At 31.9% G+C, this 72,089-nt stretch overlaps 5 protein-coding genes and 1 long non-coding RNA gene across 16 annotated transcripts in view; 4 read left to right on the forward strand and 2 right to left on the reverse strand.

Annotated features, from left to right (window-relative positions):
- The first annotated feature begins 15,783 nt into the window (after window positions 1-15,783).
- On the forward strand, window positions 15,784-28,634 carry LOC11424717 (protein RRNAD1). Of its 5 annotated transcripts, none has more exons than XM_003595923.4 (13): window positions 15,787-16,012; window positions 16,098-16,193; window positions 17,673-17,756; window positions 18,661-18,735; window positions 18,907-18,987; window positions 20,335-20,474; window positions 20,793-21,032; window positions 21,522-21,696; window positions 22,612-22,695; window positions 24,511-24,694; window positions 26,561-26,766; window positions 27,611-27,823; window positions 28,109-28,634. In XM_003595923.4, the coding sequence occupies exons 1-12, from the start codon at window positions 15,884-15,886 to the stop codon at window positions 27,812-27,814; spliced, it is 1,698 nt and encodes a 565-aa protein (XP_003595971.2). In that variant the 5' UTR covers window positions 15,787-15,883; the 3' UTR covers window positions 27,815-27,823; window positions 28,109-28,634. The 5 variants fall into 5 exon arrangements, with proteins under 5 accessions (XP_039686578.1, XP_024631438.1, XP_024631436.1 ...); XM_024775669.2 differs by having other exon boundaries at window positions 15,973-16,012; window positions 17,615-17,756; XM_039830644.1 differs by lacking the exon at window positions 28,109-28,634 and having other exon boundaries at window positions 15,784-16,012; window positions 22,619-22,695; window positions 27,611-27,750.
- Window positions 28,635-30,680: 2,046 nt separating this feature from the next.
- Window positions 30,681-32,292, forward strand: LOC11418643 (ribosomal L1 domain-containing protein 1). Its single transcript, XM_003595924.4, has one exon. It carries the CDS (start codon window positions 30,754-30,756, stop codon window positions 32,050-32,052), a length of 1,299 nt encoding a protein of 432 aa, XP_003595972.1. The 5' UTR covers window positions 30,681-30,753; the 3' UTR covers window positions 32,053-32,292.
- Window positions 32,293-45,064: 12,772 nt separating this feature from the next.
- Window positions 45,065-50,541, forward strand: LOC11423905 (NAC domain-containing protein 21/22). The gene is made up of 3 exons (XM_003595925.4): window positions 45,065-45,322; window positions 48,638-48,912; window positions 49,641-50,541. Exons 1-3 carry the CDS (start codon window positions 45,157-45,159, stop codon window positions 50,118-50,120), a joined length of 921 nt encoding a protein of 306 aa, XP_003595973.1. The 5' UTR covers window positions 45,065-45,156; the 3' UTR covers window positions 50,121-50,541.
- Window positions 50,542-52,775: 2,234 nt separating this feature from the next.
- On the reverse strand, window positions 52,776-60,419 carry LOC11443771 (DExH-box ATP-dependent RNA helicase DExH12). The gene is made up of 4 exons (XM_024775952.2): window positions 60,051-60,419; window positions 58,384-59,325; window positions 56,369-56,758; window positions 52,776-56,163 (listed from the first exon to the last, which is right to left on the reverse strand). Exons 2-4 carry the CDS (start codon window positions 58,795-58,797, stop codon window positions 52,987-52,989), a joined length of 3,981 nt encoding a protein of 1,326 aa, XP_024631720.1. The 5' UTR covers window positions 58,798-59,325; window positions 60,051-60,419; the 3' UTR covers window positions 52,776-52,986.
- Window positions 60,420-64,030: 3,611 nt separating this feature from the next.
- LOC120578226 (F-box/FBD/LRR-repeat protein At1g13570) lies at window positions 64,031-66,794 on the reverse strand. 6 transcript variants are annotated; one of them, XM_039830646.1, is made up of 6 exons: window positions 66,745-66,794; window positions 66,404-66,501; window positions 65,523-66,304; window positions 64,945-65,029; window positions 64,719-64,865; window positions 64,031-64,419 (listed from the first exon to the last, which is right to left on the reverse strand). In XM_039830646.1, the coding sequence occupies exons 3-6, from the start codon at window positions 66,296-66,298 to the stop codon at window positions 64,093-64,095; spliced, it is 1,335 nt and encodes a 444-aa protein (XP_039686580.1). In that variant the 5' UTR covers window positions 66,299-66,304; window positions 66,404-66,501; window positions 66,745-66,794; the 3' UTR covers window positions 64,031-64,092. The 6 variants fall into 6 exon arrangements, 5 of the variants coding, with proteins under 5 accessions (XP_039686580.1, XP_039686581.1, XP_039686582.1 ...); XM_039830647.1 differs by lacking the exon at window positions 66,745-66,794 and adding an exon at window positions 66,645-66,664; XM_039830648.1 differs by lacking the exon at window positions 66,745-66,794 and having other exon boundaries at window positions 65,523-65,637; window positions 66,079-66,304; window positions 66,404-66,611.
- Window positions 66,795-71,362: 4,568 nt separating this feature from the next.
- The window catches only part of LOC120578228 (uncharacterized), a 2,569-nt gene continuing 1,842 nt past the window's right edge, over window positions 71,363-72,089 (forward strand). The window contains exon 1 of one of the 2 annotated variants that reach the window (XR_005644163.1): window positions 71,363-71,481. This is a non-coding gene — a long non-coding RNA (uncharacterized lncRNA). The remainder of the gene's footprint in view (window positions 71,482-72,089) is intronic. The other variant, XR_005644162.1, reaches the window with a different exon arrangement.

A 72,089-nucleotide genomic window follows, 5' to 3' on the forward strand; every position in this document is an offset into this window, starting at 1 on the left:
GTTGATGAAAGACTTAGAGATTGATCAATTTCAGTTTGCAAAAGCTTCAAACAAAATCAGAGTTGTTTTCTTGTATGCTTTTCAATGGTGCAAGTTTTGCTAAGGCCAAGCCCTCTATTTATAGAGTCCTTGGGCTCATATAGCCGTTGTAGGGTGTCCAATGGTGTTATGCCATGTGTCCTGGGTCCCACAAGCTTTAACTTGAAATTCTGGGCAAACATTCTGATCTCTGATGAACATCAGAATGTTGTTGTGTTCATGATGATCTTCATCTGGGTTCATCACGTTCTTCATCTGGGTTCATCATGTATGAATGAACACATGAAGTTCTGGGCTATGCATATGCTTTTCATATGAATTTCTGGACAATAACCAATGTATGGACTTTTCTTCATACATCAGAATGTTCCTTTCCCAGATTTTGTCTTGGAACCGGTGCAGGAGGATTTAGTGGGATTCTGCATCTTCATGCCCATGCTTTGAGAGATTGTGTTGTCCTTGTTCAGTACCAACTCTCAGACGTGTCTATCTCTTGTTGAAGATGACAGATTTGCTTTGCTTTTGCTTTTTGCTTTTCACCTACTATACTGTTCATAAAGTAAGCATGAGCTGAGCTTGAACATTCTGATCATCAGAATGTTCCATCTGTTTCACTTAGGATGATTTGTAAGACTATCATTTGATGTAATCAAATCCTAATAGTGAAACAATAATGAAGAGCAGTGATGATAACATCTAGGATGATATTCCTTTGTGAAATATTCCTAGTACATCAATGTTCATAGTCTTAAATGAACATTGAATGCCTTCTTTGACATAACTCTTGTATATGCCTTTATTGCTTGATTGATCCATGCAAATGTACTTTCCTGGACATATATTCATGTCACATGTGCCTTGCATGACCTTGATCACAGTTCTTGAGATTCTTGGCTTGTATAAGAACAACCTTCTGAACTAGGTTGCTTCTGAACAACCTTCTGAACTAGGTTGCTTCTGAACTGGTTGCTTCTGAACAACCTTCTGAATTAGGTTGCTTCTGAACTTGGTTGCTTCTGAACTGGTTGCTTCTGAACAACCTTCTGAATTAGGTTGCTTCTGAACTGGTTGCTTCTGAACAACCTTCTGAATTAGGTTGCTTCTGAACTTGGTTGCTTCTGAACTGGTTGCTTCTGAACAACCTGATCTTCGAGCAACATTCTGATCTAACTTTCTGACCTCAGTGTTAGATCATGAATTCAAATGTCCTTTGATTTCTTGATTCTTGGTATGATTCAAACCTTGTTCCTGTCTTAGTAAAACACTCAAGAGCACAAGTTAAATACCAAGGAATTAATCAAAGTCCATTAATTCTTTAATCATATTTGTTTATTATCTTTAAAATTAATTAGGGATTTTGCCTCAACATAAATCACTTAAAATAATTCTAGCGAAAATTGGGCTGTTACAAGACATAGTTATATACATGTATTATTGAGAATCAGCTATATAAGTTATGATATCGAATTCACGCCGAGCTTAATTAGATTTTTTATCCGAATTCACGCTGTCGCAATTTTTATTCGAATTCACGCTAAATTATTTTATTTACTTTATTCTATTTTTTTGGGTACATTATTTTATTTACTTTATTCTAATTTATTTATGAACTTAAAATAAATATTGATTTGATATTAATCATTAATTAAATACAAATATAAATAAAAGGAAATGAACTAAATTAATATTTATTCATTAAATACAAAATTAGAAAATAAAAGCAAATATAAAATAAAAAGGAATGAAGAAAATTGAGGCATATAACATTATCTCATTTTATTAATAGAATTCATACAATACAATAATTGATACAATAATTTATTCCAATTCACTAATTTATTCTACTTATTTTCTCCCTCTTGGGGTAAAATAGTGAGCAGCCTTCTTGGGGAAAATACATCACCAACCCTTGGGCTAAATTTAAATCTAGTTTTTTTTATACCCCAAGAAGAATCTTTTTATCCACGGTAAAAAGTTTATGGAGTAAAAAAAAAGCAGATTAAAACTTATCCTAAGGGTTGATCACTTCTCCCAAGTCGGCTACTCACTTTGATCAATTTTATTCCCAAAGAGAATATTGAAAAAAGAAAGAAAGAAGATAAATAGAGGGTGAGAGTGAGGAGGGGGAGAAAGTGATATGTTGTGAGGAATTAGGGAAGTATGGAGGGGTATTTATAGGTGGGAATGATAATATAGGTTGTAAATACCATTAATGTGGTCAAAAAAACGTGTAAAATTTGGTAAAAAATGTGTGGAATGAATGTTGAAAAACTGACCAAAGACCAAAAAACGTTTGTTCTTCAGCTCTGACCACCGGCCAACGTGCGTGAGTTAACTCGCGCATAGGCCGGTGGTGCGTGACTTAAGTCACGTAGAACTTATAAGGTGCGTTAGTTAAGTCACGTTGCGTGACTTAACTAACGCAGGGGCATATTAGGAATGGCTGCAGGACGCGAGCGAAATGTGCTGGGTGAAGAGCAAAATTCTAAAGAGTGATGACTTTGAATGAGCGAGGGGATCGTTCGTGGGAGCTCTTTTAAAGATGATAACCCATTTATTTGTGTTTGTTGAACATGCGAGGGACATGCTCATCTAAAGGGTAAATGCATGTGATGGAGTTGAGCTTGCCACCAATAGGCAGCCCCGTTTTATTTTTTAGGGACAAAAATAAAAAATTCAATAAATTTTTAGGGGTAAAAAATTTATTTATCCCATTATTTTATATCGTTAATCACAAGGTACCACGTCAATTAAATATATACTTCATTTGATCATATTTATAAACAATTATTTTTCTTTGTTAGATTTATTGAATAACCAATGTATCTGAATGGTCTAAATATATGAGTTATTCAATGAATATGAAGAAAAAAAATATTTCCTTATTAATGTGGTTGAATGAAGTATTTATGAGATGGTGGGTGGTAAATTAACTCATAAATTTTGATTCAACTTATCATAAATATCATAGGTTTAGTAGCGTCTATAAATTTGAATTAGGCTAAAAATTCTTACCCCAATACGTAGGACACATATTTGCCCATAAGAAATTTCTACCATCTACTTATTTTAATCTTTCGGTTACAGGTGGAAGGAGATAGTTAATTTGATTGAAATTTTTTTTTGTGGTGGTCGGGGTTCGAACCCTAGATCTTGCATATTTTATGCATTGTTCATACCAACTGAGCTAAACTTACGAGGACACCATTTGATTGAACTTATTAACTACTTTATTTGACTTATTTAATTGCTTATGATTAAATGACTTATGCAAATAAATAAATTTTTGTGTCAATTTATAAGTTTTCATTAACGAAAATTGTATCTTTATAAACTGTTTTTCCACAAACCACAGTGACAAACTTATGAATAATACATAAAAGATTATTTATTTGCATAAACTATTTTATATAAGCTCAAAATAAACATAATCCTATCATACCCTGATTTTATCATATATTTGGGACAAAATTGACTTTTAATTTTTTTAGTGTATATATAGGCCAAAGGTCGTAGTTTCCATTAGGGAGGTTCTAGGAATTCTTTAGATGTTACAAGTAATAACTTTCTTCTTATAAAACATCACTCTTTTTATTTTTTATTTTTGTCGTAGTTTGAACTCTGAACCTTGCATATATTAGACATTGCTTCTATCAATTGAGCTAAACTTGTGAGGACATGAGTGAGACTTTAGCAAATAAAATTTAGGGTTAAATATGTTTTTGGTCCTTATAAATATATATGTTAATTTTTCCTTTTGGTCCCTCTAAAAAATTTCTTCAAATTTTAGTCCCTCAAAAGTTTTTCGTATTAACTTTTGGTCCCTCATTTGAAGTAAACTCATGTAGAATTCATATTTTTGAATAAATTTTTGCAAAAACATTTATAATATATAAGAATCTCTAAAAAAAAAAATAGAATTTTTTAACAAAACATGAATTAAATGAGTTTTTATATTTTTTGAGGTTAAAAATTCATATTTAATTTATGTTTTGTTAAAAAAATCTAATTTTTTTAGGAGATCTTTTAACAATTTTCTACACATTTCTGCATAATTTAATTATAAAATAGAAAATTTGACTTAAAAACAGGGATCAAAAGTAGTGATTGAAAATTTTATAGGGATTAAAATTTGAAGGAAAATTTTAGAGAGATCAAAACAAAAAAGTTTATATATTTATAGGGACCAAAAACATATTTAACCATAAAATTTATTTTAAAATAAATGTTATTCTCGTTTTTCAATGTAAAATCAATTTTATTTTTTTCCGAATGTGCCATCTAATTATACTTTTATACTTTTCTTTTACATTTGTGATGATGGAAAATCCATTAAAGTTAGTTTAGTAAAAGTTTCATGCCTTTTAAAAACTTATTTATAGTTTTTAATTTGTGTATAACAATCTTAAACTATACTCATTTTAAAACGAATAGAAAACTCACAAATAGTAACGTTATACAAACATTTACCTTTTTTTTTTTTTTTTTTGAGGTAAAGAACACTTATTTTTTATGCACTCATACAATATCTGTTTAATCAAGTTAAAAAATGTAATCAATTTATTTGAATAGATTATTAATTCAATTCATGACTCAAGCTGTGGCTAATTCAACCACATTAATTAACCATAATTTTCAATGTGAATACCATATACTCAACTAAATTAATCTTATTTTTGCACATGAGTAATATGAAAAAATGGGTGTGTGGCAAACATTTGTGTCTCACTCACTCACTCACTCTTATCAATTTCAAAACCAACTTTTCTATCATTTCATTTTTCCCTTTGTTAGTTTCTATCATGCTTCTCAACATGATACCAAGTCACGACATTCCCCTTAAAAAGACATTAGTGATGGAGTATTATGGTTTTTGGTGTAGTTGGAGTTCTTCAGATCCACAACCTCGCAACAATATGGTAATTCGATCTTATTGCAATGAAATAGTTTAATTGTTCACCCAAATTTTGTAGTAGCGGTGTTACGAGGCAACCTTATCAAGTGGTCGAAGAGGCTCTTAATGTGTTTGACTATAATGTGGGTTATGCCAACTAGCTTATTCTTTAGTTCTCAATTCCATGAATGGTGTAATAGGTTGAGGTCTTAAAGGGGCTAAATATTCAAACTGACCAAGTGTGCAAGAGATAATAGGAAATCAACCATTGAACACGTTGTAAGATACTCATGATAGGTAGGGTAAAAATAAAAAACATAGAAATTAACACGAGTACATGTACTTATCCGCAAAAATGAACAAGTATAGGTACCTTAGTTACCACCATGTCGCAAATGTGTGTGTGGGAGCGAAAGGATCCTTAGTCTCAAAGATGTCAAACTTAACACAATTGCACTTCTAATAAATTTGTGTAAAATACACATTTCGCAAATACAACCAATAAATCATGTTTAATCATCTTGAAGTTTTTTAATTTATTTAACGTGTCTAGCCAAATTATCATTTTTTTTATTCTTCTTGTTTCTATCCGTATCGTTGAATTAAAACTATATTTATTCATTGTTTTCTTTTTAAGATTAAGATTATGATCATGATGATCAAGCAAAAAACATTATATTTGTGTTGTTATGATTTTATTCTAAAAAAAGTTGATGAATTTATCATCTGGATACTTCCTAATTTAATGTTTTAGATGCTAGGTTAATTAAATAATTATGACTCAATTTTAAAATATTTGGAATGATTTTTTATTCAGTTACAATGATATTTTAATATTTATATTATAATTTAAAGTTATGGTAAAAGTACAAGTACTTGGTTTGTAAAAAAAAAGTACAAGTACTTGGATATATCCAGTAAGTGTTGAAATTATTATCAGCGCAGGTACCGGTTTGTGTACACTAATCACGTATGTTGCTGTTTAGAGTGCATGACCAGCATAAGTCTCATCTCTATGTACAATATCACGTTTTATTTTTGTGACAAATGTACACTAAACACTTAAAATTTCATTTTTTATATAAGCAACAATTGGAGTACACGAGATGCTTGAACCCATATACATGTAAAGAAGAAACTAAACAATAAATAACATTACTCCACGCGTTTCAGTGCCAATTTAAGTGAGTTAATTTATCTTCTTTAAAATAAAACACTACTCTACAGATTGACTAAAATGACATATTTTGGACGAGTGAGTTTTACCAATTCTAGCGGATTTATTTGGAAAAAATATTCATTGTTTGTCTCTATTTATCAGTTACAATATTCATTGTTTGCTTATAAAAAAAAGTTACAATATTTTTTTTGGACAAAAGTTACGAGAATTTTTAATTCTTATGAAACAACAAACCGACCATAATTCAGTACTGATTATTGGAATGTACAAACCAGCATAATTTACATATATAATAATTAATTGACAGTGTAGTAGTGTACTACTGTCTCAGTTTATAGTAATGGCAAAACACCAAGCTAAAGGATTTTGCATCTTCAATAAAAATGTTACCGAGTTTAGGAGAACTGAGAGCAACAACTAACTAAAGATAAGTACAATTCGTTTTCTAACATAAAGAAAAGCATGAAAATTTTGTTGGTGATCTTTAATCTCAAGACCAAGATAACATAAAGAAAAGCATGGTACATTTGCCTTCTTTATTGATGTTCTAAACTTAGTTTCCTAAGTTTAACTTGCAGAGATATTTGATATGTTGGACGTTATTGCCGAATTAAAATAGAGAAAAAAATAAAATAAAGTTTACTTAAGTTGAATATGAGACTCACCAAAAATATTTAAAGATTATTTATGAATAATTCTCCAACGAAAAATTTACATGTTGAAAGTTGAACTCATGTGATCATCTCATTTAAGTGTTCCGATTTTATTCCAATTAAGTTATTTTGCAATTACTTTTGACTAGTACCCTTTATTTTTACAAACATTTTGCGTAGTACCTACCTACTTGTCACCATTCCCCCCCAAAAAATGTTAATGGCGTGCGACAATTCAATATGAGATTTCGTAGACAGTATAATTTGATGAATAAAACAAGACAAATCAACATTCAGAAAAACATATTCATGAGAAAGAATGAAAATGAATACATCCAACATAGTGTTGCAACTAGTGTTCCAGCATAACATATGATGATGTATGCTTTAGATATTTAGATATATACGTGAAAGAAAATTAAAAAGTATGATACAAAAGTGAAACCGACAAAGGAAACAGTGATAATGCAAAATATTGATGTTTATTTAATGAACTTTTACGTGACATTATTCCGACAAGGACAATATTTATGCCAAATGGAAAGCTGAAAGTCTCTTTGGCGTTTTATCTAATAATATAATCCATTTGAGATAAAGAATTCTCTCATTTGTGATATATCCGGTGAGTACGGTTGAGTAGCAACGGCGACAGAGAATGTTTTGGTGTGATGGTAACGGCTTCCGGCACGGCGACGATGAGTCATCGAGGTGGAACGAAAGATGTCTGCAGGTACGTTAGCACACCGACGCTCAAGTCATTAATGCAACTGAGAAAGAGTGTGTAAGAAATGTTGTGGAAAGTGAGAATGTACCCCGAGAGTGAAGCAAGTCCACCTCTATATGGGCACGCGTTGGTCATAACCATCTCCGAGTTATGCTGCGTGTGATTAGGGACGGAGTAGTACACGTGTAGGGTAATCCTCGCGCGGGGCTTGCTCCTGTGTGGCACGGTGCGCGTAAGTTGACGTGCTCCTTCAGAACAATATGCGCGTAAGTAGCCTTAAGGGGGTGCAAGTCCGGCCACGTGTCAACGTGCGGTTGATCTTCTGACTGATCCAGAACAATATGCATGTCTAAATTTCTCCATTTGAGCTATACATAAAAGAGTTTTCACTGTTGAAAAATTAAGAAAAACGTAGAGAGAAATTTAGATGAGATGAATTTGAATGATAAAATGTCATACATTTTGTTTAGTGGATAAAAGATCACACTTTATTTGTTCATGTGATATAAATGAGATGATTCATTTCTCCATTTAATTGAGCTGTATATACATACTGCATATCTAATTGATATTTTTTAAGACTTCTGAGGGACAACAGAAAAGAAAGGATTTTTATTTTTTGAAATCAAGCGTAGTTAAGACATTCAACATGCATCCACCATAGTAGCCTTTGGCATCTTATCTAGTTATTTCTTTTCTTATAATTTATATGAGACATTCAACATGCATCCACCATAAACAAAGCATAACCGACATACAATAAAAATAATTGTAATGTTAATAAAGATATGTTGGTTTGTGATTAGGGAATGATACGAACCCATAATAGAGCTTACATAGGTTTGGCCTAGACAGCATGAATAGAAGCATAATAATTGTGCTTAATTCTCATGGGAGGACCTAGCTTGAAGAGGGTGAGACCATGCTGCCACAACACAACCTTCTCTATCACGTCTAGTCGAGTGTATTTAGAAAACTTAACTCTCAAGATGTGGCCTTTGTTGACCAGTCAAGGCTATTTCATTCAAGTAGAAAATGATGGTTTGTACACATCATCACCATTTAGAAGTAGCTAGGGTTCGTGGTATTTACTTATCGGTCACACACTTATAAAGATTAGATCAAGTGTAATATACGGATAGTCACAGTCCATGAGGTTAGAACCTCAGTAGCATCAAAGTTCAAAGAGCTTATAAAGATATTTGAAATGTTAATAAGTGTTTTGGGACATTTATTATAAGGAATTATAAAAGAAAATATTTTTTAAAAAATTTGTGTATTTTACTTTTTAAAAGTAGAAAAAGTTTTTTTTTTTTTTAATGTAAAATTTGACTTTCCTTTCTACTTTTAATTTGTTAACTAGTGTTTCAGAAGCATCGATTAACAAGACCCTAAAGATATTTAAGGATTGCCCACCAATAAAGTTCTAACGATAACAATTGAAGTTGAACTCATATTTTATGGAATATGAGTCAAATCATTATCTACTAAACCAACCTACGGAGCAAATCTTATGTGGTCATAACCAAAAATATATTTGGTTTATACACACATACAAAAGAAATAAGTAAAAAGAGAAAAGAAATTAATTTTTTGTTATTATTATTGAAAATATTAGTTAATGTGTATTGTTGTGTGTGCCTAAATGATTTGGATTTGTGTTTGTGATTTTTTTTTTAACAACAATTTTTATTAAACAACCAGATCTCTGCTAGACAAACAAAGACCGGTGAAACTGAGGATACAAATAAAAGGCGTCGTATATTAGTGGAACACTCGAAAATAAATACCTTAAAAACACCTCTGAAAACAACATCCACCAAAATACACGTCACCGTCACCTAAAAGAGACTCTTTCACAAAAACAACCACTAAAAAACGATATTCAACATCACCAGTTGTCACTACTCACCTCTAAAGCTAAAAAAAAAACCTAAAAAAAATTCCAATTTCCCCAACCTACGATCAATATATCTTGTAAAGGCTAAAGACCAACACAATATTAAATTAATTCATTGAGATAAAGGGTCCACTACACTATTTTGCCCAGAAACTAAATCTCAGAAGTTAAGTAGAATTAGTAGAGCGAAACAAAGACACTTTTAAGAGCCTTAGTGTGTTAGGTTTTGCGATGATAAAATTGTCATTGAATTAATTTTGCAAAATTATTTCAGATTAAAAGTGATGTGAAGGTAGAGAATAAAAGTGAATTGAATAATAAATTTAAGCCTATACAAACAAGAAGAATGCCAATGAGTGACCTTGAGATATTGGTTAAAGTACTAAAATAAGTAATTTTGAAACAAAAAAATTGTGTAATTATTGCTAAGGAAAAAATAAAAACTTGTATTTTCAGGACAAAATTTCTATTTATGGATATTCCTTAACCATTGTCTCCAGGACACTAGTTAGCAAAACCCTAAAAACAACTATAGAATAAAAATTTCAAATTTTCGTTTCAAGTTAAAATCAATTATGGATGCAAAATGAACTTTATTCGACAACAACAATCAAATATGTTCAAATCAATCTTATATTATTAGAATCAACTTTTGCTCTAGCAAAAGTAGAATTAAACATACAACATCTAGGAGCATAGGAGATGTTTAATGGAATCACTGTCCATGTTTAACACCAAACTAAAACCTTCATTTAGATGTCATAAACTTTTTTATCGTAATTTTGTTTGTTTGCATAATAGCTAGATTCACAAAACTAAAAATTGAGGAATCTGGAGTTTGAACCCCAACCTCATCAACAGAATGAAATGCCTCTACTCTCTTCCTCATGCAAATTCCACATGGAGTATTGAAATTTACCAGTGATAGTCATGGTACTAATTTTTTTAGGGTCTTAGTTGAAGTACCCCGGCCCCTACTAGTGATATGCACACCAATAATTATCTGATCAGTCTCTGATCACTCTTTGTTTGTTTCTATTTCTTGCTTCTTTACTTATTGGTCTCACTCATCATTTTTTTTATCTCTTTTTTCAACGTTTTTAATGTACACTTTTAAACTGCAGGGTGAGACCCCAATGTTCTTATAAATTTTAGAAGAAACGTGTTTGACTAACAGAAAATTTAAGACAGGCGTGACTACTATTTACTGTAATAAAGAATTTGTACATGCACAACTGTGAACCGAGACAGACAGTAAATAAACCATAATCGAATTAAACACATGAGCTGGATGTGACAGGCACGTAAACAATACATTATACATTCATACGTGTTTAATTTTGAATGGCCTGTACATTATAATGTTAAATTTCGCCAAATAGTCAAATAGTTTTAACCCCCTTGCAAGTATTATAGTCTTGTTGGTAGTAAAATTAATTTTATCTCAATAAGATAATATAAGATGGAGCTCAAGATTATTTATTTAATTAAATGTTTTGGATTTGATTTAAGTGTAAAATTGATTTATAGTAATAATTTGAATTCCTTAAAAAAAAGAAAGTAATAACTTGAATTGGATTTTGCACTTTCCTTAGACCTAATATATATTGAAAGTGTAAATAAATTTTAAAACATTTAAACGAGTCTATATTATATTTTTCTATATCATATTATTGAGGGTTTGTTTAACATGTGCATCATTGCGCATGTTACAACAGTGACGGAGTTAGGAAAAAAAAAGTTCAGATGAATCAATAAAATAAATTATAATATATAAACACAAATTAAAGTCGTAATAAACATTAAGCACGAAGTTGAAATGATGGAGTTTGACTAAAAAGATAGGGTGGATATTTAAATAATTACATATTTGACAACTACTATATAAATTACGATTTTTTTTACAGTACAACTATTAACTGAGAGAATTTTATTTAATTGACAGAACAATATGCAAGAGATTTGAAACCCATGCAAATTTGTAGGTCTATAAACCTCCGCTAACATGTCAAGTATATGCATCACATAAATCACGTATGTCACTTTTGAAACCGCCGAAAATTAAAATTGTTGAAAAATTGTTTAAAGTCTCGCAAAATAGACCTATAATTGAATTATTTAAATTTTTTGGGTGGGCCATTACATCATTTTATGAGAATTTGGATCAACCGAAATCTAAAATCGACACAACATTGTATAAAATATCGCAAAATTGACTTATGGTCGTTAATATTTTAATTTTTTCGGATGGGCCTTGAAGGGCTCTGCCTCTGTGTTACAACAACTGATAGTAGTAACTATTGTTCAAAAAACTAATAGTAGTAACTTTTTCTTGAAAAACAACAATTACTTATTCAAAAATTTTATATTTAATATTAAATGTACAAGTTAAAATACAAAATTTCTATATTAAACTTCTAAACATGTGTAAATTTGCACATGATAGAAAAACCCTGTTATTAATTACCTCTATTTTAGATTGTTAGTGTCAATCTCACCTGAGAACATGAGAGTTAACACAAAAAATATTATTAATCTTAAATATAATTATACATTTCCTTCAGATATATCTATAATATAAGGAATGATGGTTACACATGAACAACGATAAACATAAACCAAAAACAAATAAAAAGAGTTTACCAATAAAAATGGTCGGCATGGATATGTGTAAGACACATGATTCAAGTTCTTTCGGACTGTGCACTTCGTAAAAGGAAAAAGTTTTCAGATGTCTTTTTTTACTGACAATAGAACTACTACATATTATATTATCGTGCAATAAGAAAGTTCATGCTCGACATAATCATCCATTTACCTAGAGGTGCAGACCCAACTCCATCAGGAGTCGGAGTGTTATTGGCCTGGTTGAATCATTTATATGTCCCAATCAGCTCGAGATAACGATCATGGTCACTGGTTAGCTCTCGTGAGATATCAAGATAGATAATGCGACGATCATCAACATACATATAACTAGGTGTAAGGTATTATTCTAAGGTGTAAAGATGGTGGTGTTTAAGGCATTATCATGTGTTGCACGTCGTTTCAAGATGAGAGGTCTCTTGAGGTGATGATATGATCATGGGTAGCATCATGCAATAAGATTAGGTGTTCACTTCGGTGGGCTTGGATGTGGTTGATGGATGTTAAGATTAGTGCCAAATATACCAATCGTTAATCAAGTAATAAAACGATAAGTAGAGTACCGTATCCACATGGATTGTCCGTTCGTTCGAACAATTCGCGTTACTTATTTTTGTAAGTTTGACGGTATAAAAGTTTAGTTGCAATTTTTATCTGTTTGCAACAGAGCAAGTTTACCTATTTTGGTTGTAGAAAAGTAAACAGCGGTTAAGATTCTTCGAATCCCCTCTGTATATACGCTGTTGGATAATAAGTAATATAAATGTCGAGTTTATTTATTATAGGTAGACTATACAAGTGATGAGGCCGTTGAGACGTTACTAACCTACTTTGGTTTATACCTTCGATGGCTAACCGCACCTACTGATCGCACGGTAATCCTTACGTGTGGAGTCTTGCTAATTCAAAGGTAATTGAAACATAAACTTAAATTGGCTTTCCAATATTTTCTAGGGCAATGAAAGCCAAGGTTCCCTTAGGTCTGTCCATCTATGAATCTTAGGACACTCATAACACACTCTCTACACTTTCTTAGTAGTTCTACAAACGAGCAACTCTAATCTATGTCTACCTTACTAAAGGTTTCAAGAGAATGGTTTTATTAGGTTATAGCTTAAATCAGACAGCTAGGTGTTTGTTTCCCTGATTACTAACTAGTTAATTCCTAGGTTCAGTAAGGCACCACCAGACTCAATGGGCATCATCCACTAAATACTTACGTCTAGGGTCCATAATTATTCCAGTATCTTTGACTAGTTAATAATCACTTACTTCTTAGACATATAGGTATCAGTAAAGGGATATAAATATCAAGATATAAACATCTAGTTAGTGATAGAAATACTAGGCCCTATCACAACTTAAGTACCTAATCCAGGGTTGCACCTCTCACAGAAATAAACTACTTCCTAATAAAACTTAATAGCGAATAAAAGAATAAACAAAATAAAATAAATAACATGTTAAATTAAATAAATATCCAACAAAAATATACAGAGGTTCATCTTAGAACTCTAAGCTAAAAAGATTTAGTTACACATGGTAACTAAAAACAAATTACTAAAGAAAAAAATATACCCTAGAAAATCAAGGAGAAAATAGATTCTCTCCCAAAGCTCCAAAGTAGCCTTCCTCTTGAACTGCCACAGTTCTGAACGAAAAATTCTGAATGAGGAAGGTTAGTATTTATAATGAAGATTTTCAATTGGGTTTGGGCTAAAAACGCGGGCTTTACCCGCAAAAATGAATAAAATTACGCTTGCGCCCCCACATTTTAAGATGCTTGGGGTGCATAGCATATGCTTAAGGCACATATTGCCTTTAAGCAATGCTTAAGGCGCATATTGCATGCCCTAGGCGCATGGTAATGTAATTTCATGCCCTAGGCGCATGCTTATGTGATTCTGGGCCCAATTTCTCTTAACTTCGTCGTTTTTAGGTCTTCGTCTTCAAATAACTTGCCTCAGAACTTGGAAATAAAATTCCTTCCTATTTAAAGTCTCCTGATGCCTCTTGAATCTTCATTCTTTGTCTTCCCAAAGTCTTGACAATTCTTCAGTTGTTCTTGATTTGTCAATTTGCATGATTTCTCCGTGAATTACTTCAAAAACCCCCTAAAATTGTTATGTTTCGGTAAAACTAGAATTACAGACTCAAATATTGAAAACATTACAAAAGTCCCAAAATCATAGGAAATCATTCTAATATTCCTCCTTTTTGCTTGCTAAAACCTATTGGTAATGACTAAAAAACATGCTAAGAATAACGTAAGATGACCTGTCATCAATGGTTCGTTACTTGACCTTAATGTCATATTCTTAATATGATTTCTTTTTCCACCCTACTGGTTTCTCACGCGTGCCACTTGTTTCAAATTATATAATATGAAAAGTTCAAAAACACGTTAAAGACACCCTATAAAAACCTAATTTTATGGATTTCATAATACGAAATAAGTTTGAAGGATGCAAAAAGAAATTTTCTATTCTTATGAGCTTTGTTATTGAATGACACAAAGAATGATTTGGTCAAGCCTTTTAGGCCCGTACCACTTCAAATCGACTATAACTTTTTCCACCTTATCTGTTTCTCATGCACCCTATTTTTTTCTCCAAAATACCATTTGTTTGGATTATATAATCCCAACTGTGTTCGGATTATATAATTCAAAACTTTATATTTCTCAAATTTACATGACATCATTGACGTATAATATTAAGAAGTCATAATTTAAAATGACAAAAAATGAATCAAATTCTCATTTTTTTTAATAGATCATATCTTTCATATTACATTTACATTAACATTGAAGCTTATTACTCAACATTATTAAACACCTAATGTTGAACTTGGGGTGCAAAAAGATGGAGGGGGAAGGAGGTTGAGGTAAGACTTATTTCCTTTCTTGTAACACCTTCCCTTTCATCATAACTTATACAATATTGGTTTACGTTGTGGAATTATATTGTCTAATTTTTCTTGTGTCGTTTAATTTTTTTATGTGTTACGCACCATGCAAAACCCTCAAAACTTCAAGCTTCAATATAGTTTGGGACAGTTCAGATTATAAAACCTGAATTGTTTTTGACAATTTCAGATTTAATTCGAAAACACGTCATAATAGGGCACATTTATTTGTTTTTTTTTCCTTTTCTGGATTATAAAATCTGAACACTCCATATACACCATTCTTGTGCCAAGTATTCAGGAAAAACTAGTTCAAATTATATAATTCGAATTGTAACAACGCCAAGACTAAGCCTATTTGTAACATGGGTAGTCGGTTTAAAAACCATACTAACTATCATAACCCTATCCTTGTGTTTTAGGTCATTTTTAGTTGTTCTTGCCGTCTCTCAGTCGAAAACATGGTTTTTAGACTATTTGATCAGATTGCTCCGACAATTTTCCATAAAATTAGAAAAAAAGAAGGTGTTTTCAATTTGGTCATTTTCAACTATGTCTTCTAAATATCATGTCTTCATTTTTAATCATTTTCAATTTATAATCCGAACAAATGATATTTTGAAGAAAAAAATAAATAAGGTGCGCGAGAAACCGTTAGAATAGAAAAAGTAACTGTCTTTCTGTCCACGTCAGCTTAACTCAGTTGGTAAGCACAATTAATAATATAATACATGCAAGATTCGGAGTTCGAACCCCGAATACCGAAAAAAAAAAAATATTAAACTCATTTTAATCTTCAAGTGAGTGAAATGAGATCTATTGTAAAAATGGTCGGGCTTAGTTTTAGTTTGAAGTGAGTAAAGTGAGTGAATTAACGGTGATCAAAAAAGAAAAAGAAAAAAATAGAGTGAACTCTACTGAACTTCCCGTTGGAGCGGCAATGGGCGATGAGCGCAGGTATTCATGCGAAACAGCAGCCGATACAGTGGCATGGATCAACGACATCATCCAATTCCTCACTCCTCACTTCTCCTCCTTCATTAACCCTCACGTCGTTCATTTCTTCAAGGTTCCTCCTCCATCTTCTCCCAGCTAAAAAAATATTCTCTGTTTTTACAATTACTACAATTTAAACCAATTTGTTATCATTTCAGGATAGGCTTTGGGAGAATGTTAATGCTGAATGGATCAATTTCCTCAGAAGAGAACCCGTTCAGAATCTTCTCTTAATACCTTCTGGAGTAGTGCAGGTTCCTTTCTTTTATTTTCAATTTTTTTTTTCCGTTTTATTTATTTATTCATGTGGAATCTGCATTTAGTGTGTTTAGTTATTCAGTAAACCGTTATTTTGATCCTGAATGTATCAATTGGTGTCAATATAGTTGTAAGCACGGACATGTCGACACTGATAAATTTTTGAGTAGGATTTGTGGCCATTTGTTTTTGTCTAGCTTTTGCTAGCTTCTGAAGAGCTAGCCAGCTAGGGTTAGTTATTTTGCGTTGGCTTAGTCTGCCCTTGTACAGTTGTACCACAAGAGCTGAAAAATTTACGCACTGTGTTCTAATAATTAGGATTTGGTAGTGACAACCGAGGGCCTGTTGTTTCTGTTTATATTTTATGTTTTTGCTTTTAATTTCGAAACTGTCACCTTGTTGTCTATTTTCATAGATTTGTACAGGCTACACTAAAAATAGAAATGCAAAAATCTTTGAAATCATGGCAGTGGTTTGTAATTAAAATTGAAAACTGAAAACTAGAAATGAAATTGGAAATGTTTTTTCAAAGTAAACAAGCAAGTTTGTGTTGTGTTTGGGTGAGCATATGTCAAACTTGAATTTGTGAATGATTTTGATTTTGTAAAATTTTCTACCTTAGTTTGATAGATTTTGTTCAGATTACTTCTGATTTACATCAAAAAGCTGGGCTTGGGATCCTTCCCCGTGTTGATCCTTGCAACTCCCTTTTCTGTTTTTGTTATTTGCCTTGTGAATTAGGGTAACTTCTTTCTTTTGGATCCTATTTTGATAATTCAGGCCTTTTGCCCTGTGTCTTGCTCTATTGTTGTGAATGTGATGCTTCTGCAATCCAATCCTTTGCTTAAAAATAATAATTCAGGCTTTTTTGTTTTTTAAATTTTGTCATTAATTTGGACCGATATACTTAATTGGATAATTTTTTTTCTTTTTACAGATACTTAATAGGATCGTTAGTACATGTTATTTTTGCATTGTGTTTTGTTGCTCAGAAAGTGACTGTCATTTATTGTTAAACTGCTAAGTAGCTTGGTCTGTTTGATATAGTCTTCTTGGCTTGTTTGGTGAGTCTAGGTGGTCTCCCGCGAAATTGAAGTAATAGGTTTTAGAAGTACCAAGGTGGAAAATGCTCTATTTTGTCGTGTTTTGGTTGCCCCATTTTGTGCATTTTACCGAGGTATTAGGCTGGATTTTAAGCTGAGGTTTTTTACTTTTATGCTTATTACAAGCAGAATAGTTTATTTGGTTTTGATGCTATCGGTCAATTGCTATGTTTAGACGAGTTCTTAGAGTTATATGCCAGCTTATTGGAGGTAGTTTTTTGTAATTAAGTTATCTGAATTTAAAATTTGTCGTTTGTCTACTGTTCTTCGTCGGTTTGGACTTTGAAGGATACCTTATTTTCTATCTTTTATAGGTATGTTCTGCTTTATTGATAGTATATGAATTCTCTTCACCGAAAATCTTGGTGGCAGGATCACTGGCCTACTTCTCTGAAGGAGTTCATCCTAAAATTGAGGTCTATGGTGTTTTGTAGAGAACAAGCAGATATAAACACGGTATGTAACATTTACCAAGTCGACCTTCATCCTTGTGAAATCTGAGAAAATCTCGCTGATTGAAATTAATTATATAAAGGAATTTGAAAGCACTTGATTGATAATAATGATGAACAAATGCTATAGCATTCTATTTGGTCTTCGGACAATAGGATCCATATGACAGTTCACCGTTGGCAGTAATGCTTATTCTTCATTTGTTCTGGGCTACTTATACCGTGTAGTAATATCAAAATCTTAATTAGCATAGTTTTATTTTGCGACAAGACAACAACGTAATCTTTCAGTTGGTTGGCTATATCAATCCTTAATGAGCAATTCTTCATGTTTATTACCTTTTCATATTTCTTTGGCCATTTTATTTAAGGTGAGTTTATTTTGGCTTAAAAAAATGATGATTTTGTTTTAAAGTAATCTAGAGATTTTTGATAAAAGTTGAAGCTAATTTCCGTTTGTTTACTATTATAAAAATCATTTTTTTTAAGATTTGAAGCTCTTACACTTGAGTTCTTTGTTTTTAGAAAAAATAGATTTTGGAAAAGCTACTAGGAATAGCTTTTCATTTTGAGGCTAAAATTGAGTTTTTTAACAAAATGGATTTTTTAAAAATCTGATACAAACCCTAAAAAAATCATAAAAGTGATTTTTTGGTTATAAAAATAGATTTTTTTCAAAAAAATCCAAAACAAACGGGTCCTTAGTATGACCTCGTTTGGCCTTTATTTTTGCTCGATGGCAATTTATGTGGGTTCCTAATATTTGTGATTAGTTTTTTTTTAACTTAATGATAAGAAAGACGATTTGAAGACTCTATACATTTCGTTTGCAAGATACATTTATCTGAAACTTCTGTTTTGAAGGTTTTGCATTGAGCAGTCTTAGTATATTTGTTTTGTACTTGCAGGCATTACCTGGTCTGCAGATGACTTCAATTAACAGAGTTATTGCCCAGGGCATGAATGGGAAGAAAAAGCATGAAGTGAGTCCTTGATTATCATATATTTATAGTTTTGCCTTCTATATGTTACAAGATGTTGCTTTGGACCCAAGGTTTTAGACAAGCAAGTTAGGAGTCATAGATTCATTTTCTTTTGCATCTAGAAATTTATTGGCCTTCAATATCTCAGATAGAAACATTTCTTGTGTGCAGGTAGAAGCTCTTTCTGCCGTTGTAAGTATAGTTGCAGATAGTGTGAGAGCTGATGCCATTGTTGATGTTGGTGCTGGTCAGGTAGAGCTTCATTTTCTTTTGATTACTGCTCTGTTAGTCAAGTTACTGAAGCAGGGTCTTCTTGGCACGTTGAGTGGACATTTTTTTCATTTGAATCTTAGGGCGGGTCATAGTTTCTTTATAGGACACATAAGAATAGACAGTATTAGTCAAGATAATGGATGTCTGTTTATTTAGTGACACTTAGAGTATATGAAGAGGATTTCTAGTTAATAGTTTTAGTCACGTAAAACAGTTTAAATAGCAGAAGCAATAGAAGAAAGGCACTCAGGAACTTAGGTGTGATTACTGAGTGAAGGCTTTTTTTTCTCAAAGAAGATTTTCCAACTTCATTCTTGGTATAAATGGTTCATTTCTTTTGATTATTTCTGTAAGTTTCCCATCTTTTTCACAATCGAGTCCCTTCCGACACACATACACACGAGATCCAACACATTTGTCCAAATTAATAGGAATCCATGACAGAGAAAATATTGAGGGAGAGTGCTCAGAGAATTTCCCCTTCAAATAAATGACTTCCCTTGTCATGCAAGAATCTAAGCTAATTAAATGACTCCCTCCATTCTGATTACCCTTTTTTATCGAACTATTCCCGTCTAAGTAACTGACTAATTGTTCCAGTTGTCCTTAACTACCTTCCACTTACCTTTTCTCCTAACACTGCATCAATGTCAAAAATGGAAGTCCGTATATTGGTTGAAAGTGAGCATAAGTTATGCCTTCGCTTAGAATTAGATCCCTTTGTCAGAAAAGAAAGCCTGAATATTGTTTGAGCAACTAGCTTAATTTATAATATCTTTTTGTGATATGCTTGTCTTTGAATTTACTGCTCTGTTTTTGAATTACCTCCCTCAATATCAGAGATGAAATTTTTATATTGGTTGAGAATCCAGCATATATTTTTTGCCTTCACTAGTAACCAGAGTCGAAGCTATCATGCAAATGGGGTAGCCATTTTTTTATTTGAATAATTTAGTATATTTTGCAATTAGCTACCCCAGTAATATCTGCTTAGCTTCCACAAATGAGTTTAATTGTCAAAAACTAGTAGAAATAGGAAAGCTTAAAGATATCCACTTGTTTGATAGATGTATTTCGTCTTATTTTGACACTTTCGATCTCTTAAACAACTACAAAGAGAGCTTTGCTAACAGTAAAATTTTTCATTATTAACACATAAAATATATTTTATATATTCATTTATTTAGATTTGGCCCCCTTGCGAAAAACTGGCTAGCTAGTAACAATCTCATTGTCTGAGTCTACTTTTTGTTTGCTTTTTGAAACAAGTAATGTTTTCGTCTAATTTTAGTATGTGCCGAGTATCATTTTGTGCTATATTTTTAGGGTTATCTGGCACAAGTACTTGCCTTTCAATATCAGCATCCTGTCATTGCCATTGATGCATGTTCTCACCATGGGATGGTCACCGATGCACGGGCAGAGAGGATTAAGAAGCACTACACATCAAAGATGGTAAAATCTGGGTATGTCCTTCAATCTTCATCTTAATTACTGTAATGTGACCTTAATGACTGACAAATATATGAGCAGGCAAGAAGTGAATCTTTTGGATGTTAGGAATTCCAAGCATAAGTTCTAAATTATCACACCATGACTTTATTGTTTGAAATGAAAACTATGAGCGTGAGGGTTCTTAATTACTGTATATGTTTGGGTGAGTAATTGCAATTTGAATATGCTTTGGTAATTGTTCAAAGTTGACCTTATTGTTTTTTCGATCTCCTCAGTTTTATTTTTTCATCATTAGGATTCATTTATCTGTTCATTTGTTTTTGCTCTAGATCAGGTATGCAGAATTTGAATGTGCCGAAGACAATCACATGCCGTGTGTTGTCCATTGAATCTTTGAAAACCTTGGTTGAAACATCTGTGCCTAGTGATGATCATGAGCAATCCACATTAAGGGGGGAAAATCAAGAAGATAAAGGGAAACTAGATTGTCCCAATGACGCAAACAACAGGCCTTCAACTGTTCTTGCTGGCCTTCATGCCTGCGGTGATCTTTCAGTGATTATGCTGAAGTGAGTTTCAAAATATGGCGAAGCTTCTTTTTCTCTACCCTGCTTTTCAACTCATATAGTTGTTACTAATTTTTCTACCATGCTTAAATAATATCAGAAAAATGGTTGACAAACTCTAAACTACTGCTAAACAGTAGACACTCTTAACAACTCTAAACCACTCCAATCTAACAATACCTTCGGAAACTGATAAATAGTCAACCAAGTTGAGGTAACTTAAGCCACTTAATGACTTGAAATCTTGTACTTCTGCACAATTATCAGTAGGATATCATAGTCGAATTACATCTGAGTTATTACATTGTTCCTTATGTCGAAGTCACGTTTTTTCCTTGCATTTAATGCACTATTAACTTTATTATCATTTTTGTTCGTATATAACTTGTTAACTTCCTGTTTTATATCATTGGCATTTTTCTGTGTATGTTTCCTTATTACTTACTATCTGCATTCGGCAATCTTGTAATTGTTCTAATACTTTGCCTATAGGACTTTCTTAGGCTGCAGAGATGTTGAAGCTGTTGTTAGTATTGGTTGTTGTTACAATCTACTATCTGAAGAAAGCATTGGCGATGGTGAATCTCAATGTGGATTTCCAATGAGTCATGCTGTGAGATCCACTGGCTTGTCACTTGGAAAAAGTGCACGTGATCTTGCTTGCCAGGTACATGATCTTGCTGGTCCTCTCTCCACCCTCTATTTACAAGCATGGCATAGAGAGGAAAAAATAGTTGGAAGAAAACTGCTAAATTGTCACTTATTTTTAACATAATCCCATTGGGAGTCTTGGGGCTTTACGTAACACGGTAGAATGAGCTCCTTTTATAAAAAATATAAATCAAGTATCTAGATTTATATGTTCATCATCATCTCAAAAGCACTTGTTAAGTATTACATTTTCCCTATGATAATGAGTTTCACAAAAAATAACTTATCGACATCATTATACAATTTGAACGCTATGTTTCTTTACAAAGAGATTCTAAAACAAAACGATGAACTATTGAACTATGTCTTTCACCTTCAATCCATCCATGTACTGCCCATAAGATTGAATTAAAAAGAAGAATCCAAATGCTGAAAAGGATCTAATCAATTTAAAGCCATTGCCTTTCATCTATCTACTACCAAAAAAATTGAAATTTTTGGTTCCAACCATGTCCCTTTTCATGTCCAGTCGAATGGTAGTGTCTGCTAGGTGTTGAAGCCATATACAAGCATGCCCTGAACGTGTCACAGTCATGGTTGGGAAAAAAAATTGTACTTTGAATCTGACTGGAATGGTGCTGAATAGGCTAGCTTACTTAATTAACACAAATAGAATACAATCCATAGCCTACCATTAATTATGTTTTCTGCTGCTCCTGCACCACTTAGGGTTAGGATGAGGAGTACCAAACTACACTGGCTCATGTAGAACAAAAGACATTTTCTACTCAGACATAAATTAAAGTTACTGGTCCTGACTTCCCTGCAATAATTTTGTTTTAAATTTATATCTTATTTTTTACTGTCTAAGTTTTAATATTTAAGTCATGTGAGAGAAATTTACTGCATTATCTTCATTTTATCTTTTTAGAGTGCAGAGAGATGGAGGAGCCTTGATATGCATGCTGGCATTCACAACTTTGAGTTACATGCTTTTCGCGCTGCCTTTCAAATGGTACCGAATTATAACTTAGTTTTATTGCATGCTAAGTTTTAACTTCCTTTACAGCAAGCGGCGTAATCTTGCTCTTAATATAAAAAATATACATAACTACTTAACATTGCTTTTGTTGCTGAACATTAATAGTCAAATCAAATGTACTAAAGTTCCAAACTATGTAATCAATAAGACCACGAGATCCAATTTATCCAACCAGACTAGATCTACTTTGCCAAGCTTATCAAATTTTTGACCGTATGGTGGCTAGGATAAACAATGTTGTCCAATTTTTAGTCCAGTTTTTGTTGTTTCAATAGACTCGGATAAGCTTATTCTGTCGGCATTGGGTTAGAGATGTGTTGAACAAGCTACAGATTTTTCTCCCTTTATATCCTACTCTCTTCCTTTCTTTTCTTTTCCTCCCTTTCACGGAGGCACTTGCCACTCGGCACCCCCACTATTGCTGCCAGTGCCCCCACTTCCTGACAACCTCCACCTTCGCTATCATTGTCATGGATAATGAAATACAAAGTTCATTTTTTTTATCTGATAGTTAATCATCTCATGTTAATAGTTTACAAAGAAGAAATTCACAATGTTTCTGATCTCAATTATTGCTTGAATCCAAAATTTGCTGTGTTGTCTTTTGCCCTAATTCGCTTTTGATTTTTTTGTTTTTTGGAGTTAGAAAATGGAGAATTTTTTAAGCTAGAGTTCTAACCATTTTTCTGTTTAGAGAGGAGATGATCTTATAAGTTCCTTAAGACACGAGTATTTTATACAGGATTTCTCAGACTGATGTTTAAATGTAATGGTTTTTCTATTGGTTTCATCTCTCTTTGTTTTTCTTGTAGGCGTATGCCCTGTTCTTCTTCTAGTATTTTCTTTTTCTTTCATGCCCTCCCCTCCTTAAACGAAAAAATTATAAAATCTTTTACCCACTTTATGTTTTGAATTTATATCATAATTTTTAGGCAAAATTACACTTTTAGTCCCTTAACTTAATTTCAGTTAACAATTTGGTCCTTTATCTTTTTTTAATTTCAATTTTGTCCTTTTGGTCCATTTTCATATGGATCTTCAAGCTTCAAATCTAATATTTTTATGCAAACATAGATGAACACCATAAAGTTAAAGATTTAATGTCATAAGAAAATAAAACCATGAATTTGAAGCTTGAAAATTCATATGCAAATAGACCAAAAAGACAAAATTGAAATGAAAAAAAGATAAAAGACCAAACTGTTACCTAAAATTAAGTTAAGGGACTAAAATTGTAATTTTGCTTAATTTTTATTTGGTTGGGAAATGTTATTCTAGTTAACATCAATGGGATTTCATATTATGATTTTGTTTTGATTTTTTTTAATTGAATAATTTACATACAGACATGCAAAAACTTGTTGGTAAGGGCTCAGCCATCTTGAGACGGTACAAGTTGGAAATTGGAAAATGCAACTAATTGAAATGCAGTAGATGATATGTGGAGAAATATTTGTTGTATTATAACTCTTGTGGCTAGTCCTCTACAATTCACTTTCTTTGCTTAATACCCATCATGGTGAAGAGGCATTATGTATTGTATCCTACAAAATATAGAGCATTGAGACCAACATCCTTCTCAAAAGTTACCCAAATTAAAATAAACAAACACAATGCATACAAACACCAAAAGATCACCATAATGTAGTTGATTATACTATTGCATTCTCCTCCAGGAATTGAATATAACTCCTTTTCTAGTGGTTCTCCACAAAATACTCATTCCCTTCCCCCCTAATTTACATCCTCTCTGCTGTCAATTTATATATGTATTTTTTGCTTCTAAAGGTTCTTTCTAAATATTATCCGGAAGTTGCGATCAGTACTCCTTCAATTGGACGCAAAGGGAAGGCTCTGCGTAGGCGAAACCAAAGGAGATCTGCAGAGTCTGACTCTAAGCTGCACCTTAAAGGAAGTACATGTAACACGAGACAAAATTTCCCTGCTGGAGTGCCTGCTGAGTCAAAAGCTGGTATTGAAAATCCCTTTTCCTGTTTACCTTCTTTCCAACACCTAAAAATGATGGAATAAACAAAAAGTTAAGATGAATAGAGATAGGTAGTCATGGGATGGCAATGGGTACCCTATGGGTATTGGGTAGGGTACTGCAATGCCCTTCCCCCATACCCGCATTTGTAAAATATACTCGTACCCATGTCCGCACCTTTGTGGACAACAACTTTAATACTCTTCCCCATACCCTATGGGTACCCAAGTGCCCGTACCCGCACCCATTACCCGCACTTTAACTATGAAAAGACATTAAAAACATCACAATTGAAATAAAACTATGGTCCAATTTTTTTTAAATTAACTCATAAAATAGTATGAATTCGATCGTAGTATTTAGTCAAATAAAAAACATCCAAAATATCCCTAAAAAATTTTACACAGGCAGGATGGAGCCGTTATTGTAGTAAGTAGTTTTTTGGTTTAGGTTTAGGTTTAGGCTTAAATAGCTAAATAAATAAATTAATTATACACCAAAAATAAATAAATTATTTACGATATTATATAAATATGTATATGCGTGGTTGCGGGGCTGAGCAGTATAGTACCCTTACCCGTGCCCATACCCATTTAAATTTGTGGGTATTACCCGGACCCGTGCCCAAACCCATGAAAGCGGGGTTTTACCCTACCTATCATGGGTATTTTTTGCGGGCACCCATCGGGTCTGGGTCTAATTGCCATCCCTCACGATCTTAATGCATTCTCAATGGGGCTTCTTCAATGGATATGCAGAGAGTTGCTTACTGCATTTGTTTAGTCTTGATTGCCCAGTTCATTTATTTTTTGTTCTCTTTTAGCAGGACACCTTTTTGTTTGATATTGTACTGTGTCTCTTCTTGCTAATAACTTTATCTATTTTCCTAAAACACTAGGTAAGATCTTTCTGCTGCTACAGAAGCAGACTTTAAAAGTTGATACATGTGACAGGATATTCATCCACATGTTTAATTAAAATAACTTTTGATCTGATGATGCTGCCATTTGAATCACTTATATATATATATGGGGAGGGATATTTTGACTCCAAGAGTAACTCAAAAGAGTTACTCCAAATCCTGACCCTTCATCCTAATATTAATTAATGGCTATAATTGATTCTTAATCATCCCTATATCATGATCTTTCCATACCTTCTTCCTAATTCCGACGGCAAAACACTTGGAAAATGGCTTTTGATACATACTGATACATGTGTTGCCTTGAATTCAATCCAAAAGAATTATTAGAGGTACGGTTTCACAATTTTGTTATGTTGTTTTACTGCTACAAATCATTGTGCACAAGGAATCGGTTTCATCAAAATTCCATGTATAATCGGAAGCCACTCATCAAACTAGGACCTTTTAATTTGCAATCAACGGGTTTTGAAACACAATATTTTCAATAATTTGGTGCAGTTTTGTTAAAAGGTTCGATTCATATATTAAATTGATGGACGATGGTGCTTCATCAATACAGAAATGGATCAAAAGAAAACCTAGAAAGAATGAATCAATTTTCTAATGAAGAATAAAACGATATTGAAAATTGAAATTCTAAAATTGAAAAACAGAAGTCTTAGAAATCCGAAATTGAAAATCAAAGGCATGGCATTTGTAGAGAAAATCGTTTGCCATTGCCACTGAACACTGCTAGGTTGAAAGGGATGAATAAGCCACACATGTGCATTGCTCCTGATTTAGCCACACCTAGGGATTATTCAGAGTTAATCTTAGCTATTAATTATTATTAAGATGAAGGGTTTAGATTTGGAGTAACTCTTTTGAGTTACTCTTCCCTATATATATATACACACACACACTTAATCTTTGTCAATGTGTTGCAGAAGGGACTTTTGGCTCTGCATCAGAAACACAAACCTTATCTGGTGAAATTTCTTCCAATGAAAGCGCTGAATATGAAGGGATTAAAATTGATAACAAATTCTCAAATTTTGAGAATTTCTGCCAGTCTGGATTGTCTCATCTTGGACTTAAACATTCACATGATGTAAGCCTGCAAGGCACATGGAAGGAAGTAGAACCATTTTCTGTATGTCAATTTCAATTTCTTCTATTATTTCGAACTATTATCATGATAGTGCTCATAGGTTCTAATTTTACTTTGTCTAGGATTTTATTTTTTTTTAAACAGTTTTTGCCTGTTGCTTATTTATGGTTTCTTTTGCTACTTTTAAATTTTAATGCAATTTTAAAATACTGTTTATAATTAGTACTCAGTGGGATTTGAATTTGAAACTTCATGTGTCCCTCTGATTGAATTATTTTGTTTATTTGGTTGGAAATGGTTTCCTTTTGATGAGAGGAAACAACGGTTGACTTTGAGTGCATAGCTTAGTTTAATGACTTAGTTTACACATTCAGTTTTGACATCAGTATTAAGTTGTTTAAGCTTGAAAATATGTGTATATAAACATAAGAATTGAAGTTTCTTGTGTTGAATGAGATGTAGCGGTGGTAGATTGGTTAGATGCTTCATTGCATCTTTATTGCATTCTAACAGTCATTTAGGATAAGATATATTTGTTTAAATGACATTTCTATCCATTGGTAACTCTTTCTTGTCTTGTGTTGGCATGTCCATATAATTGTGTTCATAAAATAAAGTTCTCTGCAGAATTAAAATAAAATTGTTATAAGTTATAACTGCATTTAGAACAATGTTAGCTAGAATTCCAAAAAGGGTTTTTCTATCATGTGCAAATTTGCACATGTTAAGAAATTTTAAATAGTAACTTTGCATTGGAACTTGTATATTTTGTATTAAATATATAGCAAAGTTTTATGCTATAATCCAAAAAAAGCAAAGTTTTATGCTGTAATCCAAGTAAAAAATTGAACTATCTTGTACTTATTGATCTTGCTATTCTATACAGGACCTTATAGGACCATATTGGTCTCTCAGAGCTGCTTTAGGGCCTCTTTTGGAAACTCTTATTCTGCTTGATAGGCTATTGTTTCTTCAAGAGCAAGGTAATGCATTGGAAGCCTACCTGTTGCCAATATTTGACCCAAATATATCTCCCAGAAATGTGGCTATAATTGCCAAAAAGATTGACAAAGATTTAAGGTCATCCTGACACTGAAAGGTAACTAATATGTCCACGTGCATCGTTTATGCGTATCTCCATCCCATACCTAATTGCATCTCCTTGAATGTCCTTTTACTTCATTGTTCTGTTGTTGCATTTCTTTATAGCAGAATATAACCACTTATTTATTTTTTTTTTCAACCAAAAAAAAGGCGTGAAGCATCTGTCTTCAATTATAAGTGACTCATCATCAAAATGATTTTTTTTTTCCTTTTCTCACATGTTGATAGTATTAAATCTCTTAAACAATTTAACGTACCAATATTCTCCATATCCTCTTAGGTGAAGAATGTAAATTCTTGTGGCACAAGGTCCTGATGCTGCTGCCACGGTTCAATACCCCACTATCTTGATAGTTCAGTTAATTCTCAAGATCATATAGGGTGAAGGTCAAGTTCATAGGGGACAGGGCTGCAATCCAAATCGTGCTGTCATCATTCAATCCCACTATTCCCCTCTCGTTGGAAAAAGGGGTGTTGTTACTCAACTCAGGTTCCAGTTGGTCTCACATCACGAGTAGCTACTTTGTAATCATTATTCATATGTAGTCCCATAATAGCTAGCTTGGCAATTAACTAAAATGATACAAGCTTATAGAGTATTTACGCCCGTTTTATTTAGTTATGAAGTTACCGGATTCTTTGAATGCTATCATTATTTTTGTTTTCCTTTCCCCTGTGGTCATAGGGTTTTGGACTGATTTTTTTTTGAAGTATTGTGCATTCTCAATATATATTGCTATAAGTAGTTTTCATGGGCTGAGACTACGTAATAGATGCAGGGGTCAAAGTGCCTAGTTCTTTGAGAAGCTGAAAGTTTAGCCAACACTTTTGTTCAGTGCAACTTCATTTATTTTTACAGTTAGTGTGACTTCATTAAAACAATGTTTTCCTTCGGTATCCATCTTTTCTAGAAGTATGTTTGTTCCTGCTGATTCACTTCAGCAATTGATTGTTATATTTGGTTTGCAATATTTTTCTAATGGTTTACAGATACTTTTAAGAAAGACCTAGAACATTACTAAGAAATATAAGTTATTTATGATTTCTATAGAAATATGATATTTGATAAAATATTATGGCGTCGTTTGATCCATGTATCCGATTCTATTTAGCGGGATAAGACTCAGTTGTTGTCGTTGTTGTTTGTTGTTATACAAATACTTTTAAACCCTTATTCCATGTTTTTTTTTTCCTAAAACTAGAAGGCCTACTAAAGTAATGTGTTCCGTAGCAGAAATACTAGCTTATTATAATTTAAATGTACAATGACAAATGATTTCAAAGAGGATGGACCTTCAATTTGATGACTTTGACTCTATGATTAAGTTTGAAATAAGGATATCGAAAGAAAAGATGGTTTTAACGAAGTTACTTGTAGTAAACAACCGTTTTAGCCAACCTATCATTTTCTCAAGGATTTTTAGTAAAATATGGTTTCAGCATAGCCAACAACATGCTCTCTTTCATTGGTAAAAATTTGGTGCGACCTACATAATTTTAGACAATAAAAAAGTGTTGAAAAAAGTGTGTTAGAGAATGTGTTCTTAATATTATTCATATTGTTTTAATGAAAGATATTAATGGAAAATACTTTGAGAAACTGATGGCTTGTAAAACAATGAAAGGAGTACAAGTAGTTGCATAACTGATAAATAAACTCATTTTTTTTCCAAATATAAAAACTAGAATGTGATGTTTCAAGTCTAACAAAAAGCAATATTATCATGTAATAATAATGAGATAATAATTTTGTCAAATAAAATAATGAGTTACAGTAATACTTATTTTATATAACTCTGGCTCTTAAAAGACTTGGTTCTATTCTACCCGCTAGGTAATTGAAATGGTAAGAATTGAAGTTTACAAGGAGACAAATTTAAACGGAAGAGTTGTCCCACTCACGTTGTCTTTTCACCTTTGCCTTGTCTTCTAAGTTTTTCATATAACTAGCTAATCCTCTGTGACTCACTCCCAGAGCCGTTCCTTGGCATGTGCAAGGAGCTTTACGGAGCCGAGCCTCCAATTTATGAGAGTCTCAATTATTTGTAGGGGTATGAGTATAATTGTTGGGATATAGGATAATATCTTTTGTTATGTAAGTCTAAATCAAACACTTATTATTTAACAAAAATAAAGAATAAATGGACAAGTTAGGTCAAACACACACATCTATCAACAACAAAAATTCAACAAAACAAATTAAAATCAAAATAATGCTTATTGTTAATTTGCAATTGTTTAAATTATCATTAATTATTTTTATTAGAAGCCATTTTTAATATTAGAGCCGAACCTCCGATTTGATTGGAACGGCCCTGCTCACTCCCTCTCCCGTCTTCATTAGAGCTCAACTCTTCTATTATAGATTCTAGCTCATCTTTTAGTAGTTCCTCTGTGTTACTTCACTGGGCTTTTGTTACACATTTCTATTTTATTTTGGCATGCCACGCCCCGTACTTGCGCTTCATCTCGGCTTCTACCTCATTCCACTCCAACTTGATACCATGCAAGAAATAGCGCCGCTCTTAAATCAGATATTCAGACTCAAATTTTCATCACAAAAGTTCATTTCAATTATGATAAATTATAGAGAAATGCTAGTAACACACACTTTTCAACACACCATCTTTAATTGATTAAAATCCACATGAGACTCACTAAATTTATATGAGACCCACATAATTTGGTGGGGCCCATATGAATAGTTAATAGAAAAATGAAATGATGTGTTTGTGAGTTGTGAGCAATCCTAGGTGTCTAAATAGCAACTTTCCAACCTGCATCCTCGCTAGTAATTGGGCTTTGGTCCAGACAGAAAAGCCCAAAAGCTAAACCCCTTACACTCTAAACCCTAATTCCTCTTCTCAAACACGTTCATTCCTCTTCTCAATATTTCTGCCATAATCACCCCATCCTCAACCTACCATGGCCACCGTAACCACCAACTCCGACACCGTCGCAAAAGCCGTAGACTCTCTTCTCAAATGGCGCAAATCACGATTAGAAACCGAAAAACCCAAACTCTTCGACGAAGACGAAGAATTTGTTTATCTCATCTTAACCCTAAAGAAAATCCCATCAAAAGGTCGCGTTAACCCTCACAAAATTCCAATCCCTCACTCACTTATCTCCGCAGCATCGGAACAGTGTCTCATTATCGATGACAGAGCTAACAAACCCTCTCGTATCACTAAAGATGAAGCTCAGAAGAAAGTTCAATCGGAATCGATTCCTATTTCGAAGATTCTGAAGCTTTCGAAGCTCATGACGGATTATCGTCCGTTTGAGGCGAAAAGAAAGTTATGTAATTCTTATGATTTGTTTTTTGCTGATAAAGCTATTGTGCCGTTGTTGCCGAGGTTATTGGGGAAGCAGTTTTTTAAGAAGAGGAAGATTCCGGTTCAGGTGGATTTGCAGAAGAAGAATTGGAAGGAGCAGATTGAGAAGGCTTGTTCTTCTGCTTTGTTGTTTTTGAGGACTGGGACTTGTAGTGTGGTGAAGGTGGCTAAGTTGAGTATGGAGAGAGATGAGATTGTTGAGAATGTTGTTGCTGCAATGGAGGGTGTTGTCGAGGTTTTACCGAAGAAATGGGCGGTTGTTAGGTCTTTTCATGTTAAGTTGTTGGAGTCTCTTGCTTTACCGGTTTACCAGGCTGTTCCGGATGTTAGGTTGAAGATTGAGGGGGTTAAGGATTTGGAGGATAAGTTGGTGAAGGATGAGAAGAAGGTGAAAGACGCGAAGAAGAGTAAGAAGAAAGGGAGGATTCATGAGATTAAGTATATGGATGATAGGATGAGTTCAGATGGTGATGATCGCAGTGTTGATATTGATCTTGATGATGATATCGATGATGTTGTTGGTGGTGTTGGTGGTGGTGATAAGGTTGATGATGATAGTGAGAATGGTGAAATCGAGAGTGGAGTGTTGGTGAGTAAGACGGGGAAGAAAGGAGTCAAAAAAGAGGATTCTAGTGAGTTGGGAAGTGTGAAATCATTGAAGGGATCTGCTAAGAGGAAGAAGAAAGATGGGTTGGATGTGAAGTCTGCAGAAGAAGGTTCGATTGAGAACAGTGAAAAGAAAAAGAAGTCATCCGTGAAGGAAAAGGGTTCAGAGAAGAAGAATAGCAAAAAGGAATTATTGGTCAAGGATGAGGGTTCGGACAAGAAGAAGAGAAAGACGGCAGATGTGAAGGTCAAGGGTAAGAAAAGTAAGAAGGCTCTATGATGTGTGACTGTTGATGTTGGAGAGATTTTGTTGTTACAATTTATTGCTTGATGTGGCTCTGTGCAATGGCAAATTTTGTTTTCTTAGAATATTATCTTATTTATTGTATTTTGTTTTTGGTTATAATGATGTTTACTATTTCAAATGTACTCTTTTTAAGCTTTAGAATGGTTCTCTACAGTCAAAACTCAACATTGTTTCTCATTTTACAGTGATATTAAGTTATTTTAGTCTTTTCAATACTGTCACTGCCATAAATATATGAACTGCGTGAAGTAATTTTCAACAATTTCTACTGAAAATGTGGGATAATAGGTATGTGGATAGAAGTGTATGGTGTCCTTTGCTTGTTCCAGATTTTTGTTGTGATATTGTTGCTTGTTCATGTTATTCTTGCTTGTTCCTGCTAAATGTATGTTTTCCCTGATCTTTGCATTTAATTTGCTTGCCTGTACATTGTGTTGTGCTGTAAGTTGCAATGGCATTGGCAATCATGTTGCTTCTGATATACGTTTTCAATTCTGCTTATGTTTGGAAATATTTCTGAAATATTTGACCTCTAATACAAACATAGGAAGATGATTTCAATCAGCAGTAAATCATTTTTCTGTCAAACGATATAGCTCCATGATGAAAACTGAGTTTAACAAAATCTGTGTCTTCCAATTCTTGTTTGTTTTTGTTTGCCTTGTTCAGACTTTCCTTTGACTGCAATTCCTCATTTATTCCAATGAATGTATAAATGATCTCATTCCTGTAAATATAACGTACATCCTATTTGAATTTGTACTTCGTATGATGTTGTGGTGATTTCATAATGTGGATTCTACGAAAACTCACTGTCTTTTGATGAAATTGATGATTATTGTAGTATATAATTCAGCTAAATATTGTTAGTGTTGACATGTAATTTAGACTTGTAGAAATGATTTTGGATGTGAATCGTAATCTTCTCTATTTCTCCTCTCTAAATGTTAAAAAAATGGATTATTAAGAATTCCTGGTTCTCAATTGTCTTTGTCTATTTGTCCTGTCCTGAAATCTATCAATAGCCTCAATTGATTGAAGATAGAAGGATAATTGCCTGTTACTCAGCCTGTTAAGTTAGAAGCCATGTCTTTAGTTGACTAGTCATTCACATATTCTCTGTGATACTTACATTGTTTGCTGGGCCGAGAGTTTAGTGTTTCTATGCTTTGATTTCACTGCCATGGTGGTGATTGGTTGCTTGTGTAAGCTCTTTCATTTTCCATCCTACAAAGTATTGGAAAGGAAAGAGATCTGGGAAGCTTTAAGTACCCCGCAAAGAAGGTAGACCTGGAATTTGTTTATCCTTTTTTGAAAGAAACTTTTGTACTTGTTGTGATGAATGGTTTTATTTCTAGAGTTGACATATTTTTATCTGTTTTGATTTTTTAGCATAAAAATGTCTCTTTGTTTTTATTTTCAAAGTTTACTCTGATGAAGATTTTGTCAAACTGTCATTTTGGTGGTTATTCTGTGAAGATATTTAAAGAAAAGCTTAAAAGATTGAGAAGTCATGATGGTGATTTCAGATTTTAGACTGTCTCTGATTTGATTTCACTGCCACATGTGTTCTAGTATATATATGAGTTTCTAGCATATACATTTGTTTTGTATTGTAGATGCTCTAGTAATATCTTTTATGGTTGATTCTGTGGCAGTTTGATAATATTGGTTCTATAGCGAATTGCTACTCGGTCATAAAGTGATAATGAGATAATTTTGTCATCGTCAAAGACAACATGAATCTTAGGTAGTTTTGTGAAAATGGAATTGGAAACTAGAAGTTTGTGTACGTATGAAATCGTTAGTCAATTTTTAACATATCAAAGGTAAATGCCTCAAGTGATAGTTTTTGCCTCGTTTTTTATCACTGTTCTGCTGTTTTTCTTGGACTGGTGCGGCTCTCTGTGGTTTTTGGAGTGGGGGCAGGTGTTTTCTCTGTTCCAGGGAGCGGCTGTTAGGAGTTTTAGAAGTTGGCTTCTGTTGTGTTCCTGCTCTCATAATCTCTTGTGCCAAAAGTGCTTAAATAACCATTTATCTGAATATGTTGGTATTGTCTTCCAGATTTGTCTGCGATCTTACCTTCCAATCCCGTTCAAACTACTCTTTGTATTCCTTCTGTACTGGTAAAATTCGCTAGTTGAAATGGTAATACATTCTCAAATTTAAGAAATACATTGTGATGTATGTTGCAATGGCATTGTCAGTCATGTTGCTTCAGATGTACGTTTTCAATTCTGCTATAGTGTTTGGAAATATTTCTAAAACTAAGCATGGTAGTTCTGTTATAATGAAAATTTGGGACTGTTTCACTCTCTTTTGGTCGTCACTTGCTGTTTGAAATAAGTGTTTGTGCGAAATTCTATGACCATGCAAGACTTTCTCATGGTTCATCACTTTTTAAGTATCCTTCAATGATGGTGTTTTTGTCTGTCAAGTAGTGTTATTTTCACTATTAGGAAAATCATTTTGCAAGTTTCACTAACTTGTTTAATGCAACCATAAGTGTTACAAATGACATATTTTTAGAAGCGTCGTCAGTGCAGTGGTGGCATGGTGTGAGCTCTAAGTTCACCCTCTATTATCTTATCCATCATCTACTACTTTTACCAAATAAAGTTTTACTGATGCTAACAATATACCAATTTACCTTAAATACAGTTGGAAAATTTACTTGAAACTAGATATTGATTTTTCTACTGATTTCAATTTCTTTACTAACATGAATTAACGGATCTGTTCTTCATATATGTAAATTATTCATTCATATATTCCAAATTTGGTATAGATAATCCAAGTCTAAGTGGAACTATCTGCAATTTTGTCATGTAGTAATTTATCAACGATGATAATATTTTACCCTGTAACTTTCATTATACCAAATAAGATAAGACGTGACCAAGTAGCTCAATACATTCTGAATATTCTGGTTTGGGGTTGCTATATGCCACGAAGCATATTCCTTTTAAACTTGATCTCAATCTGATTCACTAACTGAAATTTTTGACCAGTGAATCTGTTAGTGTCAGCGTCTTTGTTTTAGTCAAATATTAATATACTACTAGTATTTTATTTTTCATTAAGATTAGAACATGATATTTAACCTTTAATGTAAATCAGCTGAACTACCAAACACTCTTGTTTGTGCTCGCACGTTGATTAATCACGCCACTTTTTGTTATTGTCGATACTTATGTTTAAGTCCTCTAACTAAATAGAAAATATTCTTGTCAAAAAACTAATTAGGAAATGTTAATTATCATTCTTACCTTTTTGTGTTTTTGGTGTTAACACTCCGGTTTTCAAAGAAGAAGCTTTGATAATCTAAAGTTTAACTGAAAAAGATAATTAAAGTCTGATAGAAAATTATTCTATCTAAAAATTAATTTTGGATTCTTCTAAAAGATAGATATAACTCATTACCACTTGAGTCTAACCAAATAGTTAAGTATTATTATTATTATTACCCATTTTGGTTTATATGATATCTCTTTCAAAAAAGCCGTATTTAGATAGTTGATGATAAGAGTAACCTTTTTTGTCAATAGTGGTTATAATGTTGAAAACGCTGTGTTTCATCATCTATACATGAACATGAACCAAAAACCTTTGTTGTCTTTCAATTGTGGGCGGCTTTAGTTCCACATGTAAGTACCTTAAGACATGCCACGTGATGTCTGTTAAAAGATATTTGTCGTTTTAGAATTTTAATGAATCTTCTTTTCTTCCTTCCATTTTGATATTGATACTAAGCAAAATGACATGAAATGTTGCCATCAACAAAAAGAAGAATGACTCAAACTATTGTATCTGAGATGCATTAGATACACTATAAAACCAACTCTTTTGTGGTTTAAGATAGGCTTAACATCATTCTCATGAGTTTTTAGTCAAAATTCATCATTTTTAGTTTGAATAGAAAGTAACCGTATTTGTATTTGTATGTTACAAAACAAATTTCTTTTGGTTCTTTAACACTCCGGTCATTAGGAGAAAAGATGTCATGTTAATCATGATAATATGGAGTTCGATCGAGAAGTAAGTAAACTATGATCAATGATTGTATACGTTTGAATTCTAAAATTTTGTTATCTTAAACAATTCTACTTTAAATGAAGTTCATTAACTATTTGAGTTCAACCAATTGATCACGAGTAAACCATCAAATTGGTCTCTGTCTTTGTATCGAATTCTTAATTTGGTCCCTGAATTCTTAATTTGGTCCCCGACTCTATTAATAACTCAAAACGGTCCTTGTCTTTGTGAAATGTTTCTCTCAGATTGGGCCCTGAGTCTATTAGTTGTTTTGTATTTCGAGTGTTAATGACTTAATGTCTTTTGAATATTATTTAGTGGTTAATGGTATAATGCCTTTTGGATCTTATTTAGTACGTTAATGACTTAAAATGTAAAACGGCTAATATAGTTAGGGATCAATCTGAGAAACGTTTGACAAAAACAGAGACCATTTTGAGTTATCAATAGAGTCCGGTACTAATTTGAAAATTTGTTACAAAGAGTTTTTCGATTTGGACATGATTTTTTTTGATCTTATCACATCTCAGAGTCAGATAATTGTGCACTGTTTTTCCTTTAAATTTGGACATCATTTCAGAACCTTTAATGAAAACTATTTGAGGTTGAATACTCAAATAATGTATTGACTAAATAGATCACTATGAAATCAAATTCATAATTATAGGAGTTTAGTTTGTCTCATACTGTTGTGTTGGCACTGTCACATTCCAGAATCTAGATCATGCATAAACTTAAGATTATTTTGGCCTAAAAGCATGATGCTTTTGCATTTGATGGAAGTTTATGACTGGCTTAACTTCTTTTCGCTCAAAAGCATGATGCTTTTGAGTTTGATCCCAGTCACCACACCTCGTGTATTAGAGCTCACTATACCATTAATTATTTATTGCAAAAAGAATAATAAGTGAATTTAGATAATAAATAGTTAAGAATATTATAGATAAAAGGAAATAATGACATCTAAGTTAAAAACAAATTATTGTTTTTATTGTTGTGTAAATAATCTTCAAACAACAATATCAACATTACATTGATTTAAATGAAATTAAACTCAGATATCTTAAATAAACTTTTGGGTTCGAGTCTTGTAAACAAAAAAATTATAGTTGAGATGGAATTACTCAGCTAAATGTGGTCAACTGATCAGATTCTTTGGTGGAGATTAGTCATCAACAAATTTCACACTAATGTCATGATTATATAAAAAAAAAAGTTTAAAAAATCAATTGAAAAGTAACAGATGATATACTAAATAATGGTAAGTTTTGATTCGCATTATAGATTTTGCATGGTTCCAGAATGTGCAGAAAAGACCTATATGGATGTATCATGCATGTATGCCTGCTATATGGGTTTAACTAGTGGCTCTAGTTCTGTTAATGGTGGAATTTCTAAACCATTGTCACAAACACTTGCATACGATTTTGCTTCTAATATGTGGAATTGTGAAACTCTAATTTCTAAACGTTTGTTCTTGAATCTATATCTTTTTGAAAATAAAGTTCATGTTAATAATTTCGGGTTAACTTTAAAACATTGAAGTGGATCATTCCATTGAACTAATAACCAATCACATAAGTGACTTTGACACACTAAAAGTTCATGCATATAATTAGAGGACATGCGTAGAAAGACTCGTCCATTCTATCCAAAGAAAGCACATTAAATCTTAGAATTTTGGTTTGATTTAACTCAACCATATAAAACTGAAAGGTAAAGTGAGAATGCAGCGGACATGACATTTGGAGTTTGACCCAAGTAGTCTATAATGAAACAAATCTTCGATAATCTCTTATTTCATCTTAAAATTTGAATTGAATCTATCTCAATCCACCGGCGGAACACCCCTAGTTATAAATTTATATTCACAAAATATCTCATTAAATGTGTAACTTTTAATAACGTTAGATTTTTCAGTGACCAAAATTAATGTATCCGATCACAGTTATAAGTAAAAAACAACTTTTTAGGTTCAACGAATAACTAATACATCTGGTCACATTTATAAGTAAGATACATTAATTATTTAATGTATTTAAAAAGTTATTTTTTGCTTATAAATGTGACCGGATAAATTACAAGATTACTCTTCAGTGCCTTAAAAAAAAAGATTACTCTTTAGTGAAAGGTTCTTCTTGGAACCCTTGCTAAAAATAAGAGAAATGATATTTGTACAACCATTTTTTGACAACTTTTGCACAACTTTCTCTCTCATACTCACATGACATTCTTATTATCTCTCTTACTTTTTCTCTCTCCATTGTTAATTACCAATAAGAAGAGAGAAAAATAATGTTGTCACCAAAGTTGTCATCAATTGAATGCACAAATATAAACTACTCTAAAAATAAATCTCTTGAGATGGGTCCTATTATTAATCCGTCAGTCTCAAAAATAATGCACCCTCTAGGCGTAGTTAATTTTTTCCAAAAAATGTTGTCCACTAGTACAATGAATGCAAAACTACCTAATTTTGGAACTTCATATTGAAATAGAAAAAATCAATTCAATCTATATCAGGTTCAATCCAGCACTAGAGACAATTAGTGCTTGACCAAGACAATTGCAATATTACATAGTCACTTTATTTTTATTTTTTTTATATATATATTTCTTTTAATTAAGTATAGATAAAAACATTGTTGAAGATGATTCTGTAACAAAATTGTATGAGTCTCTTACTGTATAGTCTAATTTCACTATATGATAAACTGCATAGTTATCTACACACATATAACACTGTTGTTTAGAACACTCAATGGAGCAACAACATGACCACTATGGAATATTAAAATGTTCTATGATTGGACTTTAATTGAAGTTCCTACAGCAAAACATTTTTCTTCAACAACAAATTGTTCCATTAAGACATTTATGATGCACACGTGATCCCTTCACCAAAATTCAATACCTAAAATTGAGGAACGTTGTGTTACCTAACATAAAAAAATAAGAGGAAATTGTCAAAATTTCCACCAAATGCCTTATTTTTGCCAAACCATGTCAAAATTCCATAATCTCACTGTTCACTTTTTTCTTTTAAAATATGATGAAGATTGTGATGGCACACATGGATTTAGTCTACTTCATGAATATGTACATCTTTTCAAAGTTCAAATTATTGGTATTAAATTGCTTTGATGAAGGTTTGTCAAATTAGTAAGGATGCGACTTATTTACACAAGGTGCAGGTTCAAATTATATGGAATGTAAGGAAAGTCGATAATGGATAATATAGAAGTTTACTTGGAAAAGTTTTTTTTTTTTACTCTCTCTGATGCTATTTATAAGAAATATTTGACTTTTTTTAATTCATTGTCTAAATGATGTATTTGATCTATATTCTAAACAAATATATCAATTACTCAATAAATTTAAAAAGTCAAATTTTTCTTATAAATAAAACCGGAGAGATTATTCTATAGGGATCGTGTTGTTGCTCCATTGATCGGAGGGAGTACTTTATGGTTTTTTTTTTGGGTAAATGGACCGAGAATATCCAACTGGCCTAAAAATTTTCACTAATTTTATAATTGGTTAATTTAGTAAAAAACTAATCAATCACATGAATACATATAACATTTACAAGTATAAAAACTAATTAAAGTTCATAGAGCTCTAATTTTATTTAAATTTTACTTTAATTCTATAGATTTGTGGTATTCGTTTTAGTTTTTTTAATCGGATCAACTTTTGATATTCATCTCATTTAAACTTTTCCATTTAAATAATAGTCTGATTATCATCAATATCCCTATTCTTTTGATGACTTCTATTATTATATATAAAAACCTATACACAATTTTCTTATCTCTATGTTAACGCATTAAATTTGAAATTATGGTAGTAGGAATTTGTCAATTAAGTTGACTTAGAGGAACACAAAAATAAGCTGCATTGACTATCTGATTCACGTGTGGTGGATCCACCTGGCCCATATATGTGCTTATCACAATTCTATAGCAAATGTAATTTGAGCACATATATACGCATTCACTTTTTGTTTGGTTTGATGCTACTACCCTAGCTAGTGAATTATTGTTAAGTTGTCACTTCTGATAGATCACAAATCCATTTTGCAGTGGTTTTTCCCACGTACCAATTTTGTACAACTGTAGTAAGTTTGATAATTGTAACCTTCATTGGACCATGCTCATATTGAATTATACTCCACATAATTACTCGAGTAATGATATATGTATAATCATTTGAGACAATTTTGATGACAACATTCATATTTGAGAATAAGAATATAATATGAATATGAAAGAGAAAGATGTCAAAAAATTGTAACAAAATGGTTGTACAAATAAATAATTTTTGTATATATTGAGATGTATGGACAGCAGCCCAAGATTTGTATAGTAAAAAACGCAAATGATTTAGATTTAACTGCACTCACAAATGATAAAAAATAGAATCCCTTAAAAAAATAAAATAGAAGAGAACATAATTAATGCAGAGTGCCTAATGTATTTTAAGGCCTAAAACAAAATTTAAACAAAGGTCTTTTATATGCGTTTAGATAGAATAAGACAAAATTAAGAAAAGAATTCCATAAGTTCCTTCAATCGAAAGTAATTCTATATGATGTGTGTCAGACACTAAATAAATGAGTATTTTGTCTGCTAGAAATCAAACTTTGGTTTGTGACATTGCATTGTGAGAGTATATCCTCGTTCGCTATAATCAACTCCGTTAGTGCGTGACCTTTTTAATATATGCGTGCGCGCGAGTGTATACGTGCGCGTGTGTTGAAAATAATATTTAATATAGACATTATTTACCAATTGTTAGAAATCTTAAAATAACAAAATAATATTGAAATAATACAAATATAAATTATTGTTTTACTTTTACAAACTTTGATTACACACAACTTGTCTTAATATATTTAAAACAACCAACATCGAATTAGATTGATAGGAATATGAGACCTAAAAAAATCAGGGGTCTAAAGCCCTTGCTTTGGTGGCATCCCCCTTAGACCGGCCCTGAATTAATGTATTTATTATTGTAACTATTATTAATATCGAGCTAATAATATTTCATTTTTCACTTTTAATCATTTATGTGTGGCGCCTAAATTCATAACATTCTTTATAACCATACAAGTCTTGCTCTTAGATGTATTTGCTTACAAAATAGTTTTGGAAAGATGAATTATGTCAAATATAAAAATCTGATATGATAGCAGGATGTATGTTGTTTGCCTTCCAAGGTTGCTTATCTTCAGAAAAATGTTGATCGAAACCTAGGTTCTGTGAGATTTTATTGGTAAAAATGTCAATCGGAGCTTATGTTTCTACATATTTTCTCCATTGAAAACAAACTTCTGATACATTGATGACTTTTCCAACAAATTCGAAAGATTTAACAACAATTATCTAATACTGAGTTTGTTGATTTAGATCAACTATGTGTATCCACGCACCAAGATATACAAAAGACTATTTTTTTTTTTTACCATTATCTAAGTTCAAGTAGCACATAAGAAAAAAATAAGTCATATTATTAAAATTTTCATTGAGTTTCTATAATTATTAGTCTATATGATATATTTAATTATTGTTTTCTTATATTGCAGTTTAGTTTGGTTCAGTTGGTAAAATCAAAACTTCAAACCAAATCAAACCATGCGGTTGAGTAAAAAATGACTAGAATACATCCGAATCAAATACGATTTTTTGTGGTTTCAGTTTGGATTGGTTTAGTTTGTAGTTTTTCTGTTGAATTAGTCTGGTTTTGAACACCCTCAATTCAATGGCAAAATATTCTTATTTAACGAATGTTTTATTGTATTAGGAAAAAAAAAGAGGATGTTTTATTGTTGCTTTTTTATTTTAAAAAATTGTGTCCATAATCTTTACTTATCTTGAAATCTCAGTACATTCTTTTTATGTTTTAAATAGAAACGAAAGGTTGAAATTCACCCTCATGGTGGGTGAATGTTTCAGCAAATTGGAGCTTATTTAATTTACCAAATAAAAGGGGTTTTGTTTTCTCTCTCATTCCAATAAGTTGCCAAATGTTTCACGTAGAAATCTCACCTTTCTATAGTAAAAAAATATATATTGCAGAGGATAAAATATGTTGTTGTAGATTTTCTTTTGAAAGAATGTCATTGTAGTTAGTGATTAAAAATTAATTATTAGGATTTAAATTATATTCTTTTATAGTTTTGAGGGGTGATCAAATTAAATTAGTATATTGGCCCAATGAGTTATTTTGATTTGATCCATGTTCCAAAGTGAGTCTCTTATCTTATGAAAGCATGTACTACCCTTCTTTTTCCTAGTAAAGGGTCAACACATATGAACGATATATGGAGACTGATTTTTTTAGTTGATAAAACTATTGAGAAAACAAAGATTTTAGTTAACAATTTAAATGTTTGTGCATTGTTTGTCATAATATAATTTAAGTTTGAGACCACTAATTGAATCAGAAAAGATCCACATTATTTCACTCAATCTCTCTTGGACTATATACTCTCCAACAATTATTATAAGAAAAAAAAAATCTTTTTTTAGATTTATTGAATGATTGATATATTTAATTTATAATCATAAGAAATACATCAACCATTTAACAAATTTAAAATTATTATTATTTTTGCAGTGATTGAAGAAAAGAAAATACAATTTCTATATTATTTATAGTATTATTTTTCTATTGATAGCTACTCCCTCCAATCTTAAATATAAGATAAAGTTTGGTTAACAAAAAGTGATGTACTATTCCCTAAAAAAAAAAAAAGTGATGTACTATTTAGTTTAAATTCAGACTAAATGAATAACTTTGTTGATCACAATTTTTCTTATATTTAAATGGAAGGCATTATAATTTATCGTTTTTTTAGAGGATTATAATTTAACATGTTATCCGGTAAAGGATGGACAAGGGAGTATGAAATTATGAATAGCACTAACTTTTTTTGACAAAAAAACAAAATGATATTTATTCATTCAAATTGATTGATTACATCAGATACAAACATCGCTAAAAACGTAAAGGATGAATCTGCGAACAAACTCACAACACCAAAGTTAATAACATACAACAACAAAATGCATACAAATAATAATATGATAAAATCTAAGTCACCGAAATACCCATGCTTTCGGATCTGCAACGTTGACACCCAAATAATTGATTGAATTTGTAATTGATGATGTCGAGCTTTCAATAGGAACTAAACGAACACTGCGATAAGACGCAAAATCACATGCAATATAAGACGATGAACAACACAACGCCGCACTTAGACGACGAAATCACAAAAAACACAAAAGGAAAAACCTGAAATATGTGAAAACCACTTATTTGGATTGAAAGAAAAGGGAAAAAAAAAGATGTAGAGGGACGATTTTAGGTCAAAAAAACCTAAAACCATCCTTTGTCGATGAGTGAAGGAGAAAAAAAATTTAAAAAAAAATTGAAATTTCTCTCACTAAAAAACAATGATCGGCATGAATAACACTAACTATTCACCAATGTACACCAAATTAAAAGTATGTAATAGTTTGTGTAAAAAAAAAGTGTGTAATAGTTATTTTGCTTTTGTTAAAAAAAATATTATGTTAAAAAAATAGTATATGTTATAGTTGGACAAAAAAAAAATAGAAGTAATCATTTTCAACTTATGGTTAATTATCAAATCATTATGTTTACCCATTTGTTAATTCTCATGACGAAAATTGATCACCTAACGTCCTAACTCCCCTACTCTCCTATCAAATTTCAGCACAAAATACTCTTTAGACTATGTGTTTCTTTACTTTGTCCCCATCAAATATAAATTATTCACAATATCCTATTAAATTAATAAATTGACTCCAATAGTTTTGTTCTAAATAAAAAAAAAAGGTCATTCAAGAAAATTCCTATGGATGCCAGCTTATCAACAACCAATCTGAATGCAATGCATAAAAAAAACTGAGATATTTATTGCTAGTTTTGAGCCAAGCATATGTAAAAATTATTTAATTCATGATTAAAGATTAAGCAATTAAACAAAAAAAGAAAGATTAATTAATGGAAAGGAGAGAGATCATGCACAAGTGGACAAAACAAAAAATAATGTCTATGTCACTACTCTCATCACCTAGTGTGCCCTACTTCTTTGATTTGAGTCTGACTAGGGCTGCTTCATGTGCCAACTCTCTGATTATTATCTTTTTTTTTTTTGTATAAATTTTTATTAATGTATTTCAATCTAAACTGATCTAATGCACATGAATTTTTAGTAGAAAAAAAACCAAGGAGAATTGAATATAATGAAGAGACTATTCTGATACTATATGACGAACTAATATTTTTTTAATTGTCTAAAAAAAATTTAATATCTAATAGGCAAAATTACATTTTTAGTCCCTTAACTTAATTTCAGGTAACAGTCTTATTCTTTATCTTTTTTTTTCTTTTCAATTTGGTCCTTTTTGTCCATTTTCATATGAATTTTTAAGCTTAAAATTCATGATATTATTTTTTTATGGTCTTTCAATCTTCAAATCTATGATCCTCGTCTATGTTTGCATAAGAATATTAGATTTGAAGCTTGAAAATATATATAAAAATGAACAAAAAAGACCAAATTAAAATGAGAAAAAGATAAAAGAGCAAACTATTACCTGAAATTAAGTTAAGGGACTAAAAATGTAATTAAAATTATCTTTGATTTAGAGAACATATCATTAATAGAAAACAATTATTTAAATAAAAAAAATACTTAAATTAGATGTACACATCACTATATGAGCCAGTTGGCAGCTAATTGTTTGTGCACATCATCATACATCTTTCTAATAACAATTATAACTATGCAAATATAGAACTTAATTACATAACTACCCTTCCCCATTCAAAGCAATTACATGTTGACTTTTCCACTTCCGTTCCCACTCTCATTTATATATATATATACACATTTCATCTCCACCTTCTCTATAATTATTTCCATCTTTAAAAAATTCTCACTTGTGAAGTTTGAACCTGTTTCTTAATTTCTCTTCTATATCTTTTGTTAGAAAAGAAAAAATGAGCAACATAAGCATGGTTGAGGCAAAGCTACCACCAGGGTTCAGATTTCATCCTAGAGATGAAGAACTTGTGTGTGATTACTTGATGAAGAAGGTGACACATAGTGATTCCTTTCTCATGATTGATGTTGACCTTAACAAGTGTGAGCCATGGGATATTCCTGGTTAGTATTAATGCTATGAATCTTATAATTTGTCCCTTCATTATCATGCATTCCTTTATATATGGTTATTATTGCCTCATATATATACACATGACATGTTTCTTTGTGTAAGATTCTTTGAATTTATGCTTGATGCATCAATTTTTCAGTTTGCTATTATCGTTGGTAAAGTAAAATTGAGTTGTTACTTTCTATTATGTTTGATTAATTCTTGTTTTTTTTTTTTTTAATTAAATTAATTCTTGTTCTTTATTAAGAGTAAATTGAGGTGATGATAGCAAATATAATGCCTATAATCCCAATCTGCATGATACTTTTTAGTGCGTGCTTTGATATGAAAATAATGATTGAATTGATACCTTTTTTTTCTTTTGTACAAATGATTGATAGTTGTTAACGGTGACCAATGATGTATTACAAAATATCAAGTTAATTTAATTTCCAATTAAGGGCCAGAACTTGACTTTTGATTAAGTATCTTGAAAATATGTCATATTAGAAGAGTCCATAATATTTTGATCCTTGAACAATGGTTACATCTATGATTAGCTGCTTAATTCATGCATATTGATAAATGAAAGAGCCTAAAGAAAACCTATGAAGCATGAACACTTCTCGGATTAGGCGTGTTTCGGTGTCGGATACGATATTAATGGAAACATGCAAAGTACGAACACTTCTTGGATTAGGTGTGTCTCAGTGTCGGACATGTGCCGTGTCCAACACCAACACTTATAATTACACTGAATTATGTGACCTTTTCAAATTATTAACTGTGTCTGCGTGTAAGTGTCGTGTGCGGTGTCCATATTCATATCCATATCCATATCCGTAGATGGAAACTAATATTATACTCAAATTTTCATTTCCTCATTGAATCAACACCAACTATGATCCGTAATTGTTGATTGAATATGCAGTGTAAGAAAAAGTTGCAATAACTACGTAAATCAAAGACAGAAAAAATAAATTTGGTCACCAAATTTTAGATGAATTTTGTCTTTTCCCATCTCTAAATTTTCGTAGCTATTTCAATTTTTTTTAAGTAGATGTTAAATTTCTATTACTTAGTGAAATAATTAGATCGAACATAACATTATTTCCAATCTGCATTTTTTATGTGGGTCATAAGTTTTTTTTTTTTTTTTTTTTTTTTGAGCAAATGTGGGTCATAAGTTGACATAAGCCTTTGTATTTTAATGTATGGCATGGTTATTATTAATTCCTAATCCCAGGCATATATAATAGAGATAGGTAGGTACAGGTGGCTGCACTCAAGTACTATATAATACATAAAAAATATATTGGAAAATAATATTATTTTTAATTAGGATAAAATACATTGGAAAGTAGTTTATTATTTAAAAAATATATTAATACTATTATTTACAAAAAAAATTTGTTGCTATAAAATGTTTACACAAATTCATTCATATACAAACACGCACTTTGGGTCCTGTAAACTTAACTTCGTTGATAAGACGAATACATAATATATTTAAGGTTTGAAATTCAAACCCAGACAAAAAAAATACACGCACCTTGGAAAGGGACGTAGATAGTTGAGGTTAGCATCTTTGAACAGTAAGCTCTAAAAATCATAAATACACCTCTATAAGATTACAATACTTTCTAACATTATTTGCAAGATGTATATCATCACCTTAATTAATTAAAAATAATTTTATTTGGAATAAATTGACACACTGAACTTGTCCTGTTATAAAGACTTTGATAGTGATTTTCATGATCATAATGCAAATAATTGTGTACAATGCAACAACACATGAATGTGATTTAACTTACATGTCATATAGTAAAGTGATTGAACTCTCAAGTTTTGGTGATTTTTGCTGGACCAAACTATGTCTATGTCCATCTAACTTTCATGTCAAAAAGAAAAGATACAAAGTGCTGAGAGAGACTTATCATTAGGAGGGTAGTCAAAATTGCATATATAATGTGTTTAGAAAGATGTTTCAAAAAAATATATTTGTGTTTAGAAAGAGTTATTAAGAAAGTAATTTACTATGAAATATTAAATATAACTAAGATTAATTTGTACACGCCGATGATATAATTTTTTTATCAAGACATAATTTAGTCTCATTATTTGTCATAATATTTTTTTTTCTCTGTTACATACATAAATATGTAAATGGGGAGTAAAATCTAATTGAATGTATGTGTAGAATTATTTTACCTATTTGTGCATACAAATTAAATCCAATGTTAATCCACTTGTATTATTTTATGTCTTTAAGACCAACAAAAAAATTGTCCATTCTTGAAATATTTATTTTAAATTTATTTTTTTAACTAATTATAAACAATTTTGTCAATTTAAATAGTTATGGATTTTTTATATCAACAAGGGAAAAATAGTTTTTTAGGCTTGATATGATGGGTCAATACTGAAGCTTTGATAAAGTAGGCCATGTGTTTGTAGTTTAATTATTTTGAAAATGATTTCATACTGTTTGATTATGAAATCGCGATAACTAGTTTTGGATTTTATATAAGAATGTCATAATGAAATGAAAAAGAAACTGTTATGGGTGGCCAAATTAGAAGACATCTCAACAATTGATGGAAGAGGATATGTATATTGGGTCTATATACAATATTATATAGAGTATATAATAATAAAAATAATACATTTATTTCCGCTGTTTTCCCACAAACAAAATTATTACTGTTCTAATAATTAAGACAAAGGAAAAAAAGTCATGAACATTTAATCTAAAGGATTAAGTAAACTCAGGATAATATTGTTAATGAGGACAATTGGTTTTAATTTTAACTAGTCATAGTTGACTTCAACACAAAACTTATTTCTACCTTTTATTGATCTATAACTGCACATGTTCCTCATCTTACTTAAATTCACATATCATATATAACAAAATAAAAAGTCTAACACCCATGTTCCATTTGACATATTTCTTTTCCAATACATACTCCCTCTCCCACAAATATAATTCATATCACAAAAAATAAAAATAAAACTATTTTTTAGATTTATTAAATAACTCATTTATCAAGTCTGTATATAGACCTAATACATCACTTATTCAATAATCTTAAAAAAATGAAATTTTATTTATAATATCGACCGAAAGGTGTATCTTATTTTATATGTATTGTTTTACAATATTAATGAGATATTAGTTTTGTTTTTCTATTATACTCGCAACTATTTGTTGTTCTATCTTTTTACTATTTTTGTGATTTTTCTTCCTCATAGAAATAGTATTTTTCTATAGTTATTAAAATCAATCTAATTAATGAATGTAATGGAAATATATGTTTCAGAAGCAGCATGTGTGGGAGGGAAAGAGTGGTATTTCTACACACAAAGAGATCGTAAATATGCAACAGGACTACGAACAAATCGTGCAACTGCATCAGGTTATTGGAAAGCAACAGGAAAGGACAGAGCTATCCTTCGTAAGGGCACTCTTGTTGGAATGAGAAAGACTTTAGTGTTCTATCAAGGAAGGGCACCTAAAGGGAGAAAAACTGAATGGGTTATGCATGAGTTTCGTATTGAGGGTCCTCATGGCCCTCCTAAAATTTCATCTTCTAAGGTAAATATGTTTATACATAAGTGATTTATTTTGCAACATATTTTTTTGGTAATAGCCTTGTATGAATGAGAGAGGCAACTTGAGATTGACAAATAAAAATTAAGGACTTTTGACTTTTTGGAATATGTTTTTATTTGTACCGAAACCAAATTTGTCTCACATGGCTATTGGCTAGAATGTGACTTCAAAAATATATTGGGTAGCTTACCTAAGTAGATCCTCTCTCAATTTTTTATTAAACACTTATGTAAGCATATGAAAGTATCAAATTCTCCCATTTACAAAACATATTCATTATAGTCAACAATTCAAGACCTTTTCATATTTAATTGGATAACTCCGATGTTACATTCAAATAATTATGTTTAAAATATTTATAATGTTTATTCGAAGTCAGAGTTATTCAATGAAAATCAATCGATTTTGAGTTGCTGATTCGATGACCTAATATGAGGTGGTGGGATTTGTAACAATTAAGAGTTGTCATAGTTTTACAATAGAATCATACATGTTAAATTACGTGGTTTAAAATCGGATTTTCAACCAACTTAACCCTAAGTTCAAACCAGTGAAACAATTGTCCCCCTCTTCCTACGAAGACAATATTATAATATTGTTACACTTATTCATTCATTTATTGTGTCTCTTAATCTATGTCAAAAAATCTATGACACTTGTTTTGAAATGAATAGAGTAATAATAATTTGCATAATCTTGTGTATATACAGGAAGATTGGGTTTTGTGTAGGGTGTTCTACAAAAACAGAGAAGTTGCTACAAAACCTCCAAGCATGGGTAGTTGCTATGATGACACAGGCTCTTCATCACTTCCAGCATTAATGGATTCTTACATAAGTTTTGACCAAGCTCAATTCCATACAGATGAATATGAGCAAGTGCCCTGCTTCTCCATGTTTTCTCAAAACCAAACCAACCCAATCTACAACAATATAACAACCAATATGGAACCAAAATTACCTCTAGCCAACAATAACAATGCAAGTACATTTGGAGGAGCACCTTATAGCTTAGACCCTTTATCATGTGATAGAAAAGTGTTAAAAGCTGTTTTGAGTCAACTATCAAAGATGGAAAGAAACCCTATTAATGATCAAAACCTAAAAGGGTCATCACCAAGCTTAGGTGAAGGAAGTTCTGAGAGTTACTTATCTGAAGTGGGTATGCCCCACATGTGGAACAATTTCTAATGTGGTATACTCCACTCCTATTTAATTTTTTTTGTTGTGGCTTTCCCTAAGTTAAAGAAATTGGATCATCTCCATCTACAATGTGGTCTATGACGGTAGAGAATTCAGGTCCGGACTGAAAAGGAATCTGAATCATCTATCGTTGTAATATGGTGCTGAAGTTGTAGAGGATCTAATTTCGATGAAAAGGCGAACACAATCAAAAATAGGGGTACAAAGGAGAAGAGAAAATCCATTGTTTTAAATCATGTTATAGTATCTATATATTTTTCTCATGGTGTTAGTTATTGATATATGAATATCTATCCACATGATATATATGTCCCGGTATATTAGAAAGATGGGGCTTTGTAATTGGAACTTATGAATTTGTAGTTCATTTTAGTTGGTGGATGGAGATTTTTCTTCTTTTGTTAAAATAGATCATTGTGGGCTAGTTCAAAAGTGAAACAACTAGATATTTAGTTTTAAGGTAAAAAAATATAATTTTTCTATTAGTTTTAAAGTTTTGTTATCCCTTTAAACATATCGACTTTCCGTTTTAGTCTTTTTAAAAATTTCTTTCGTCTTTTTAATTTTCTTTTTTCAATATTTATTCAATAATTTAACTATTTAATCTTTTTCTTTTTTCAATATTTATTCTATAATTTAACTATTTAATCTTTATTAAGTCATCTGTAACATTAAATTAAAGAATAAATTGTTAAATTTAAGATTTAATAGTTAAATTATTAAACTAATGATATTTTATGGTTTTATCAATGTCATGTTATAGGAAAAAAATTGTTTAAAATACGAATCATGAACATTTTTAAAGAGAGACTAAAATTGAAAACAACAAATTTAGAGGACCCAAAACCAAAAAAATCGTTTAGAATACAAAACATGAACTTTCTAAAAAACGAGAGACTGTACTTGAAAACTAAGTGAAATTTTCAGAGGGACTAAAACTGGAAGTTGATATATATATATATATATATATATATATATATATATATATAGATTAAAAACATATTTAACCATAATTTTAATAAAGTAAAAAATGTTACATATATCACCAAAAAGACACAACCTAAAACACAATAATGAATTCACTCAATTAGAATCTTCTCGATGTTTTCGCTCGTTGCATCTCAACCATCAAATTCAATCTCTTATTTTTTTATAATTTTATTTCTTATTGTCTCTTTTATGTTTAAACTTTAAAATGCCACAACTGAAACAATTGAGAGGATTTCAATTGAGAGAATTCATTCCCCTTAAACACATATATTGATGACTATATTTATCAAGAAAAATTCATACACACTGATAAAGAAAAATACTCAACACCTCTCACAATAAAAAGTTGAGTCTCATTCATATGTGGGACTATTCTAAAGTGAAAAATAATCAAGAGTTATTATTTGAATAAACCTGTAATTTGTTATTATGTCCACGCAATATTTATTAAATGAGTTGCAATCTCAATTTTAAAACTAACTCAACTAATGTGAATGTCCAAACACATATATTCAACAACCTAAAACTTTCGTATAATGTGAAACTCTAATAATATAATCTAATAATTGCTAATACTCACATTATACTCTAAAGGCTAAAATATGATTTTGGTCCTTGCAAATATGTTTCATTTTGGTTTTAGTCTCTGTAATTTCTTTTTGTTGTTTTTGGTCCATGCAAATATGTATCGTTTTGGTTTTCGTCCCTGACTCCACTTTTGTGATGATTTGCACACGTGACACATGATGACCGAACTCATTTATTAGAAAAATAAAATATTTTGCAGGGACCAAAAACAACAATTTTTTTTACAGAAACTAAAACCAAAACGAGACATATTTGCAGGGATCAAAATCATATTTTAGTCTAATCTAAATTGAGATGCTAACTTTAGAGCAACTAGTTATGTATTGTATTGCGCCTAAACATTAAAATTCAGAAGGTTTGCGACAACACCGTTCGAAGTTATCTCACACTTGAATTAATTTATATCATGTGCTGAAATATTAAGTTCACAAATTTATCCTGCTATCTCAACAAAAAGAAAAATATAATTGCAAATTTTCTGAAGGAGTATTTTTTTTTTTTGTTGACAACTTTTGAAGGAGTAGTTATCATGTCATTTAAGCCACATGTCAAAGTAGCAGAGAATTCTCTTCTATTTTGGTGAAAAAAACTTTGCATTAAGTGCAAAGTCAACACATTTTAAAAAATAACATGAAATCAAAGTTAGTATTATAATTGTGTAGGGCTATTAGCAGTAAGAGACAAATGCAATGAGAGAAGACTAAATCTGTGTGACCTCAGCCTAAGGATTCGCTTACTTGTTTGGTTTATTTTGAATTTTCTTTGAGTTTTGTATATACATACAAGTCTTTCTCCTTCTCTCCACTGTTATTTTTTCCCTTCTTAGTGTTTGTTGTACACACAACATACAAGTACAACAAGTATTAATTAGTTTCAAGTGAAATGCAAAATCATTTCTACTCTAGAGAAACCAAACAAAATCAAAATCAAAATCAATTCTATACATCTAAAATCAATTTTGGCTATTCAAAAAATGAAATGAAGCATACACACTGCACAAAATCATAGTTTACTATCAAAACTGTGTAGACCTGATTAACTGTCAGCAGTGAGAGACAAATGCAATGAGACAACTGCCAGAAAGCTAATGTATTCATTGACCAAAATAGTAGCATAAAACCAAGGATGAAATAAACCAAGCACATGCATAAGACATAAGACAGTAATATTGATGTTCTTAAGAAACACACGGTATATTGAAAGTGGAAAAACAGATACTGTGTGCACAAAGAAGTGCCAAATAACAAAATTCACCTATCAACTGATTCCCCCTTGCCTAATCATTCTTGTCTTCCTTTGACTTAATCGCTTCACGAATCATAACTTTACCATCTTCCACGTCCACGTTGAGATAGTAAAATCGATCAAATCCCCGATATGAATTACACATGAAACGAATGACAAGTGTTGTTCTTCCAGGCCTGTTAGGAACAGTGAATTTAAGCATGTAACCATTTTCTGACCCTGCAGCTTCTATGGATCCCATATCAAAAGAACAATCATCAGATCTCTGAACAATAAGCCACCAAGTTTTCCTCTGAGTAGTTGGAAAGAGAGGAGCGTGGACAAATTCTTCATCCTTTTTTATCTCAAAAAAAATTTTCACTTTTATTTTTTCAGGGCTTTCGAGTGCATGTTCAACCTTATAAACCAATACAGGGATGAAGTAGTGACTGAAAAATTGTGATATCTCACATAGCCTCGAGTCTGACATGTTAAATATCTCACACAACTTACCATGTTCCATCTTTTTTAAATCATCCAGAGAGGATATATTTCTTTTTTGACATTTTATAGCCAGCTGCTTCGTTACATGCGGAACTTGCAGTAAAACTGAATCGGTTTCCCATGTTCCTTGTATCAGCATTTGGTTGAATGTGATAGCCAAAACAGTCGGGCCCAACCAACGCTTTTTTGATGCTATTGCTATAATTGCCTGAAGGAGTTTATGTGCAAAGCTCAACACATATTTTTGGCAGAAAGCAAGGTTCACACCAACAGAAGTCCTCGACAAATGAGCTTGAAGAAGAACATTTGCTATTGCGTGTGTATCCTTAAACTTAGAGTTTTCATATGGAAATCTCTGATTACTAAGAAGGCGGCATACCTCTTCTTCTTCATCTATGCCAAATCTAATTGGCAGTGCATCAAAGTCTGGCGCCTTAGATACAATATCCAAAAGACCCCCCATGTCAGTTGTCTGTGTTAAAGATGCTGAGAACATTGCCATTGTTTTGTAAGTGATGTAGAATTTGATAGTTTTCTCTCCTTGATCTGTACAATAAATTCTGTCATCACCGAGAAGAACACATTTATTTTCTTGTAAGTCAGCGATTGTATTTTTTCCGAAATCTGACATGCGAACAGCCAAATCTTGGCACCCATAAAATTCAGGATTTCTTGTTAGCCGCTTGTACAAGAAGGTGTTTGCAAGATAATTTTCTACCACATCTTTCTTAAAGAAAATAAATTTTCCTGCAACTCCAACAAGTATGGAATCATGTAAAAAGTGTGGAAGAACACTTTCAACCGGGTATGTTCCGCACAATAATGCCTTGTAGTACTCCTCACGAGGTGTGTGGCATAAAATAATACATTTCCCATGACCATTCACCAAAGGACTGCTGACAGGTTGCACCATTTGCAGCAAATCAGCGACAGGGTAATTTGTCTGTGAGTTCTCTGGTCCATCATAGTACTGTGTTCCCATCACAATAACGAGAGGAGTTGACAATTTCACTTCCCTGCAGATGGAACTTGTTATAATGCAGACCTGAATCAAACCACTTTTAAATGATTGTGTAACGATGTCACGATCAGAACCGTTCAAGCCCTCGTGCAAGAAGCCAACACCTTCACGTAAAGTAGTTTTCAACATCTCATCACTAATCTTGTTAATAAAAGGTACAAGCTCTGCTAGGGGATTCAGTAAAAAGGACCTCTTATCACCGTCTGCACCTTTGTATTTTATGAGATCTACTGCCACCAGACGAACATACTTTCTTGAAGGTACAAATACAATAGAAGTCTGTTCATTCTTGACAAGTTGAGTAATGGCAATGTAAGTTGGTTTGGTCATTGCTTGCATCCTAGCTTCAAAATTGGCAACATCTACTCCTTGAGTTTGAATTTCCACCGACTTACCAAGAGGAAAATTGAAAAAGCCATGGGAGGTAGCTCCAATCCATTCTCCGAGATCCTTTGCATTTGAAACTGAAGTTGACAAACCCACAAGCCGAACCTTTGAATAAGATTTTATAAAATAATTAATGCCAATATCATGAGATTTCATCCTGGAAACAGTTCCCTCTATAACATGACCTCCTTGTTCTCCGATTAAGTGAAGCTGGTCAATGATGAAAAGACTAACTGACATAGCAACGTTCATAGCTTTCCTGGAGCGGTTTAGAGCATCCCATCTCTCTGGTGTACTAACAATAATCTGTCCTTCCCTCAGCAATTCCAAATCTATTTGTGGATCTCCACTTAATTCAACTACCTTCAACTTGAGACCATTCCCAAATTTCTTATCCCAGTCAAGGTACTGTTGCTTGGCAAGAGTTTCATTGGGTGTAAGATAAACAACAAGCATGTCATTGTTGGTATTTATCTGATGATTCCTCAAAATTGCAAACTCTGCACATATAGTCTTGCCACTCCCAGTTGGAGTGGCAACTAGGACATTGTCATCAGAATTATACAGTACTGTGAAGACTTGTGTCTGTACTGGATTGAAATGCTTAAAATCCTGATAAAGAGCTTCATATGATGGATTTCTTAAGGCAGTAACCGGAAGTGGTTGCAGATCCAGTAGTTCAGTAGGAGGATAGTTTTCAGGTAAAATGAGATGACTGCAAGAAACAGGTAAAACTGTTTGGGATCCAAGCCATTTATCAGAAACAACACGGATAGAGTATTGAGGAGGAAGACACTTGTCTATTGACACTGTGAAATTCAAAGTGTGATCCTCCTTAATGTGCTGTTTTTTCAGCAAAAAATACTCATGATGAAGGATCTGTGCACCATCTTTATCCTCCATAATCACCCAGAACGGCTCAACATATCCATGCATTATGTCATCCCATGCAAAATCTGGAGTTATTGTGAGCTCAACCCCTAAAACTGCACTAGTAGTTGGCCGCACATGTGCGACAAGGTTCAGTTTTGGAAATTGACGGATAAGTTTATGAAGCTTCCTTCCCATAGTCGGTGCACGAATAAGTTCGCCTACCTCTTGAGCTGATAAGTTGAAATACTTTTCCCAAGTCAAATCCTTCTTCTTCAATTCTGTTAATATATGACTTGGGATTACATTGAACTGACACAGAGGAGTTTGGACACTCCACATCCTCTTGGTCACCATCTTGCATAAGTTCAGAGCCTTCTCAGCCAATTGAGCCCAGCCACGTTTCAGGACAATCTCAAAAAGAGCCCACAAAAGGCGTCCAGCACTCTGAAAGAGAGAAAAAAAATACATGAATAAGCTAAGAGAAATATAAGATGAAAAACACTTCCAATAAACTGTCAAAGTTAAGAAACAGAGTCATAAAAAAAATTATAATACCACTTCCAATAATTTCTCAAAGGTAATAAAGAATCAGAGTGAAAAAAGAAATATAATACCACTTCCAGTAACTTCTCAAAGGTAAGAAACAGACCTGTGTGATAAAAACCATATCAGATGTCATTGAGAGCCCTTCAAGCTTTGTCTGTGAAATGTATGCTTGCAGTAAAACATTTACTTTTGCAGTTGGCTCTTCCAGGCTTTCTTTGATGGGAATATGAACATGGTTAAAAAGCTCTTCTAGCTGCAGCTTCTCATCTTCCTTTACTGTTACATGCTTTAATTCCTCACTAAGTGAGAACAATTGACAAAGCTCTTCGTATCCCATTGTAGGCTTCAAACTATTATCATACATGGAGATCGTTCTGTGTGCTACATTATGGTAGCTTGCAATTCGCCCAAAGTCAGTGACCTGAAAACATCCACTATTGGCATCATACTTCACCAGATTGCTTTCATCTAAGAGTGTAGCAGCTTCATGAATCTGCAAGATTCAATACATCAATATTAGACCATAAATCGTAATATACAGGACAGTATGAATAACCAATATACACCAAAAAGATTTGTCATTGAATATCATTTGAAATCTAATACAAAATGAGGATCACAAGAGTGTGTGTTATCTTATTGTTGGTATAGGATAAGTCGTTGTTATTATACTCAAATTCAAATACCAAATAATCTGTTGATATCATTATCAGTATGTATATATATTGCAACCCACTGTGCTTTCAAATTGATTAACAGAAACATTCATTTCACAAATATTATGTTCATATTTTATGAAAAATCCATTTAGTAAAATATCAAAAGGAGATACATCAAACTAGGACACAGAAAAAAAGAGTTCAAGAACCTGTGTCTAAATAGAGTAATTTTCATTACCATGAAGACACGGTTTCTCAATGTTGGGTACAACTAAGGCTGTGTTTAAGGAGCAGTGAAAAATGATTAAAACAGTGGACAAGAGGTGAATAAAAGGATGTTTAAAGTGTACAGACAGAAGCAAGAAATGTGGTGAGTTTAGCTGAATGTGATACAAGTGCTGAGAAAAAGAGGATGTGAATTTGGTGAAGAAAACACAACAACAATATTAATACAGAAAAAGGCTTTAGCCGAAAACAATTCAACAAAGCCTGTGCAGATATGTCATGCATTTGCATTGTGTCTAAACTGTTTAATTGAGTGCAGTAGCTTGTAGGTTGGAGTTGAGAAGTGGAAGCAGTTAGAAGTATTGATATGTTAATGCACGGGAACATTTTAATTGGTGCTTAGATAATATAGCAATCAGAATTTTATTACCAATGAAAATATAGGTGTTAGTGTAGCGTTAGATTCTACAGAAATATACCAATGACCAGATTTGGTTCGATTCTCATGCAATTCTAACTTCTAAGTAAATTATACCAATGACATGACAAGAACAGACACTACCAAAATGGAACCTAGTAATAATACAAAAACTAAATAAGATCTGGTTCCCTTCTCAGTATTGCTAGGTTCCATTCAGAGGAGAAAAATCAAACTTCAAATAAAGTTAAAGAGCCTTTGTATTTAATATTCAAAGAGAAAAATTAAACATAAAAAAAAGTTAGAGCGTGTCTTACTAGACACCCCAATGATTTGTTTTTTTATTCATGCAATTCAAACAAAGTTATAGCAATGACTAGATCAGACACCACCAAAAAGGAACCTACTAATAAATAAACCAGAACTAAAGCAGGTAATTCTCAAAGACACAAGATTTGGTTCTTTTCTCGTGCAACTCTACTACTTAAATCAAAGAAATGACAAGAACAATCACATACATAAAGAACCTAGTAATCAATCAAATAATTACACATTAATTGGGATCAATATCCTCTCCATTTATAAATTTCTCCATTTGTTCCATTTAGAGAGATAAAGACACATAAAAAGTAAAAAATAATTAATGATGGTGGGACCCGCTTAGTGATAGGACGCACCACTTGTTTTTTTGTGTCTATCTCTCTCCAAATTGCAACAAATGGAAAAATTTATAAATGGAGAGGATCTTGACCCCATTAATTGGTACAATTCAGGTAATAAAAACCTAAAGATAAATTAGAGCAGTGAGATATTTACCAAATCATCAATGTTGTTCTCAATATCTTTAGCTATAACATCTGCTGCTAAACCATATGAAGAAGGATTCGTTAACATACAGACATACGTGTAAGTGTGCCGAATCCATAGGCGGGCTTCCTTCACATTTTGAACTGTACCGAGAACAATCTCTGCATTCAGCTGATCAGCTAGCTTAGAAATAAACTGACTCTCATTAAGAATAACCGGATTCTTTCCAGCTATAGACATAACCTTTTCCATACATACACGGTTCATTTCAATCTGAATATGTCTATAACTGTCATCAAAAGTGAATATCCCATTGTTTACATCAACGGTCAGGAATCGAGCTACATCTACATAATAAGGGAAAGTAGCAGAGAATCCCACCAACCGAATGCAATTCTTCATATGCAAAATTGTTCTTGTCATAACGCTTTCAAGAGCAAAACCTCTGTTATCATTAAGAAAATGACAATCATCAATGATAATAAGCTTTAGTTGTTCCGTGTAAGTTCGATGATTCTGGATTTTACGTGTAATAATGTCTCATTTCTCAGGAGTTGTCACCATAATCTGACTCTCTTCTATCTGTTCCCAAGTCACTGATGGGTCTTCACTTAGCTCCCCGACCTTGATACCATAATCTTCGAAAGTTTTCCTCAACATTCGAACAAGCTTCACCACGGCTTCTGAGTGTGTCATATAAAGAATTTTATATGCACTATGATCTATGTAACCATTATATGGATTCCTGTGAAGAGCAATCTGCTGAAGGATAGTAAGAACAGCCACAATATCTTTACCAGCACCAGTCGGGGCACAAAGCAGCAAATTATCGTGATTAAAGAGAGCAGTTTTATAAACTTTGCTCTGCACTCTATTCAGGTGAGTCATTCCTTTGAAAGCTGGTTGTGCCCAATCAGGCATGGTAGAAATCATCACAATATTGTAATCCTCCTGACAAATATTTTTTTTGTTAATAAGCATAGTAGTAGTAATAAATGTACCAAAAAATTACTCCCTCACTCTAATCCTCTTTACTATTTTACTTTTTCTCAAATTATTTTACAATTATATAATACAAACAAATTATTCTTTTCCACTGACCTAACCTTATTCACTGGTACAGCTCAATCATCTAACTACTTTATTAACTATAACTAATAAGGGTGTTTTAGTAAATAAAACATCTTATCATTAAAATAAATCCTATCAATCACTCAAAATTAAAACTTAATTTGAGACCGTGGCTTTAATAATCACAAATCATTTCCCAACAAAAAGATTATTAACAAATCAGTATCTTGCAAAATAATAACAAAGCTTATTTTCACTTGCCAAAAAAACCATTCTCTTGTAAATTAAATTAATCAAACCACAGACACACCCAAAACTAATAACAAACCCACCATCATCACTTTTTTTGAACCTAAACAAAAAAAAAATTAAAAAAATCAAAAACCATTTCCCCAAAAAAATTATTAACAAATCAGAATCTTGAAAAATAATAACATAGAGCTTATTTTCAGTTGCCAAAAAAATCATACTCTTGTAAGTTAAATTAAACAAACCACATACACACCCAAAATAAAGTTAATAACAAACCCACACCCATCACTTTTATTGAACCGAAATAAAAAAATTAATGGAAAGAAAATGAAAAATGAAAAAAACTCACACACCTCAGAAGAAGAATCAGTCGGTGTAGCAGCAGAAGCCTGACAAATAATTGTAGTTAATAATCAAAATGAAAAGAACAATTGAAAAATAAAAATCGAAAGAACACACCTCTAAGCTCAAGTTCTTGATCACTTTTGTTAGGCTAATCTTGAATCTATTCCTTAACAGAAAATTAATAAAGTGTGAAGCTTCATTTTTCATACACAGTAAGAGTCTGTTCTTCGCTTCCATATCATCATAGTCACCACCAAGTACGTTTAACAATTCATCAACTTTATTATTCCCGAAAATCTCAGATACCTTCTTCTGAAACCATATTGCATCAATGTCATCCAGATTCGAATCCATTGCTCAACAGTAGATAGAAAAAAAAAACCACAAAACAGCTAACGAAATACTCACTGCTGCAAAGAAGAAGAAGAAAAGCACAAAAATCCAAAGAAAATGAGCAAGACAAAAGTATGAAAAAATTAAGAGCAATAGAAAGAAGAAGAAGAAATGTATAAACCTGCAATGAGAGCACCACCGTACTATTTTTCACCATCTTTTTCATAGTTGCAAGAAAACGGCAGAGATTCAGTGGGGGAGTGAGAGTTTGTTAGTCTGTTGTTTTATTGTTAAGAGTGGGCCCTACTCATATATTAATTTTACTTTCATTTATTCATGTGTGCTAAATGTACTCAAAGTTATGCGTCTTGTTCATTGAAAATGATATTAAAAACTTCGCTCAACAACTTCTAATTTTAGATTTTTTTATTAAATTATAACAAACAGATAAAAACTTTTCAAAGTGATTGATTATTTAAAAAAGAAAAATTCGAACTATCAATCTTAGCAAATGAGTTTATATCTTTTAGGTTTTTAATCCTCGTTATTATTTTTTGGAAATTCAGTATCAAATTTAAAAATTAACTAATTTGAAGACCAGCTCTGCCAAGAAGGCCGAACAAAGCTTTATATGAACAAAATCAATACATGAATTATTGATGCTTGAAATATTTGAATTTAAGGCTACTAAATCTCAAGCATACAACATCATGTCAATACCTTGGATTTTATTTAAAAAATCTCGTGTTTAATATTCACTATTTTGATATGAATATTTCATGGTACAAGGTCTCAAATTCTCAGGATCGTATATGAGGCAGAGCGAAGAGGGTGACTGTCCTAGACCCAAAAAATAAGTACAAAATTTGGGTCCCTAATTTTTTTTAGAGGTCTATTAGACCTTAAAAAAGTTGTTTAGTTTTTATTTTTTATTTTTTATCAAGTTTGATGTTTGAAAATTGCTCTTCTCCCATTTGTTTTTGCTCATTCTCATGCTATGTGAGTTAACTCATGCTGCAAAATGTTTAAATGTCTAATTCACGTTAAAAATACACATACGTCACATTCATTTTTTTTTTATGGGAATGGGAAATTCTAAATGGAAGAAGAGCAATTCTCTTGATGTGTGTGTGTTTATATATATATATATATATATATATATATATATATATATATATATATATATATATATATATATATTAGTTAGGTTAGGACTCAAATTATAGGTTCATTATAAGCTACCAAAATCTCAGAAATGGCCTTGCAAATTCTAACAAGATAAAGGCATCCAACATAACAATTTTGACATTGCCCATCTATTAAATAACAAAGTAATAACTTATCTTATCTTCTTGTACCCTTCAAAGACAAAATCATATTTTCATGTAAATGATAGTAGTATTTTGTTTTGAATTCTGAGGAGGATGGTAAAAGCATTAGTTGCTATTCTTTCGCGTAACCTATGGTCGCATATCATGAGATTCCGGAAAAAGAGGAATGTAAGAGAGAGGGAATAATTTTTGCAAAAACAAAAAAGAAAAGAGAAAAAATTAGTGTAAGATCATCAAGTAGAGCTTGTTAATTTAATTATTACTCATAAACCATTTAAATGTTTAGACATCAACTTAATTTTGAATGTCATGGCATTTTGGTGCTTTATATATCATATTATTATTTTTACAAATTGCTTAAAATAAATTTAAAAATAGAGTAGTGATATTTGTACATCTCTTTCTTACAACTTTTATGACAACTTTGTTTTTCTCTTCTATGATTGGTCAAAAACAATAGCGAGAGAGAAAAATGAAGAGAGAGAATAAAAATATAATATAAGTATAAGAGAGAAAATTATCAAAAAATTATTAAAAAATGGTTGTACAAATATCATTTGTCAATACTAATAAAGAAATAATCAAAAGTTGCCTTTTCAGGCTCACAATTACAAACACCAAGAATCCGTTGTGTTATTTATTTGTGTGTAGTGAAGAGGTGGGCCAGCATGAAATCGAGGTAATGATGGCATACGCGGCAGCATGAAATTGTGTACCGTACGAAAAGTTATTTTTTACATACAATAGTTAGTTATCCCTAGTTATTTTTTTATTTTTTTTTAAGAAGAATAGTTATGCGTATATAACAATAGTAGTATTGAAATTGAGAATCCGTAGTTTTTGGAAATTGAGAATCCAAAGTTTGGAACACCTAAAAAGTTGGAAGGAATAGTTTATTTTAGCAGGCTCCCCACAAAAAACGCTTTCTTCCCAATTGGAAAGAAAGTAAACGGAAAATGTCTACTTGTATAAAAAGTTAGAAAATTGCTATTTTCCCAACTAAAATTGATGACTCTCATACAAACTGATCAAAATACCTCACGTGAGTTAACTCACGTTTAGTAAGTTGAAGTATAACCTTCAATGAATTAACTCACGTCGAGGTTATAACCTACGTGACTTAACTCATGTGGGATGTACCAATGTAGCGAACATGACTTAAGTTACGTTGAGTTAAACATTTACGTAACTTAAGTCACGTAGATTCGTAGAAGGTATTTTGATCGGTTTATACGGGAGTGATGTTTTTTTTGGAGAAGAGTGCAATTTTCATAACATTATAGTGGTCAACATCATCCATCATCTATATTTCTACTTTATTTATTTATTTATTTACTCTATATTATTATTTCAATGGGATTTTCTTTTAGCACTATTACCATCAGAAAATATTACACGTTTTCTCGTTAAGTTAAAATAAAAAATGTCCAAAAGTTAGTATTTCGTTGGTGTAACTCGATTGTTGGTTTCATAGACATTGATATGAGAGGTTTGAACCCTAGTTTAGTCAAACCATTCGACCACTTGATCAACAAAATTCGGTAGTGATAATTTAATTGATTAAATGTTGAAATTTCTACAACGTACAACGTAACTGATAGAATATTATTGTCTTTAGTCAAACCTATAAATAATGACAAACATAAATAAACTTAATTATAAATAATTACAAATATATTATTGACTAATGACAATAATATTCTATCATTAACCGAATTCAATCTTCGACTATTCCAATTACGTGTGTGAGTATTTAAGTGGTTATTGTCATTTTTGTTTATCTAAAATAGTTAAAGATTAAAAATAAAACAAAAAAGGTTTAAAAACTACTCCCTCCGTCCCTGAATAAGTGACCTATTTGTAAAAAAAATGTGTCCCACAATACTTGACCTTCTCAGATTTCTAAGCAAAATTTGACAGATTTACCCCTTATAAATACTTTTTGTGGTCCCGATGTTAAAGTTTGTAGTGGAACAAAGAAAATAATCATTACTTAAAAGTGAAAAAGTTTCAAAATAATGACAAGGGCAACTCAGTAAAAGTATCACTCTCTTTCTTTCATCTTTACACTTTTCTTAATTTGTGTGAAATGGTCAAATAGGTCACTTATTCAGGGACGGAGGGAGTAGTATTTAATTGTAAGATAATACCTAAGAATAGTCAATTAGTTCTAGCAAAAACAAAGTAGTTATTGACTTAGATTACATTAATGGGATGTAGCATACCTCAATCACCAGCCAGACTAAAAACTATGTGAGATATACAAGGCCATTAGCTGAAAACACTCTGAAACTATTATGCAGAAACTAATAAAATTGTCAATATGCAGAAACACTCTGAAATTATTACTACAAGACAATAATACCAGTCTATGTCAAAGAATAAATTAATTAATACTACAAAATGATAAGTAGAGTTTGTTAATTAAGCTGTCTCTAAGTATATCACACATGTAATTAACTCCACTTCCAAGCCAATGGTCCTTGCTATAACCCTTAATCCATATTCCAGCACCAACATAGAATTTACCACAAGACTTGAAAGCAATTTTCTTAGGAGAAGACTTCATATTTCCCCAAAGGTGTTTATCTAACAGATTTTGAAATGCCTTGCATTCACAACCACGAAACTCAACATATTTCAACTCGTTATGAGAAAATCTTTCAGGTTCTTTCATGTGCTCATGATCGGAGACCAAATGTAAATCTTTAATCTGAAAAAAGAAGGACGGCAATGAGAATACATATTGCACTACATGATTTTTTCACTGAGATAAAGTTTTTTGTAAATCATAAAATGTTGGTTTTACTTTTTGTTCAAAAGCAAAAGCTTTATTTTTTAACACATAAGTAAAACTTCAACTAGTTGTTTATGACATGGTACATATACAAATCACTTTGGTGATCCAAAAATGAAAGTAAAATTTGATTTTATGCGACTAAAAAGTCCATAAACAAGTTCAATTTATAAAATCAGAAGAAATACATAAAAAGACTAGAATGAATAACTCACTGTGACAAAGAGTTCTTGGAGACGCGGTGATGCCATAACAATATCTAAAATCCTGAAGAAATCATGGTTAGGCATTTCATCACTGATAAACAGCTCCAATTTTCTAAGATATTGAAATGGCCCCAAACTCTTCGGAAGAATGGTTATCTGTCACACCAAAAGAAGTAACAATTAATTAACCTCAATACAAGAATGTCTCCTCTAAAAGAAAAATTCTAAAACTCACCTGTGAATGAGTCAAGTTGATAGATAAATTCTGAAGCTGGTGTAAACTTGCAATGATATCAAAGGCATGTGGGATTTCTTCATTCCTAGTTACGTTCCAAAAAAGATTCAATAATTGAGGAGCTTTAATAGAACATATCCTCATCTGACCTCGACAGTCTAAGGAAGTTAGATTCAATGCATCAATGTCTAAGTTCCAAGAAACACTGTAAAAGTCAACTATATTCAAACGACGCAACGTTGGATTGATAATATGGATGGAAGACTCGAATGTGCATCCCCATAAGGTTAGTTCCTCAAGTTGATGACATTTAGAAAACAAACTAGGCAGAAAATCTTTTGGCACAAGAACTTGAACCAACACAATTTTTGTCAAGTTTTTTATTCCACAAAACACATCAGGTGGCATTAGTTTTTTTTTTCTGAATGCCTAATAATGTATCAGGTCGCATTGGTAAATCATTCCAGTAAAACTTTGATAACTTGGGAGCCCTGATACTATTAAATGTAAATGTACCATCTCTACTACTATATTCAAAGCATAAGAGCTTCAATGCAAATATATCTATCTTCCAATACCTAGGTGGAGGTGCCCAACGCAGATGGCGCTTATGATCGACTATGTTCAAATGACAGAGTGTTGGACAAGTTATGTTTAAGTCAGAATCAAATTTGCAGTTGTTAAGTGTGAGGTCTGCAAGATTGACGCCGTTAGAAAATAAACCCAAAAGCATATGTTTTTCTATAACAACTAGATGCAACACAAGAGTTGTCAATTTTCTTAGTCTAGAAAAGTCCATAGGTGGTGATAGAAGACAGTTTTGCAGGTGTAGATATTTCAAACAATCATTCTCTGATAAGGAAAATGTGTATGGCTCAATTGAATAATTATCTGAAGATTTGTATGATAAAAGAAGTTCAATCCTTTGAGCACCTTTAGAAATTCCTTGGGAAATCAATCGGTCAATTACATAACCATAATCATCACCTAATGGAAAATTCACTTTTAGGGAATGAATATTGGCACCTTCATAATTCAACATGAATTTATTCACTCTTTCCACAAATTCAGGTTTGATTACTACTCTAAAATGTGGAGAATCTTCCTTTTCTAAATCAAAATAATAACTATTACCATCAGGATAATAACGATTACTACAACCAAACATGTTATGTATATCAAAGTTGAGGTCCTTGGTTGATCTCCATTCATGAATCCATGTTTTAGACAATATGCTTGTTTTCACCAAATCCTTCATACTTAACTTTGAAAATATATAAGACATGACACAATCAGGTAACTCCTTCTTAGTATGCTCAAAACATTCTCTCTTCACCTTTTCAATTCTATTCATTGTCACCTAAATATGAATGAAAACATATGAATTACTTCTCATGAATAAATTTTAATATATCACACGGCAAAGTTTAATCTAAACTAAAAAAAAAAAAATACATACCTTAATTCGTGGATGCTAAGCTCTTCGAGAACCCTTATCAGAATATTATTCTTTTGAGTCTTCCCTTCGTAGACAACGATAGATTCAAGAAGAACAACCTAGTTTTTTCAGAGAAATAGTAACAACCTTAGTTAAAAGAAAAGGGATAGATACTTTTATATTAGATCATAGTATATATTTATTTTTTATATATAACATATATCGACAAAATCTAATAAAGATTTGATTTGAACAAACAAACCGAATAAAATATTTGGTTGTTACTTCCTATAAAAGAAAAGAGAAGATCGTATTTGTTTGTTTTTTTTTTTTGTGAGAGATCGTATTTGTTTGTTACTTACCATAAAAGAAAAGAGAAGAACATATGTTGGAGGGTTAACATAGGTTTAGAATAAAGGTTTTGTTAACAACTGCAAAACATTTATTTTAAATTTAGAAATTATTTTTTCAAAAAAGTTGGATGCTACAATTTTTTTTTTGAAAAAGTTAAATTAGCCCACCTAAATTGGCACCGGGAAGAATCGAACATGAGACATCAAGGAGGAGCACACTCCCAAGTCCCAAGTCAATACCACCAAGCCAACCCAAGTGGGTTTGGATGTTACAAATTCTAATCCATTGAACCCACAATTTTTTTTTTTTATTATAAAAACTTCTTATTAAAGGTCCTTATAGGGTATTTAGGGCATTCATTAGCATTTTTTTAAAAATAATTTCCTTTGTGGTCTTATTCATAAGAAAATTTTCAAACAATATTTTCTTTAAAAAATGCAAAATGAAATATATTACCAATCAAGAATAAGTTCGTCCAGTACAAGATATACCAAAAAAAACTTTTAGTAAAGTGGTCTGGATGTTTTAAGTTTTGCTTTTACTTGCAATAAATTTGATGCATTATTTTTTTTCTTCCCATAACAAACAATTGCGTACACACTCTATTCAATACATTTTTTTTCATACCCACTATCTCTCCATAAAATTTCCTAACAAACAATTGCCAATTATATATATAATATAAAATTAAATATATTGTTACTTCCTCGTTTTCTTTTTAAATGTCTTTTTTAGAATAATACTCCCCGATTATATCTATTTTTTGTGATTTTTCTTTAAAATAAATTTGATGCGTCATCTTTTCTCTCCTAACAAACAATTGATACACACTCTTTTTCAAATATTTTTTCTTTCATATACATTATCTCTTCAATAAAATTGTACATTATCTCTTCAATAAAATTGTAGGACCATCTCTCGTAAGGAATAATTGACACTTTCCAAATTCCAACAAAAAAATAAATTTTATTTCCATTTCACATTGATCAAAATTTAACTATATTTCAATTAGTCTTCCATATTTTCATCTTTTTGATCATTCATAAAGTCTTATGTTTTTTCAATCACAATTGTGCTTCTAGTTGCGGTTGAAATTTTTAACAATGTTATCGATTTTATTTATAGAATTTCATCTCTTCAATTGATCTTACCATGTAACCATTATTATAGAAAATATATTTAGTTTCGTCATAGTTTAGATTACGTGACAAAAAAAAAAAACTTTTCTAAAAAAACTATTTATATGAAAGTTAAATAGGAAAAAAAAACGTAGGCTAAAACGACATTTAAAAATAAACGCAGGAATTAAAATTTAGAATAAGATAAGATTTATGATAACGACATAATAAATTTAGAATAAGATAAGCTTTATGAAAACGACATTTAAATATGCATATGTATGTGCATGTTGCTATGAATTCCTCTCTGAGGAAGAGTGACCTTGTTCCCTAGCTAGGTGATAGACATACAATTTTGAAGGGTTTTATTTGTCCAATTTTAAAGTTCCCCAAATTGGAGGGTTTTGGGGGGTTAAATATACAAATTGACAATTTTATCCTCTTAATAATTCAAAATTCCAATTTGAGACATTACTAAACTTATTCAAAACAACTATATAAGTTGTTTTGAATAAGTTGTTCTTAAAAAAGATTGTAATAATTTTAGTAATGTCTCAATTTGGGGAACATTAAAATTGGACAAATGAAGCCCTTCAAAACCCTCCAAAACCTTTCCCTTGTTTTTTTAAAACTCGCAAACAAGGGGTTTACACTCCATAAGCATTTCCTTCCCTTCCCCTCCCCTCCAAAATCCAACTCGCAAACAAAGCCTTAGTCGCAAACAAGGGTTTGCCCTCTTAATAAAGCTTTTGCTTTTGAACAAAAAGTAAAACCAACATTTTATGATTTACAAAAAACTTTATCTCAGTGAAAAAATCATGTAGTGCAATATGTATTCTCATTGCCGTCCTTCTTTTTTCAGATTAAAGATTTACATTTGGTCTCCGATCATGAGCACATGAAAGAACCTGAAAGATTTTCTCATAACGAGTTGAAATATGTTGAGTTTCGTGGTTGTGAATGCAAGGCATTTCAAAATCTGTTAGATAAACACCTTTGGGGAAATATGAAGTCTTCTCCTAAGAAAATTGCTTTCAAGTCTTGTGGTAAATTCTATGTTGGTGCTGGAATATGGACTAAGGGTTATAGCAAGGACCATTGGCTTGGAAGATCAGGAGTTAATTTCCAATGTAATATTAATAGAGACAGATTAGTTAACAAAGTCTACTTATCATTTTGTAGTACTGATTAATTTATTTCAAGTATACAAATTTTCCTGATCTGAGAATGATTGTTCGAAGCATCTACACCTACAAAATTGTCTTATATCACCACCTATGGACTTTTCTAGTCTACAAAATTGACAACTCTTGTGTTGCATCTAGTTGTTATATAGAGAAACATATGCTTTTGGGTCTATTTCTAACGGCATCAATCTTGTATCCCTCACACTTCAAAACTGTGAATTTGATTCTGACTTAAACATAACTAGTCCAACACTCTGTCATTTGAACGTAGTAGTAGATCATCATAGGCGCCGTCTGCTTCCTCCTTGGAAACTCAAGATAGACATCTTCGCATTAAATCTCTCATCCTTTGAGTATAGTAGTAACCCTGGTACATACATTTATATTTCGAAGTATCAAGGCTCCTAAGTTATCAAAAGGTTAACTGCAATTGTATGTATACTAATGCCGCCTGATGTGTTTTGTGGAATGGGAAAATTGACAAAAATTGTGTTGTGTAAAGTCCTTGTACCAAAATATGTCCTGCCTAGTTTGTTTTCTAATTGTCACCAACTTGAGGAGGGATGCACATTCGAGTTTTCCATCCATATTATCAGTCCAACATTGCGTCGGTTGAGCATAATTGACTTTGACAATGTTCCTTGGAACTTAGACGACATTGATGCATTGAATATAACTTCCTTAGACTATAGAGGTCAAATGAGGATATGTTGTATTTGGTTGCTGCGAGGGCGTATATATCTTTTTTGGATAGTTTGTGAGTCGCTCAAATTGTATTGCAGCCAACCATTTGTAGGCCTAAATATCTGTTTGTTATAAATGTAGTGTAAGAATTGCATCATAACTTCACAGCAACAAGAAACTCAGAATCATGGTTTATGTTAAAACCATTACCAGATTGACCAAATATCTGTTAATTATATCACTCAAGTATCAATGTGATTGAACGGCCTATGAAAGTGAAAACCAACGGCTAAATGTATGAATGTTGTGAGGTTAAAGCACGTTATCAGTCTGTCATACTAAACCCATAGCTACTATTATGTTTGGAACTGCAGTGGAAGGCTTGTAGACGTGCATTTTTTCTAAGTAAGAAAGGCTAGCTTCTTATTTTCACGTTAAAAAGGGATTGTGGACGCATGCACGGCTGCTGCGAAAAGCATTGGAACGAAACACGCTATAGATTGGCTATTGGATGAACAATTTTGAGGTGCTAAAGTATTACTAAATTATGTGGCTATGTGTAAGTTCACTAATAGACTGACGGATAAGTTATTCGACTCATTTCTATCCAGATCATAAATGTGTGCAATCGAAATTATGCAAGGAGACATTGCGTTGGCTAATTTGAATTGAATGGTAAGATAAAAACATTGCTTTAGCTAAGTCGAAGGGTGAGATAAAATGGTCTATTTCCAACATCGTATCCCTATTTCCTCACATTAAAAAAAAAAAATCTATGGATAAGAAGGTAATTTCATCTCTTTATTGATTTTGATTAGAGCTGTCAAAACGGGCGGCCCGGCCCGGCCCGGCCAAGGGCTTTTAAGGGCCGGGCTAAAAAGCCCGGTTTGAATATGGGCTGCAAAAAATGAGCCCGAGCCCGGCCCTATACGAGCTCCCGGGCTAACGGGCCAGCCCTGGCCCATATTTTTTTCTTCCCTTTTCCATTCTTTTAAGTACGGAACATACATAAATATGCCGGGCTAACGGGCCAGCCTGGGCCCGTATCAGTCTCTCACACACAACACAGACCACAAAAAAAAAAAAAAAAACAGTTGTATTTTTTGCGGGCTTCCGGGCAGCCCGGAGCCCGGACGGTCTAGCCCTAACGGGCCAAGGGCTTTTACGGGCCGGGCTAAAAAGCCCTCTTCAATTTCGGGCTCCAATTATTCGGCCCAAGCCCTACATTTTATTCGGGCTTTCGGCCCGGCCCTTACGGCCCGACCCATTTTGACAGCTCTAATTTTGATGAAACCTTTTCCCTCTATTTCGTTTGAACGTATCTCTTTATCCCCCCTCCCAAAATATCGTTAAGATCTCCTAAATACATATTCGATAGTTATTTGGGGGGTCTAAAGAAAAACATCAATTTCATTTGGACCATATGACATAAGCCAAAAATACGGATCAAGCCCAAGCCATTGAGGGGCCTATACTTGACCCTTTCTCTTGTTGAATGGGATGACATACAACCTCTTTGCATGTGAGACACATGGAAGTTGCATGTGCTTAAGGTGACAAGTAGAATTATAAATTGTTGCATGCAATACACTTGCCTCTTGCATGTTGCAAGTAATACACCTAGCTTCTTGCATTTAACCATTTTAGCTGTTCTTCACCTATAAATAAGGTTCATATTCATCTTCTTAATCATCTTTAAGAATTAAAAATCAATAGTGAGTGTTTCAAAACAAAGTATCTGCGTTTTTCATCCCAGGTTCCAAACCACTTTCTTCCATCCTCTTTCTGTTGTTACCTTTTTTTTTTTTTTAATCCAAAAATTAAGTTTTTTTTTTTACAGAGAATTTATACTTTTGTTCTTCTCTCATGTTCACTCCTAGAAATCAAATCAATACAAATGATTATTTGAAACTGATAATAAACTTAATTGCACCTTCATCCGCATGGATTTATTGACTTGATATTTTAAATTATATAAATAAGAGTACATTTGGTAATGAACTATTCATTTTTTGACTAGAAAAATAAATAAATTAAAAATAAGTTATTTCCATATATGTACTATTATTTTATTTGGTTTTAATTTAAAGTGAATAAGTTTATACATTTTCCCAATAAATCTACACATGAAAATAAAATATTAGAAAAAAGGTTTAGTAAATTAAAATTTCTTTTGGGAATGTTCTAAATTTGTAACGTATGTAATGAAGTCAGTCACACTAAACTCATGTATTATTGTTAATTGTGTAATAAACATTAGAGATTCACTTTATGATGGTAAGTTTTCTTTGTGAATGGTTGAGGGTGTGAAGATATATTTCAATTTTTTTTTATAGATATCCTATTTGGATAGCTTCTTGATCT

This window comes from Medicago truncatula, chromosome 2, assembly GCF_003473485.1.
Source record: "Medicago truncatula cultivar Jemalong A17 chromosome 2, MtrunA17r5.0-ANR, whole genome shotgun sequence".
Lineage (NCBI taxonomy): Eukaryota > Viridiplantae > Streptophyta > Magnoliopsida > Fabales > Fabaceae > Medicago > Medicago truncatula.

Bases quoted from the DNA above. Each gene is read 5' to 3' on its own strand.
- LOC11424717 (XM_003595923.4), top strand. From the start codon at position 15,884: ATGGGCGATGAGCGCAGGTATTCATGCGAAACAGCAGCCGATACAGTG. The intron at 18,988-20,334 runs GTAGAGCTTCAT...CTATATTTTTAG, and splicing joins TTGATGTTGGTGCTGGTCAG to GGTTATCTGGCACAAGTACT. The intron at 20,475-20,792 runs GTATGTCCTTCA...TTTTTGCTCTAG, and splicing joins TCAAAGATGGTAAAATCTGG to ATCAGGTATGCAGAATTTGA.
- LOC120578226 (XM_039830646.1), bottom strand. From the start codon at position 66,298: ATGAATAGAATTGAAAAGGTGAAGAGAGAATGTTTTGAGCATACTAAG. The intron at 65,030-65,522 runs GTATTGGAAGAT...GAACGTAACTAG, and splicing joins CGTTGGGCACCTCCACCTAG to GAATGAAGAAATCCCACATG. The intron at 64,866-64,944 runs GTGAGTTTTAGA...TTGGTGTGACAG, and splicing joins TCAACTTGACTCATTCACAG to ATAACCATTCTTCCGAAGAG.
- LOC11443771 (XM_024775952.2), bottom strand. From the start codon at position 58,797: ATGACAAGAACAATTTTGCATATGAAGAATTGCATTCGGTTGGTGGGA. The intron at 56,759-58,383 runs GTAAATATCTCA...TGAATCTTGCAG, and splicing joins AGAACAACATTGATGATTTG to ATTCATGAAGCTGCTACACT. The intron at 56,164-56,368 runs GTCTGTTTCTTA...TCTCTCTTTCAG, and splicing joins ATATGGTTTTTATCACACAG to AGTGCTGGACGCCTTTTGTG.
- LOC11418643 (XM_003595924.4), top strand. From the start codon at position 30,754: ATGGCCACCGTAACCACCAACTCCGACACCGTCGCAAAAGCCGTAGAC.
- LOC11423905 (XM_003595925.4), top strand. From the start codon at position 45,157: ATGAGCAACATAAGCATGGTTGAGGCAAAGCTACCACCAGGGTTCAGA. The intron at 45,323-48,637 runs GTTAGTATTAAT...TATATGTTTCAG, and splicing joins TGAGCCATGGGATATTCCTG to AAGCAGCATGTGTGGGAGGG. The intron at 48,913-49,640 runs GTAAATATGTTT...GTGTATATACAG, and splicing joins CTAAAATTTCATCTTCTAAG to GAAGATTGGGTTTTGTGTAG.